The sequence below is a fragment of the Tachypleus tridentatus genome, chromosome 3 (genome assembly GCF_004210375.1).
Source record: "Tachypleus tridentatus isolate NWPU-2018 chromosome 3, ASM421037v1, whole genome shotgun sequence".
In the NCBI taxonomy this organism is placed as follows: domain Eukaryota; kingdom Metazoa; phylum Arthropoda; class Merostomata; order Xiphosura; family Limulidae; genus Tachypleus; species Tachypleus tridentatus.
Genome location: NC_134827.1, coordinates 46254803 through 46326891, shown reverse-complemented (window position 1 = coordinate 46326891; position 72089 = coordinate 46254803).

Sequence of the window (72089 nt, the reverse complement as noted above, 5' to 3'; positions counted from 1 at the left end):
CTACTATGACGTTAGTAGATTAAAATAATGTTAAGTCACTAATATGACGGTTAGTAGGTTAAAATAATGTTAAGAAACCTTAATATTTCTAGGTTATGTCACAATCAATCTCGTGTTTTACAAACTTATGTCTCCTTTTGTCTTTAAATGTAAATTTATGTGATTTTCTTTTATCTGATGAGAGTTTCTTTTACTTTCTCTCTAACTTCAGCTGATTCCAGTAATCGATCAGTTCTTCCTGGTTAGCTAAGAGCAGTGTCTGGTTGAACTAATCCCAACACTTTAGAGAAGTAGGAACTGTGTTCGAAGTTAAACCAACTGGGTCCATGTTTAGCTGTGTTTTAAAAATGAAAAGGCCGAACACGTGATGTTCACGTTTGCTTGAAAGATACTGCAAGTTTCTGATTGGTTATAATCCCTTTAAACACTGATGCTAGTTGATGCCAGTGTTTCATAATTTGATTTAAAAAAATAAGAAAAACGAGAGGTTTTACATAATTTCCTGAAAGCTATTTCAGAAGAGTAAACATCTGCCATATTTGTAACCACGGAGATGTTATATAAATTAATATTCTGAATAATAACGCGTTGTCATATTTAGGCTTAAAACAAGATGGCGATTACTTCAGAGAATTGGTTATATAAAGTAGCTGGTGAATCAGATAAACTTTAATAGAAACAAGAGGAAATACAATATGACAGAATATTCTTATTTCTGTTCTATTAGTAACAATGGTATTATCACGGTTTTCTATGGGATTACCAGACCTTGTTTTAAATCTTAATAGATTATCATACTTTCTATATTTATTACAGGGCATCTTATAAGATAATCTTGAAATAGATATCCTATAAGGGTTTCTAATCCATTCCTATGAAGACTTCTTTAACTTTCGGGTGTTTCTAACATCATGATTACAGATTATCAGCCCTTCTTTTAAAAAGTGATAAAACATTATCACTCTTGTGTTTATTGTTTGTTTTTGGAATTTCGCACAAAGCTACTGAGGGCTATCTGTGCTAGTCGTCCCTAATTAGGAGTGTAAGACTAGAGGGAAGGTAGCTAGTCATCACCACCCGCCGCCAACTCTTGGGCTACTCTTTTACCAACGAATAATGGGATTGATTGTCACATTATACGCCCCTACGGCTGGGATGGCGAGCATGTTTAGCGCGACCCTCGGATTACGAGTCGCATGCCTTACGCGCTTGGACATGCCTTGTGTTTATTATAGTGTATCTTACAGAATTACCAGTTCTTGTTTTAAAAGTTATTAAACATTATCCTTCGTATGTTTATTATTATAGTGTATCTTACAGAATTACCAGTTCTTGTTTTAAAAGTTATTAAACATTATCCTTCGTATGTTTATTATAGTGTATCTTACAGAATTTACCAGTTCTTGTTTTAAAAGTTATTAAACATTATCCTTCGTATGTTTATTATAATGTATCTTACAGAATTACCAGTTCTTGTTTTAAAAAAGTTATTAAACATTATCCTTCGTATGTTTATTATAGTTTGTCTTACAGAATTACCAGTTCTTGTTTTAAAAGTTATTAAACATTATCCTTCGTATGTTTATTATAGTGTATCTTACAGAATTACCAGTTCTTGTTTTAAAAGTTATTAAACATTATCCTTCTTATCCTTCGTATGTTTATTATAGTGTATCTTACAGAATTATCAGTTCTTGTTTTAAAAGTTATTAAACATTATCCTTCGTATGTTTATTATAGTGTATCTTACAAGAATTACCAGTTCTTGTTTTAAAGTTATGAAACATTATCCTTCGTATGTTTATTATAGTGTATCTTACAGAATTATCAGTTCTTGTTTTAAAAGTTATTAAACATTATCCTTCGTATGTTTATTATAGTTTATCTTACAGAATTACCAGTTCTTGTTTTAAAAGTTATGAAACATTATCCTTCGTATGTTTATTATAGTGTATCTTACAGAATTATCAGTTCTTGTTTTAAAAGTTATGAAACATTATCCTTCGTTATGAAACATTATCCTTCGTATGTTTATTATAGTGTATCTTACAGAATTATCAGTTCTTGTTTTAAAAGTTATTAAACATTATCCTTCAGTATGTTTATTATAGTGTATCTTACAGAATTACCAGTTCTTGTTTTAAAAGTTATTAAACATTATCCTTCGTGTGTTTATGTTATATTATAGTGTATTATTACATTATCCTTCGTATGTTTATTATAGTGTATCTTATTACCAGTTCTTGTTTTAAAAGTTATGAAACATTATCCTTCGTATGTTTATTATAGTGTATCTTACAGAATTATCAGTTCTTGTTTTAAAAGTTATTAAACATTATCCTTCGTATGTTTATTATAGTGTATCTTACAGAATTACCAGTTCTTGTTTTAAAAGTTATTAAACATTATCCTTCGTATGTTTATTATAGTGTATCTTACAGAATTATCAGTTCTTGTTTTAAAAGTTATGAAACATTATCCTTCGTATGTTTATTATAGTGTATCTTACAGAATTATCAGTTCTTGTTTTAAAAGTTATTAAACATTATCCTTCGTATGTTTATTATAGTTTATCTTACAGAATTACCAGTTCTTGTTTTAAAAGTTATGAAACATTATCCTTCGTATGTTTATTATAGTGTATCTTACAGAATTATCAGTTCTTGTTTTAAAAGTTATTAAACATTATCCTTCGTATGTTTATTATAGTGTATCTTACAGAATTATCAGTTCTTGTTTTAAAAGTTATTAAACATTATCCTTCGTATGTTTATTATAGTGTATCTTACAGAATTACCAGTTCTTGTTTTAAAAGTTATGAAACATTATCCTTCGTATGTTTATTATAGTGTATCTTACAGAATTACCAGTTCTTGTTTTAAAAGTTATTAAACATTATCCTTCGTATGTTTATTATAGTGTATCTTACAGAATTATCAGTTCTTGTTTTAAAAGTTATTAAACATTATCCTTCGTATGTTTATTATAGTGTATCTTACAGAATTACCAGTTCTTGTTTTAAAAGTTATTAAACATTATCCTTCGTATGTTTATTATAGTGTATCTTACAGAATTATCAGTTCTTGTTTTAAAAGTTATTAAACATTATCCTTCGTATGTTTATTATAGTGTATCTTACAGAATTATCAGTTCTTGTTTTAAAAGTTATTAAACATTATCCTTCGTATGTTTATTATAGTGTATCTTACAGAATTATCAGTTCTTGTTTTAAAAGTTATTAAACATTATCCTTCGTATGTTTATTATAGTGTATCTTACAGAATTATCAGTTCTTGTTTTAAAAGTTATGAAACATTATCCTTCGTATGTTTATTATAGTGTATCTTACAGAATTATCAGTTCTTGTTTTAAAAGTTATTAAACATTATCCTTCGTATGTTTATTATAGTTTATCTTACAGTATTATCAGTTCTTGTTTTAAAAGTTATTAAACATTATCCTTCGTATATTTATTATAGAGTATCTTACAGAATTATCAGTTCTTGTTTTAAAAGTTATTAAACATTATCCTTCGTATGTTTATAATAGTGTATCTTACAGAATTATCAGTTCTTGTTTTAAAGTTATTAAACATTATCCTTCGTATGTTTATTATAGTGTATCTTACAGAATTATCAGTTCTTGTTTTAAAAGTTATTAAACATTATCCTTCGTATGTTTATTATAGTGTATCTTACAGAATTATCAGTTCTTGTTTTAAAAGTTATTAAACATTATCCTTCGTATGTTTATTATAGTGTATCTTACAGAATTATCAGTTCTTGTTTTAAAAGTTATTAAACATTATCCTTCGTATGTTTATTATAGTGTATCTTACAGAATTACCAGTTCTTGTTTTAAAAGTTATTAAACATTATCCTTCGTATGTTTATTATAGTGTATCTTACAGAATTATCAGTTCTTGTTTTAAAAGTTATGAAACATTATCCTTCGTATGTTTATTATAGTGTATCTTACAGAATTATCAGTTCTTGTTTTAAAAGTTATGAAACATTATCCTTCGTATGTTTATTATAGTGTATCTTACAGAATTATCAGTTCTTGTTTTAAAAGTTATTAAACATTATCCTTCGTATGTTTATTATAGAGTATCTTACAGAATTATCAGTTCTTGTTTTAAAAGTTATTAAACATTATCCTTCGTATGTTTATTATAGTTTATCTTACAGTATTATCAGTTCTTGTTTTAAAAGTTATTAAACATTATCCTTCGTATGTTTATTATAGTGTATCTTACAGAATTATCAGTTCTTGTTTTAAAAGTTATTAAACATTATCCTTCGTATGTTTATTATAGTGTATCTTACAGAATTATCAGTTCTTGTTTTAAAAGTTATTAAACATTATCCTTCGTATGTTTATTATAGTGTATCTTACAGAATTACCAGTTCTTGTTTTAAAAGTTATTAAACATTATCCTTCGTATGTTTATTATAGTGTATCTTACAGAATTATCAGTTCTTGTTTTAAAAGTTATTAAACATTATCCTTCGTATGTTTATTATAGTGTATCTTACAGAATTATCAGTTCTTGTTTTAAAAGTTATTAAACATTATCCTTCGTATGTTTATTATAGTGTATCTTACAGAATTACCAGTTCTTGTTTTAAAAGTTATTAAACATTATCCTTCGTATGTTTATTATAGTGTATCTTACAGAATTACCAGTTCTTGTTTTAAAAGTTATTAAACATTATCCTTCGTATGTTTATTATAGTGTATCTTACAGAATTACCAGTTCTTGTTTTAAAAGTTATTAAACATTATCCTTCGTATGTTTATTATAGTGTATCTTACAGAATTATCAGTTCTTGTTTTAAAAGTTATTAAACATTATCCTTCGTATGTTTATTATAGTGTATCTTACAGAATTATCAGTTCTTGTTTTAAAAGTTATTAAACATTATCCTTCGTATGTTTATTATAGTGTATCTTACAGAATTATCAGTTCTTGTTTTAAAAGTTATTAAACATTATCCTTCGTATGTTTATTATAGTGTATCTTACAGAATTATCAGTTCTTGTTTTAAAAGTTATTAAACATTATCCTTCGTATGTTTATTATAGTGTATCTTACAGAATTACCAGTTCTTGTTTTAAAAGTTATTAAACATTATCCTTCGTATGTTTATTATAGTGTATCTTACAGAATTACCAGTTCTTGTTTTAAAAGTTATTAAACATTATCCTTCGTATGTTTATTATAGTGTATCTTACAGAATTATCAGTTCTTGTTTTAAAAGTTATTAAACATTATCCTTCGTATGTTTATTATAGTGTATCTTACAGAATTATCAGTTCTTGTTTTAAAAGTTATTAAACATTATCCTTCGTATGTTTATTATAGTGTATCTTACAGAATTACCAGTTCTTGTTTTAAAAGTTATTAAACATTATCCTTCGTATGTTTATTATAGTGTATCTTACAGAATTACCAGTTCTTGTTTTAAAAGTTATGAAACATTATCCTTCGTATGTTTATTATAGTGTATCTTACAGAATTACCAGTTCTTGTTTTAAAAGTTATGAAACATTATCCTTCGTATGTTTATTATAGTGTATCTTACAGAATTACCAGTTCTTGTTTTAAAAGTTATGAAACATTATCCTTCGTATGTTTATTATAGTGTATCTTACAGAATTATCAGTTCTTGTTTTAAAAGTTATGAAACATTATCCTTCGTATGTTTATTATAGTGTATCTTACAGAATTACCAGTTCTTGTTTTTAAAAGTTATTAAACATTATCCTTCGTATGTTTATTATAGTGTATCTTACAGAATTACCAGTTCTTGTTTTAAAAGTTATGAAACATTATCCTTCGTATGTTTATTATAGTGTATCTTACAGAATTACCAGTTCTTGTTTTAAAAGTTATTAAACATTATCCTTCGTATGTTTATTATAGAGTATCTTACAGAATTACCAGTTCTTGTTTTAAAAGTTATGAAACATTATCCTTCGTATGTTTATTATAGTGTATCTTACAGAATTATCAGTTCTTGTTTTAAAAGTTATTAAACATTATCCTTCGTATGTTTATTATAGTGTATCTTACAGAATTACCAGTTCTTGTTTTAAAAGTTATGAAACATTATCCTTCGTATATTTATTATAGTGTATCTTACAGAATTATCAGTTCTTGTTTTAAAAGTTATTAAACATTATCCTTCGTATGTTTATAATAGTGTATCTTACAGAATTACCAGTTCTTGTTTTAAAAGTTATTAAACATTATCCTTCGTATGTTTATTATAGTGTATCTTACAGAATTATCAGTTCTTGTTTTAAAAGTTATTAAACATTATCCTTCGTATGTTTATTATAGTGTATCTTACAGAATTACCAGTTCTTGTTTTAAAAGTTATTAAACATTATCCTTCGTATGTTTATTATAGTGTATCTTACAGAATTACCAGTTCTTGTTTTAAAAGTTATTAAACATTATCCTTCGTATGTTTATTATAGTGTATCTTACAGAATTACCAGTTCTTGTTTTAAAAGTTATTAAACATTATCCTTCGTATGTTTATTATAGTGTATCTTACAGAATTACCAGTTCTTGTTTTAAAAGTTATTAAACATTATCCTTCGTATGTTTATTATAGTGTATCTTACAGAATTACCAGTTCTTGTTTTAAAAGTTATTAAACATTATCCTTCGTATGTTTATTATAGTGTATCTTACAGAATTATCAGTTCTTGTTTTAAAAGTTATTAAACATTATCCTTCGTATGTTTATTATAGTGTATCTTACAGAATTACCAGTTCTTGTTTTAAAAGTTATTAAACATTATCCTTCGTATGTTTATTATAGTGTATCTTACAGAATTACCAGTTCTTGTTTTAAAAGTTATTAAACATTATCCTTCGTATGTTTATTATAGTGTATCTTACAGAATTACCAGTTCTTGTTTTAAAAGTTATTAAACATTATCCTTCGTATGTTTATTATAGTGTATCTTACAGAATTACCAGTTCTTGTTTTAAAAGTTATTAAACATTATCCTTCGTATGTTTATTATAGTGTATCTTACAGAATTACCAGTTCTTGTTTTAAAAGTTATTAAACATTATCCTTCGTATGTTTATTATAGTGTATCTTACAGAATTACCAGTTCTTGTTTTAAAAGTTATTAAACATTATCCTTCGTATGTTTATTATAGCGTATCTTACAGAATTACCAGTTCTTGTTTTAAAAGTTATGAAACATTATCCTTCGTATGTTTATTATAGTGTATATTACAGAATTATCAGTCCTTGTCTAAAAAGTTATTAAACATTATCCTTCGTATGTTTATTATACAGTATCTTATAGAATTATCAGCCTTTGTTTTAAAATGATATAACAAAACTTTTGTTATTATATGGTATCGTTTAGGTGATTATAACATGAAGAGCTAAGTCTGTGATGGTAAGTCTCTACCTATAGATGGAGAGTGCCTAAAATGCTTTGGAATTATAAGGGTTAACTTCACTATCAGTTTAGTGATTTGTCAGAGAGATCATACAAACATGTCTAATGATAAACAATTGTCAAACTTATGTTGATATAACAGTAAACAGTTGAAGTGATTATGGTTTATTGAACAACAGAATATATAGCTTGATAGTAAGCAAGGAGAGAAATCTAATAAATAAATATGTTACCGAATTTGTTAAAATCTATTGATATTAGAGGTGAGGTAGATGTGGATATGATTGACCGTGATGTATAGAAACCAAAATATGAACAAATAATTAAACATGAAATAAAAATGGATCTAAATGAAATCAATGATTTGCCACCTAGGTACGATGAAATATTCTTAATATAAAACAAACATGCAGAAGATATTGAAAAAGAAAGAGAATACTTTGAAGGCTAACAACACACGAAACAGTGACTTAAATTTAAAAATGTAAATTCAAGTTAACGATTTTGAAACACATGGACGAACAAGTAATTTAGATATTTGTGGAATGATACAACCAGATAACAAGGAACTGAGAGATATTCTATACAGAATGGCTGAAGAGTTTAGCATACCAGATTATAAAGTTTCAGGACAAACTGGAATATATATTGGTCCATTACATGGGATCTATTGGTCCATATTGGCTGTTCCACGAACTAAATTAAAGTAATGAAAAACAAATATAAAACTTAAAGTCTGCCCTTAACATTCATATACTTATCAAGTTTTTCCTAAACTCATTTCAATTTCTGCCTCTACAACATTCAAAGACAACCCACTCCAAACACCAATCACCCTATTATAAAAATGAAACTGTTTCTGCTGAATATGACTCCTACCCTGTCAAAATGTATGTTTGTGTTTTCTACTATTTTCAGTGTTAAGGAAAAAAGATCGAAATTATGATTTACAATCTTAAACACTTCAATTAGATCCTATCTAACTCTTCTTTATCCAAGAAGTTCCAGCCTCTTCTCATGTGACATCCCAGGTACCATTCTAGTTATCCTTCTCGGAACCCTTTCCAACAATTCAATGTCTTTCCTAAAATGAGAACCCCATGACTGAACACATTATTCCAAATACAGTCTAACCAATGACCTATGCAATTAAATTATATGTTAGACAGATATTCAATATTTATGTAGATACAACCTAATATCCTATTTGCCCTACCACTAGTAACAGTACATGTTTGGATGGCTTAAGAGACTGACTGACTTTTACACCAAGACCCCTTGCCTTCATGACACTCTTAAGGTTATTCCCATCCCAATTATACTTATAATTATGACAACCCATATGTATTAACTTATATTTATCATAATTAAAACCCATCTCCCATTTATTTTTCCAACTCACTAAACGATCTACAACCTCTTGTAGGTCATCAGCATTCCCTTCACAGCGAGCAACATCCAAGACCTTAATATCATCTTCAAATTTAAGTAACTTATTAACCATTTCTTCATCCATGTCATTGATGTAGATCAAAAGAATAAAGGTTCTAAGACTGAGTCCTGAGGTACCGAACTTGTGACATTGTGAGTTTGACTGAACTCCATTTGTAACAACCTTCTGCTTTCTTTCATCTAGCCTCTCTCAATACTATGACTAATACAATAATACCTGGTTCGGACTGTTGTTATTATGTCATAATTTCATGACCATAACTTGCCATTTATTATAACTTAATAAGATGATTCCACAATACCTCTTGTTAAAGATTGTTACTACCACTTTATTTTATCATAAGTTGTCTGTTAATTATAAGATGCATACTTATCTCTTGTAGCGACTATTGATCCATTTATTACAAATTCTCTCTTGTCAAAATCCATTTATTTTTGGTCTACATACTAGAATTGCCGGAACTTAAAGTAATCTACTCCATGTTAAAATGAATTTACCGTACCTGAAGGCTTGTTGTAACTTTAAGTGATATATAGGAAAATGACAGAGAAACTGAGAAAGAGAGAGACAGGCTAAAGTCACAATTCATCTTCTTAAAACCTGGATGGTGGATTGAACAAAGAACACAACACGGCATCAATAAACAAAAAATGGACAATAAACGGAAGTAGACAGGTAACCGTCATTCTAACTATTATGTTCCTTCAGTTTCTTTATAAGTTAACTTTAAATTATTACTTGTAACTTTAAAAATATCTTAAATATACACAACAAAACACACTGGAACACATTTACCCTAACAGATCTGTTTCTTATAGATACACCACTTATAGATATTTGTATGATATAAATCAGATTAAAATGATAGTAAAATTAGTAATTTGTACTGTCTAGTTGAAAAATGTGTGTTATATTAAACATTCGCACATGTAATATGTATAGTGAGACAGATTCTATGGACATCATTAATAATTTATTAGAACAGTAAATGATTTTATGAGACATCTATAAAAAGATGTGTAATTAGACATTTCACCTGTCACTACAAAACAAATAATGACAAAATATAACATCAAATCATTATAAATAGTGTCTGTGACCTTATATCGGTTTATATTAAACATTCAGTACTTAGTGGTTGTCATCGTACTTTAACAACCACTGCAAGGTGACGTGGCATGCTGTCAATGAGGTTATTGATGTAATCCACCGTAGTTTCATCCATACGTGTAACTAGAAGGCACTGCAACTCAGTGACAGTAGCGGTTTAACGATCGTGGTTAATAGTTCTCAAGGGGATTACAATCTAGACACTTTTGGAGTCCTGGTATTCTTGTAACGTCCTCCTGGTGGAGATAATCCTACTCATTGTGGACAGTAACTTTGTCATCCTGGACCACAAAATTATTGCAAGACCTTGCTCGAGCATAAGCAGAAATATGTTCAGAGCTTCTTTCGACCTTGACATATTAACATTATCAAAACACGGTCATTGGGCAGTACTTTCCTTGCGTCTACCTGTAGACTTTTCTGGAACAATGTTTCTTGTAGTCCGACTACCTTTCAGAATTCGGGATACAGTGCATTGAGGGTAGGTACCCTGTTGTTCTTGCGAATCCCATTTGTTTCATACCATTTCAATGACTGTACACCATGTACAGATAAACTGTCAGAAAAAACACTGATTTGTTTCTGAAGGGATTATATTGAAATCACACCTTTTTATATAAAACAGGTGTGTTTGTATGAACTAATGCTCATGACAATAAGAACAGCTCTGTTACTATTCAGGTGTTGACTCAATAACAATTTCGTACAAGTGGACAATAATATCAAATTAGAACATTATTTAAACACATTCTGTATTTGTGCCGCCATCTACTAGCAGCATGAGAAACTATGCGAAAATTACATCAATGGATAGATTGTACATACGAGGTTTATAAATATCTAAACATGAAACCGCTTCGAAGATGTTGTGTTAAATTTTGTGATATAAACTAAAACCTTCACCACTTGAATTTATGTATACAACTGGTTCCATGTATAAACTATTCTTCTTCACAGTTTTAGGAAATGTTTTTACATTTAATCACCGAACGCGTACCAAGAACATAACTGGTGTGTGTGTGTATATATATATGCGATCTAACTTTTCCCAGTTGCTTACCTTGGTACATTTAGAAATGAACAATTTATATAAAATAATTACTCCTTCTATGTGAACATTTGTTTCTTGTATTAGTTGCTAGCCTAAGTTTAAACAACAGTTAAACATAAAGAACATAATAATAATAATATAGTGCTATATAAAATATGTAATAATAGTAATATAGTGCTATATAAAATATGTAATAATAGTAATATAGTGCTATATAAAATATGTAATAATAGTAATATAGTGCTATATAAAATATGTAATAATAGTAATATAGTTCTATATAAAATATGTAACAGTAATAATATAGTGGTATATAAAATATGTAATAATAATAATACAGTGGTATATAAAATATGTAATAATAATAATATAGTGGTGTATAAAATATGTAATAATAATAATATAGTGCTATATAAAATATGTAATAATAGTAATATAGTGCTATATAAAATATGTAATAATAGTAATATAGTGCTATATAAAATATGTAATAATAGTAATATAGTTCTATATAAAATATGTAACAGTAATAATATAGTGGTATATAAAATATGTAATAATAATAATACAGTGGTATATAAAATATGTAATAATAATAATACAGTGGTATATAAAATATGTAACAGTAATAATATAGTGGTATACAAAATATGTAATAATAATAATATAGTGGTATATAAAATATGTAATAATAATAATACAGTGGTATATAAAATATGTAATAATAATAATACAGTGGTATATAAAATATGTAACAGTAATAATATATAAAGTGGTATACAAAATATGTAACAGTAATAATATAGTGGTATATAAAATATGTAATAATAATAATACAGTGGTATATAAAATATGTAATAATAATAATACAGTGGTATATAAAATATGTAATAATAATAATACAGTGGTATATAAAATATGTAACAGTAATAATATAGTGGTATACAAAATATGTAACAGTAATAATATAGTGGTATATAAAATATGTAATAATAATAATACAGTGGTATATAAAATATGTAATAATAATAATATAGTGGTGTATAAAATATGTAATAATAATAATATAGTGCTATATAAAATATGTAACAGTAATAATATAGTGGTATACAAAATATGTAATAATAATAATATAGTGGTATATAAAATATGTAATAATAATAATACAGTGGTATATAAAATATGTAATAATAATAATACAGTGGTATATAAAATATGTAACAGTAATAATATAGTGGTATACAAAATATGTAACAGTAATAATATAGTGGTATATAAAATATGTAATAATAATAATACAGTGGTATATAAAATATGTAATAATAATAATACAATTGGTATATAAAATATGTAACAGTAATAATATAGTGGTATACAAAATATGTAACAGTAATAATATAGTGGTATATAAAATATGTAATAATAATAATACAGTGGTATATAAAATATGTAATAATAATAATATAGTGGTGTATAAAATATGTAATAATAATAATATAGTGCTATATAAAATATGTAACAGTAATAATATAGTGGTATACAAAATATGTAATAATAATAATATAGTGGTATATAAAATATGTAATAATAATAATACAGTGGTATATAAAATATGTAATAATAATAATATAGTGGTATATAAAATATGTAATAATAATCACATAGAGGTATATAAAATATGTAATATTAATAATAATATAAAGAAATATAAAATATGTAATAATAATAATATAGTGGTATATAAAATATGTAATAATAATATAGAGATACATAAAATATGTAATATTAATTATATAGAGGTATATAAAATATGTAATAATAATACTATAAAGGAATATAAAATATGTCGTAATAATAATAGTGGTATATAAAACATGTAGTAATAATAATACAGTGGTATATAAAATATGTAATAATAATATAGAGATGCATAAAATATGTAATAATAATCATATAGAGTTATATAAAATATGTAATAATAATAATGTAGTAGTATATACACTATGTAATAATAAAATACACTTATATTAAATAAAATATTAATAGATATTAACTATTTTTGTCAACTGCGTTGTTTCTGAACGTCCTACTTCCCATGTAAATTAAATTGATTAAATACTTGATGTTTCTATTACATAATACACTAGGTGGCGCTGCTACTTAGCTATATCTTTATTAAATTATTACATGTCTTGAGAAAAAACCAAACATTTCACGTACAATACAATGTAGATAATACAACTAACCTGTGTAGCACCAAACAACGTATAACAAATGTTTCATCTGGTGAATATTCCAACTAACATAATGTGTTATTCATCATGAAAAACAACAGATATTTATTAAAATGTGTTGATGTAATGCTACAATAAAAACCAAGTTATTAAAATGTGCTGATGTAATGCTACAATAAAATCAAGTTATTCTCTTATCTCAGGCGTTTTATCACATGCCACTACAATGTGACATAATAAAATGAAACTTGACAAACATTTCGATTTCCACATCATAATAGTGGCATTTAACAAATGATATGTATTTCAAGATATTGACTGAGTGTTGTATATCTTATCTTAATTAAATGTTGTATATTCAGTATGTTAATGTTATTTCTCATTATAAATAGTTCAACAAGGTGTAATATTATGTGGTAATAGTTAAAGTGTTTGTTTGTTCATTTTATAGGAAAGCCAAGTTGAGCTATCTGCTGTATATACTGTAGAGAATCGAACTCCGATTTTTAGCACCGTAAATCCGTAATCTTACTGCTGTTCCACGGGTGAACTTTGAAGAGGTATGTTTTTAATGCAATATTTCATAACTACCATAATATAAAAGCTAATTTTAAAACCAATACCATCCATAGAAAGGTATGAATAATCTTAGCCTATTAGCAGTAAAGTAATGATACAGAATGTCAGATGTCGGTCTGTTATGTCACATGAAAACTAAGTTTCATTCGTTGTTCAAAGTTACATTCTTATTTTGTTTTTGAACATTAAGTTCCTTCAAATGCAGACTTCATAAATGTATAATATCCCTCGCTATATGTTCCATAAATGTATATTAGACCTCACCACACAGTCCATATATGCATAAATGTATGTTAATCCTCGCCACATATTCCATAAATGTATATTAACCCTCGCTACGCGGTCCATAAATGTATATTAACCCTCGCCAAACAGGCTATAAATGAATACTAACCCTCGGCACACGGTCCATAACTGAATATTAACCCTCGGCACACAGCCCATATATCTATATTAGCCATTGCCACACGGCCCATAAATGTATATTAAACCTCGCTACGCGGTCCATAAACGTATATTAGCCCTCGCTACACGGTCCATAAATGTATATTAGCCCTCGCCACATCGTTCATAAACGATGTATATTAACCCTCGCTACACGGTCCATAAATGTATATTAGCCCTCGTCACACAGGCAGTAAATGAATATTAACCCTCGTCACCTGAAATGCTCGTACGAATATCAGGTTAGGAAACGTCTATTTTTCTAGACTATCAGGTATCCAATCCGGAATGTATAGACTATGGTGCACTACTCGAGCTAAAACAGTAAAATCCGAAATTAACTTAACGGATTTCACACTGCCATCTGTACACAAGGAAATAAATTAAATTAACTTAACGGATTTCACACTGCCATCTGTACACAAGGAAATGAACTATGTGATAATTTTTGTAAAAGTTAAAAAAAAAGGTTTCCAGGTTTTAAAAACAAGGTTCGAACCTATAGGTTTAGTACCTTCATTTATTTACAACCCTTTAAACACAAGTTATATGCACGTACGAACCTAATCAGTTTAATTATTTTTAGACAAGTAATTATAAATACTTTTATGAAAAGGTTAAATTTATATTTTATTTCAACGCTAAGATTCTGCGAAATCTAGATTAAACACATAGTAACGTATACCTTTTATTTTACCACGTTTCACAGGTCCTTTATATTAGACGTTTTTAGAAAGAATGTTTGTTTGATTATACTCTCTAAGATCGTCCCAAAAACTTGGTCTCACGTCAGACATTGTATGGTGTCTTCACAAAGTTATAAATTCAAATGTTTTTTTCAAATATCGACAAGAAACAAAAGTAAGCTATTAAAATAAAACAAACAGTCTAATAAAATTAAATATTAAATACCATTACACACGCTCCATCACTGGTTGAACCCGATGTGTATATTTTTTATTGTTAAGGCGTTCAACTCGTAATCCAAGGGTCGAGGGTTCGGATCCCAGTCGCACCAAACATGCTCGCCCTTTCAGCCGTGGGGGCGTTATAATGTAACGGTCAATCCCACTATTCGTTGGTAAAAGAGTAGCCCGAGAGTTGGCGGTGGGTGTTGATGACTAGTTGCCTTCCCTCTAGTCTTACACTGCTAAATTACGGACGGCTAGTGCAGATAGTCCTCGAGTAGCTTTGCGCGAAATTCAAAAACAAACAAACAAAATATTTTTTTTTATTAAATGCTGTAGCCACCTGGTGAATAAGAGTATTGAATTCGGTTCATAAACTTAACTTACGCACTTTAATACTATTGAGGAGGTCAGAATCTGAAGGACATTACTTATATGAATAAATTGAAATCAAGTCATATCACGCTACGGGTTCAACAAAAAAAGTGTAGAGTTATCTATATGGTTTAAAACACTTTGTCGTTGTGGTTTGCAATATAAATAGAAAATGCAGTTAAGTTAAATAAAATATAAAAATATACTGATGTGTTGAATTAAATAGAAATATATAATGAGAGTACATTTTAAATACAAAAATAACAAAAGTACGTTAAGAAAAACCTCGTAATCGGAATTTCGCTACAAATTGTATTCTTGATTGTAACCAAGAATCGTCCAATGCTGACTTGATTGTAACCAAGCATCGTTCAATGCTGACTTCATTGTAACCAAGCATCGTCCAATGTTGACTTGATTGTAACCAAGCATCGTCCAATGCTGACTCGATTGTAACCAAGCATCGTTCAATGCTGACTCGATTGTAACCAAGCATCGTCCAATGCTGATTCGATTGTAACCAAGCATCGTCCAATGCTGACTCGATTGTAACCAAGCATCGTCCAATGCTGACTCGATTGTAACCAAGCATCGTCCAATGTTGACTTGATTGTAACCAAGCATCGTCCAATGCTGACTTGATTGTAACCAAGCATCGTCCAATGTTGACTTGATTGTAACCAAGCATCGTCCAATGCTGACTTGATTGTAACCAAGCATCGTCCAATGCTAACTCGATTGTAACCAAGCATCGTCCAATGCTAACTCGATTGTAACCAAGCATCGTCCAATGCTGACTCGATTGTAACCAAGCATCGTTCAATGCTGACTTGATTGTAACCAAGCATCGTCCAATGCTGATTTGATTGTAACCAAGCATCGTCCAATGTTGACTTGATTGTAACCAAGCATCGTCCAATGTTGACTTGATTGTAACCAAGCATCGTCCAATGTTGACTTGATTGTAACCAAGCATCGTTCAATGTTGACTTGATTGTAACCAAGCATCGTTCAATGCTGACTTGATTGTAACCAAGCATCGTCCAATGCTGATTTGATTGTAACTAAGCATCGTTCAGTGCTGACTTGATTGTAACCAAGCATCGTCCAATGCTGACTTGATTGTAACCAAGCATCGTCCAATGTTGACTTGATTGTAACCAAGCATCGTCCAATGTTGACTTGATTGTAACCAAGCATCGTCCAATGCTGACTTGATTGTAACCAAGCATCGTCCAATGTTGACTTGATTGTAACCAAGCATCGTCCAATGCTGACTTGATTGTAACCAAGCATCGTCCAATGCTAACTCGATTGTAACCAAGCATCGTCCAATGCTGGCTTGATTGTAACCAAACATCGTTCAATGCTGAAATTGTAATACATGTTTTTCATGTGTAGAATGTTTGACGCAACGTTGAACTTTGACCTACTATAATTCTATGGAAAAGTTTATCTTTTTAAAATATAAAATTGATCGTGTTTTTAAAGTTAACCTTTCACCATGTAACTCTAAAATCATTTGGTGAGTAAAATTAAAATATATTTATAAGGTATAAAATGGTTCATGTTTCAACGTTGGCCTTTGATTTTCAAAGTCAATCTTCTTAGCTGGTGGACAGTTGTCCAGAAAACAAACAACTCGTTAATGTTTTAATATCCATTTATTAACGTTGTAGATAAAATAATTCTAAATAACGTAAATACACGACACCCAACAAAGAGACAAAAGTTTGTCATAAAAATTTAACTAGAGTTTGTGTAACTCTTGAGTTTAATAAAATGTATCGAAAATGTCTAATATAGAGAATGTGTTAGTGTCAGTATGATACCACACACAATAAAAACTTTGATTTTTATGATGTGAACACGTTTCACAAGCCTCAGAAACACGGTTACACTTCAATGTACGTGTCATGAGGTATTATTGTGTTACTTGAACATCTGGATTGAGCGACTCACGTCGTCACTAACAGATATGTCGAAAACAGCGTGTTTAAATAGTGTTATTATGTCGAACATAGCGTGTTTAAATAGTGTTATTATGTCAAAAACAGCGTGTTTAAATAGTGTTATTATGTCGAACACAACGTGTTTAAATAGTGTTATTATGTCGAACACACCGTGTTTAAATAGTGTTATTATGTCAAACACAACGTGTTTAAATAGAGTTATTATGTCGAACACAACATGTTTAAAGTGTTATTATGTCGAACATAGCGTGTTTAAATAGTGTTATTATGTCGAACACAACGTGTTTAAATAGTGTTATTATGTCGAACACACCGTGTTTAAATAGTGTTATTATGTCGAACACACCGTGTTTAAATAGAGTTATTATGTCGAACACAACATGTTTAAAGTGTTATTATGTCGAACATAGCGTGTTTAAATAGTGTTATTATGTCGAACACAACGTGTTTAAATAGTGTTATTATGTCGAACACACCGTGTTTAAATAGTGTTATTATGTCGAACATAGCGTGTTTAAATAGTGTTATTATGTCGAACATAGCGTGTTTAAATAGTGTTATTATGTCGAACACACCGTGTTTAAATAGTGTTATTATATAGAACATAGCGTGTTTAAATAGTGTTATTATGTCGAACATAGCGTGTTTAAATAAACACGTCGTAAACCAAACCATAACTTTATTATGTATATTCGATAGTATATGTTGTCACGTCGTAAACCAAACTATAACTTTATTATGTGTATTCGATAGTATATGTTTGTCACGTCGTAAAGCAAACTATAACTTTATTATGTATATTCGATACTAATATAGTCACGTCGTAAACCAAACCATAACTTTATTATGTATATTCGATAGTATATGTATTCACGTCGTAAACCAAACTACAACTTTATTATGTGTATTCGATAGTATATGTATTTACGTCGTAAACCAAACTATAACTTTATTATGTGTATTCGATGGTATATGTTGTCACGTCGTAAACCAAACTATAACTTTATTATGTGTATTCGATAGTATATGTTGTCACGTCGTAAACCAAACTATAACTTTATTATGTGTATTCGATAGTATATGTTGTCACGTCGTAAACCAAACTATAACTTTATCATGTGAATTTGATAGTATATGTTGTCACGTCGTAAACCAAACTATAACTTTATTATGTTTATTCGATAGTATATGTTGTCACGTCGTAAACCAAACCATAACTTTATTATGTATATTCGATAGTAATGTAGTTACGTCGTAAACCAAACTATAACTTTATTATGTGTATTTGATAGTATATGTTGTCACGTCGTAAACCAAACTATAACTTTATTATGTGTATTCGATAGTATATGTTGTCACGTCGTAAACCAAACCATAACTTTATTATGTATATTCGATAGTAATGTAGTCACGTCGTAAACCAAACTATAACTTTATTATGTGTATTCGATAGTATATGTAGTCACGTCTAAACCAAACTATAACTTTATGTGTATTCAATAGTATATGTTGTCACGTCGTAAACCAAACTATAACTTTATTATGTATATTCGATAGTAACGTAGTCACGTCGTAAACCAAACTATAACTTTATTATGTGTATTCGATAGTATATGTATTCACGTCGTAAACCAAACTATAACTTTATTATGTGTATTCGATAGTATATGTTGTCACGTCGTAAACCAAACTATAACTTTATTATGTGTATTCGATAGTATATGTTGTCACGTCGTAAACCAAACTATAACTTTATTATGTGTATTCGATAGTATATGTTGTCACGTCGTAAACCAAACTATAACTTTATTATGTGTATTCGATAGTATATGTTGTCACGTCGTAAACCAAACTATAACTTTATTATGTGTATTCGATAGTATATGTTGTCACGTCGTGAACCAAACTATAACTTTATTATGTATATTCGATAGTATATGTAGTCACGTCGTAAACCAAACTATAACTTTATTATGTGTATTCGATAGTATATGTAGTCACGTCGTAAAGTAAACTATAACTTTATTATTTATTATGTATATTCGATAGTATATGTAGTCACGTCTAAACCAAACTATAACTTTATTATGTGTATTCGATAGTATATGTTGTCACGTCGTAAACCAAACTATAACTTTATTATGTGTATTCGATAGTATATGTTATCACGTCGTAAACCAAACTATAAATTTATTAAGTGTATTTGATAGTATATGTATTCACGTCGTAAACCAAACTATAACTTTATTATGTATATTCGATAGTATATGTTGTCACGTCGTAAACCAAACTATAACTTTATTACGTGTATTTGACAGTATATGTTGTCACGTCGTAAACCAAACTATAACTTTATTATGTGTATTTGATAGTATATGTTGTCACGTTGTAAACCAAACTATAACTTTATTATGTGTATTTGATAGTATATGTAGACACGTCGTAAACCAAACTATAACTTTATTATGTGTATTTGATAGTATATGTTGTCACGTTGTAAACCAAACTATAACTTTATTATGTGTATTTGATAGTATATGTTGTCACGTCGTAAACCAAACTATAACTTTATTATGTGTGTTCGATGGTATATGTAAACACGTCGTAAACCAAACTATAACTTTATTACGTGTATTTGACAGTATATGTTGTCACTGTTTGTTTGTTTCTGTAGTTATGTTATATGTCATAAGACTATTTATAGTAAGTTGTTTGTTAGGACATGTGTTGTGGATTACAAGTGTTCGTTATAATAATGTGATAATCCCAATCACATGTGGTAATCCCAATGTACTTTACTTCGTTTATTATGATAATGAGGTCTACATGTGTCCACTGGCACTAAAATTAGTTATCAATTATCTTGGGAAAATTCATGCATATTGGAAATGACAAACTACCTTCATGAACTTCTGTTTATTGATGAAACTAATATTTAATAAACTCACGTGCTCGTTATGTTCATGATACGTGGCGTATTAACATGTGCTATTGTATCCATATTATGTACTATTATCTATGTACAATACACAACATTTTGTTTTATGGTGTAGCCTACACCTGAACTTTCTCGGTATCACCCACATAAATACAAACACAAAACATGAAACCGATACAAAAAATAATCGATACATCTCATAAAAATCACACATGTTAACTTTACTTCATATCGTCAACAAGCTGTAATGTTTCACATTTCTCTGTATTGAAACACATGTATTATTATGTATGCTAAGATTATAAAAACGTTTATACTGGAGACAAAAGAAAATTAAACAAAAACAGTTTACTAGAACTATTAATACATTAAAACTTGTTTAATAGCTATGTGTATGTAGTCGCAACTAACTATTTTTAATAGTAATCACTATCGTTAACTTAATGTACTGCACCTATTTATAATGAATATAATTTTTTGATTTATGATTGGAGCGCCCTCTCTGTTAGCAACATTTTCGGCCGTAATCCTCTACTTCAAAGTGATCATAACCAAAATCTGATGTATTTTCCTTATCTAAATGACTTGCATTTCATGAAAAGAGCTATTTACATTTATCTGGCATTAAAGACACACGAATCGTTGTTTTAATATGAAACTTCACTTATATACTGCTGCAATTCTGGTCTGATGTTGAACAATCTTCCCTTTGGAATTTCTTAAATTTTATTTTGTATTAAAAACTAGTAGCCTCGGCATGGCCAGGTGATTTAAGGCGTTCGACTTGTAATCTGAGGGTCGCGACTGAGGGCGTTATAAGTGGCGATCACTCCCGATATTCGTTAATAGAAGAGTAGCCCAAGAGTTGGCGGTGGGTGGTGATGACTAGCTACCTTCCCTCTAGTCTTACACTGCTAAATTAGGGACGGCTAGCGCAGATAGCCCTCGTGTAGCTTTGCGCGAAATTCAGAAACAAACAAAGAAAAACTAGTAGAACCACATAACACGTACGTGTTAAGCCTTGTTTACAGGAAAAACTTTGCTAATAAATCTGAAGTCAAAGCTAATTTCCCTACGTATCTTAACTCGGATGGTAGGTTGTGCCTCTCACTTATTTTTTAGAAAAGTTTTTAACCTCCTGAATTACTAAAGGTAAGTTTTCTCTGCACTTGAGTTACACGTAAGTTTACTATCATACCAACCCTTGAATTTGAGATTCTTACCATAAGGTAGCGGTAATTGTCACCATAAACTTCACAGGGAGTTTTAAACGGAATACTGGTATTGACAGCCACTCTTATAACGCACTCACAGCTAAACCTGCAGAATGTGTTCAATGGCATTACGTCTTTCCCTAACAACTAGTTAGCTGACATTTGAAAATCGTAACATCAGTATTACGTTCATGGTCAGGACACAGACCACTAAAAATTATATTTTAAAATGTTATTTGGTAGCCATGTATAACACAAATCAAATCTGGTGAATCAGTAATAAATAGTCTGACTCTAGAATAATCGGAAATTTTCTCCATCTGATCAGAAGAATCTGGGATTCAGAATTGTACACGTACTTGAACCTTTACAGATTAATTTGATCTTAATATATATATTATATATATGATCCTAGACCAAAATATACAGTTGGTTTTCCTTAAACATAGCTTAGTTTGTCACAGTTTTCAATCAGTTTAGTTTGTCATAGTTTTCACACTTTAGTTTGTCACAGTTTTCAACCAGCTCTATTTCTCATAGTTTTCAACCAGTTTAGTTTGTCATAGTTTTCAACCACTTTAGTTTGTCAAAGTTTTTAACCAGTTTAGTTTGTCATAGTTTTCAATCAGCTTAGTTTGTCATAGTTTTCATCCAGTTCAGTTTGTCATAGTTTTCAACCAGTTTAGTTTGCCATAGTTTTCAACCAGTTCAGTTTGTCATAGTTTTCAATCAGTTTAGTTTGTCATAGTTTTCAATAACTTTAGTTTGTTATAGTTTTCAATAACTTTAGTTTGTCATAGTTTTCAATCAGTTTAGTTTGTCATAGGTTTCAATAACTTTAGTTTGTCATAGTTTTCAATCAGTTTAGTTTGTCATAGTTTTCAATCAGTTTAGTTTGTCATAGTTTTCAATCAGCTTAGTTTGTCATAGTTTTCAATCAGTTTAATTTGTCATAGTTTTCAATAACTTTAGTTTGTCATAGTTTTCAATCAGTTTAGTTTGTCATAGTTTTCAACCAGTTTAGATTGTCATAGTTTTCAATCAGTTTAATTTGTCACAGTTTTCAATAACTTTAGTTTGTCATAGTTTTCAATAACTTTAGTTTGTCATAGTTTTCAATCACTTTAGTTTGTCAAAGTTTTTAACCAGTTTAGTTTGCCATAGTTTTCAACCAGCTCTATTTGTCATAATTTTCAACAAGTTTATTTTGTCATAGTTTTCAATCAGTTTAGTTTGTCATAGTTTTCAATCAGTTTAGTTTGTCATAGTTTTTAACCAGGTTAGTTTGTCATAATTTTTAACCAGGTTAGTTTGTCATAGTTTTTAACCAGTTTAGTTTGTCATAGTTTTCAATAACTTTAGTTTGTCATAGTTTTCAATAACTTTAGTTTGTCATAGTTTTCAATCACTATAATTTGTCATAGTTTTCAATAACTTTAGTTTGTCATAGTTTTCAACCAGCTCTATTTGTCATGGTTTTTAACCAGTTTAGTTTGTCATAGTTTTCAACCAGTTTAGTTTGTCCTTCGTAATTAAAGCTCCCTCGTGGCAAAGCGGTATTTCTGCGAACTTAAACCAGTAAACACCAGGTTTCGATACTGGTGATGAACAGAACACAGATAATCCTTTGTGTAGCTTTAATAGCAAACAACATCGTAGTTACGCCAATGTTAATTAGGATACTTTGTATTCGAATTCATTTACCAAATAAACATGGGTCATCTGCCCATGATTAACCATCTGACCACTTAGCTGGTTTAGTGGTTTGTGGTTAAGAATATAGCTATGTCCACCACGGGTATTGAAACCAAATTTCTAGAATTTTAAAACCGCAGAATTGGATAGCTTAAACCGTTTTTATTTTTGTATACATTCTTACATGATAACGTATGACGTCATGTTTAACGAATGTCGTCAAAGTTCTCCAATAAAACATTAAACCTGAAATCTGAACACAATCACTCCTTCCACAGTACTTCGACGTCTATCGTATCCTAAAAAAAGACAATGTCCTCATCCCAGATCACCGTGACTGGTTAATGTCTCCCACGAGGGATAGTAAATTGACATATATATATATAAACATTCTTGTACAATGGTCTTCCAAAGTTTACATTCAGAGTACGAAAAACAAAACGTATTGGAGTTATTCACTAAAAATGGACGTTCACGAGTATCGCAAGTAGTAAAACAATAAAAATGTGATTGCAATTGGATTAACAGTGTGTACAAGCGGCGAGAGATCACACTGAAACAGTCCATCACTACAAACAAACAAAAGCAAAATGTTCAAAGTGTTACTGGTCAGACAAAAGAGACATTTCCATAAGTCAGTCGTTATTTGTGTATTTACAGAGACAAGACAGTATTGTCTATAGTTCAATTGTTCACTGTATCTATCCAGACAGGATAGGAATGTTCATATGTTAGCTATTCATTCTTCTGATAAAATACAGTTGTTAAAGACAGGATAAAAATGTTCATATGTTAGCTATTCATTCTTCTGATAAAATACAGTTGTTAAAGACAGGATAAAAATGTTCATATGTTAGCTATTCATTCTTCTGATAAAATACAGTTGTTAAAGACAGGATAGAAATGTTCATATGTTAGCTATTCATTCTTCTGATAAAATACAGTTGTTAAAGACAGGATAGAAATGTTCATATGTTAGCTATTCATTCTTCTGATAAAATACAGTTGTTAAAGACAGGATAGAAATGTTCATATGTTAGCTATTCATTCTTCTGATAAAATACAGTTGTTAAAGACAGGATAGAAATGTTCATATGTTAGCTATTCATTCTTCTGATAAAATACAGTTGTTAAAGACAGGATAAAAATGTTCATATGTTAGCTATTCATTCTTCTGATAAAATACAGTTGTTAAAGACAGGATAGAAATGTTCATATGTTAGCTATTCATTCTTCTGATAAAATATTTTGTTAAAGACAGGATAGAAATGTTCATATGTTAGCTATTCATTCTTCTGATAAAATAAAGTTGTTAAAGACAGGATAGAAATGTTCATATGTTAGCTATTCATTCTTCTGATAAAATACAGTTGTTAAAGACAGGATAAAAATGTTCATATGTTAGCTATTCATTCTTCTGATAAAATAAAGTTGTTAAAGACAGGATAGAAATGTTCATATGTTAGCTATTCATTCTTCTGATAAAATACAGTTGTTAAAGACAGGATAAAAAGTTCATATGTTAGCTATTCATTCTTCTGATAAAATACAGTTGTTAAAGACAGGATAAAAATGTTCATATGTTAGCTATTCATTCTTCTGATAAAATACAGTTGTTAAAGACAGGATACAAATGTTCATATGTTAGCTATTCATTCTTCTGATAAAATACAGTTGTTAAAGACAGGATAGAAATGTTCATATGTTAGCTATTCATTCTTCTAATAAAATATTTGTTAAAGACAGGATAGAAATGTTCATATGTTAGCTATTCATTCTTCTGATAAAATAAAGTTGTTAAAGACAGGATAGAAATGTTCATATGTTAGCTATTCATTATTCTGATAAAATACAGTTGTTAAAGACAGGATAGAAATGTTCATATGTTAGCTATTCATTCTTCTGATAAAATAAAGTTGTTAAAGACAGGATAGAAATGTTCATATGTTAGCTATTCATTCTTCTGATAAAATACAGTTGTTAAAGACAGGATAGAAATGTTCATATGTTAGCTATTCATTCTTCTGATAAAATACAGTTGTTAAAGACAGGATAGAAATGTTCATATGTTAGCTATTCATTCTTCTGATAAAATACAGTTGTTAAAGACAGGATAGAAATGTTCATATGTTAGCTATTCATTATTCTGATAAAATACAGTTGTTAAAGACAGGATAGAAATGTTCATATGTTAGCTATTCATTCTTCTGATAAAATACAGTTGTTAAAGACAGGATAGAAATGTTCATATGTTAGCTATTCATTCTTCTGATAAAATACAGTTGTTAAAGACAGGATAGAAATGTTCATATGTTAGCTATTCATTCTTCTGATAAAATAAAGTTGTTAAAGACAGGATAAGAAATGTTCATATGTTAGCTATTCATTCTTCTGATAAAATACAGTTGTTAAAGACAGGATAAAAATGTTCATATGTTAGCTATTCATTCTTCTGATAAAATAAAGTTGTTAAAGACAGGATAGAAATGTTCATATGTTAGCTATTCATTCTTCATATAAAATAAAGTTGTTAAAGACAGGATAGAAATGTTCATATGTTAGCTATTCATTCTTCTGATAAAATACAGTTGTTAAAGACAGGATAGAAATGTTCATATGTTAGCTTTTCATTATTCTAATCAAATACAGTTGTTAAAGACAGGATAGAAATGTTTATATGTTAGCTATTCATTCTTCTGATAAAATAAAGTTGTTAAAGACAGGATAGAAATGTTCATATGTTAGCTATTCATTATTCTGATAAAATACAGTTGCTAAAGACAGGATAGAAATGTTCATATGTTAGCTATTCATTCTTCTGATAAAATTGTTAAAGACAGGATAGAAATGTTCATATGTTAGCTATTCATTCTTCTGATAAAATACAGTTGTTAAAGACAGGATAGAAATGTTCATATGTTAGCTATTCATTATTCTAATAAAATATTTGTTAAAGACAGGATAGAAATGTTCATATGTTAGCTATTCATTCTTCTGATAAAATAAAGTTGTTAAAGACAGGATAGAAATGTTCATATGTTAGCTATTCATTATTCTGATAAAATACAGTTGTTAAAGACAGGATAGAAATGTTCATATGTTAGCTATTCATTCTTCTGATAAAATACAGTTGTTAAAGACATGATAGAAATGTTCATATGTTAGCTATTCATTCTTCTGATAAAATAAAGTTGTTAAAGACAGGATAAAAATGTTCATATGTTAGCTATTCATTCTTCTGATAAAATACAGTTGTTAAAGACAGGATAGAAATGTTCATATGTTAGCTATTCATTCTTCTGATAAAATAAAGTTGTTAAAGACAGGATAGAAATGTTCATATGTTAGCTATTCATTCTTCTGATAAAATAAAGTTGTTAAAGACAGGATAGAAATGTTCATATGTTAGCTATTCATTCTTCTGATAAAATACAGTTGTTAAAGACAGGATAGAAATGTTCATATGTTAGCTATTCATTATTCTAATAAAATACAGTTGTTAAAGACAGGATAGAAATGTTCATATGTTAGCTATTCATTCTTCTGATAAAATAAAGTTGTTAAAGACAGGATAGAAATGTTCATATGTTAGCTATTCATTCTTCTGATAAAATACAGTTGTTAAAGACAGGATAAAAATGTTCATATGTTAGCTATTCATTCTTCTGATAAAATACAGTTGTTAAAGACATGATAGAAATGTTCATATGTTAGCTATTCATTATTCTAATAAAATACAGTTGCTAAAGACAGGATAGAAATGTTCATATGTTAGCTATTCATTCTTCTGATAAAATACAGTTGTTAAAGACAGGATAGAAATGTTCATATGTTAGCTATTCATTCTTCTGATAAAATACAGTTGTTAAAGACATGATAGAAATGTTCATATGTTAGCTATTCATTCTTCTGATAAAATACAGTTGTTAAAGACAGGATAAAAATGTTCATATGTTAGCTATTCATTCTTCTGATAAAATAAAGTTGTTAAAGACAGGATAGAAATGTTCATATGTTAGCTATTCATTCTTCTGATAAAATACAGTTGTTAAAGACAGGATAGAAATGTTCATATGTTAGCTATTCATTATTCTAATAAAATATTTGTTAAAGACAGGATAGAAATGTTCATATGTTAGCTATTCATTCTTCTGATAAAATAAAGTTGTTAAAACAGGATAGAAATGTTCATATGTTAGCTATTCATTCTTCTGATAAAATACAGTTGTTAAAGACAGGATAAAAATGTTCATATGTTAGCTATTCATTCTTCTGATAAAATAAAGTTGTTAAAGACAGGATAGAAATGTTCATATGTTAGCTATTCATTCTTCTGATAAAATAGAGTTGTTAAAGACAGGATAGAAATGTTCATATGTTAGCTATTCATTCTTCTGATAAAATACAGTTGTTAAAGACATGATAGAAATGTTCATATGTTAGATATTCATTATTCTAATAAAATATTTGTTAAAGACAGGATAGAAATGTTCATATGTTAGATATTCATTATTCTAATAAAATATTTGTTAAAGACAGGATAGAAATGTTCATATGTTAGCTATTCATTCTTCTGATAAAATAAAGTTGTTAAAGACAGGATAGAAATGTTCATATGTTAGCTATTCATTCTTCTGATAAAATACAGTTGTTAAAGACAGGATAGAAATGTTCATATGTTAGCTATTCATTATTCTAATAAAATATTTGTTAAAGACAGGATAGAAATGTTCATATGTTAGCTATTCATTCTTCTGATAAAATAAAGTTGTTAAAGACAGGATAGAAATGTTCATATGTTAGCTATTCATTATTCTCATAAAATACAGTTGTTAAAGACAGGATAGAAATGTTCATATGTTAGCTATTCATTCTTCTGATAAAATACAGTTGTTAAAGACAGGATAGAAATGTTCATATGTTAGCTATTCATTCTTCTGATAAAATACAGTTGTTAAAGACAGGATAGAAATGTTCATATGTTAGCTATTCATTCTTCTGATAAAATAAAGTTGTTAAAGACAGGATAGAAATGTTCATATGTTAGCTATTCATTCTTCTGATAAAATACAGTTGTTAAAGACAGGATAGAAATGTTCATATGTTAGCTATTCATTCTTCTGATAAAATACAGTTGTTAAAGACAGGATAGAAATGTTCATATGTTAGCTATTCATTCTTCTGATAAAATAAAGTTGTTAAAGACAGGATAGAAATGTTCATATGTTAGCTATTCATTATTCTAATAAAATACAGTTGTTAAAGACAGGATAGAAATGTTCATATGTTAGCTATTCATTCTTCTGATAAAATAAAGTTGTTAAAGACAGGATAGAAATGTTCATATGTTAGCTATTCATTCTTCTGATAAAATACAGTTGTTAAAGACAGGAGAGAAATGTTCATATGTTAGCTATTCATTCTTCTGATAAAATTGTTAAAAGACAGGATAGAAATGTTCATATGTTAGCTATTCATTCTTCTGATAAAATACAGTTGTTAAAGACAGGATAGAAATGTTCATATGTTAGCTATTCATTATTCTAATAAAATATTTGTTAAAGACAGGATAGAAATGTTCATATGTTAGCTATTCATTCTTCTGATAAAATAAAGTTGTTAAAGACAGGATAGAAATGTTCATATGTTAGCTATTCATTATTCTGATAAAATACAGTTGCTAAAGACAGGATAGAAATGTTCATATGTTAGCTATTCATTCTTCTGATAAAATACAGTTGTTAAAGACAGGATAGAAATGTTCATATGTTAGCTATTCATTCTTCTGATAAAATACAGTTGTTAAAGACATGATAGAAATGTTCATATGTTAGCTATTCATTCTTCTGATAAAATAAAGTTGTTAAAGACAGGATAAAAATTTTCATATGTTAGCTATTCATTCTTCTGATAAAATACAGTTGTTAAAGACAGGATAGAAATGTTCATATGTTAGCTATTCATTCTTCTGATAAAATAAAGTTGTTAAAGACAGGATAGAAATGTTCATATGTTAGCTATTCATTCTTCTGATAAAATAAAGTTGTTAAAGACAGGATAGAAATGTTCATATGTTAGCTATTCATTCTTCTGATAAAATACAGTTGTTAAAGACAGGATAGAAATGTTCATATGTTAGCTATTCATTCTTCTAATAAAATACAGTTGTTAAAGACAGGATAGAAATGTTCATATGTTAGCTATTCATTCTTCTGATAAAATACAGTTGTTAAAGACAGGATAGAAATGTTCATATGTTAGCTATTCATTCTTCTGATAAAATACAGTTGTTAAAGACAGGATAGAAATGTTCATATGTTAGCTATTCATTCTTCTGATAAAATACAGTTGTTAAAGACAGGATAGAAATGTTCATATGTTAGCTATTCATTCTTCTGATAAAATAAAGTTGTTAAAGACAGGATAGAAATGTTCATATGTTAGCTATTCATTCTTCTGATAAAATACAGTTGTTAAAGACAGGATAGAAATGTTCATATGTTAGCTATTCATTCTTCTGATAAAATACAGTTGTTAAAGACAGGATAGAAATGTTCATATGTTAGCTATTCATTCTTCTGATAAAATACAGTTGTTAAAGACAGGATAGAAATGTTCATATGTTAGCTATTCATTCTTCTGATAAAATACAGTTGTTAAAGACACGATAGAAATATTCATATGTTAGCTATTCATTCTTCTGATAAAATACAGTTGTTAAAGACAGGATAGAAATGTTCATATGTTAGCTATTCATTATTCTGATAAAATACAGTTGTTAAAGACAGGATAGAAATGTTCATATGTTAGCTATTCATTATTCTGATAAAATACAGTTGTTAAAGACAGGATAGAAATGTTCATATGTTAGCTATTCATTCTTCTGATAAAATAAAGTTGTTAAAGACAGGATAGAAATGTTCATATGTTAGCTATTCATTATTCTGATAAAATACAGTTGTTAAAGACAGGATAGAAATGTTCATATGTTAGCTATTCATTCTTCTGATAAAATAAAGTTGTTAAAGACAGGATAGAAATGTTCATATGTTAGCTATTCATTCTTCTGATAAAATACAGTTGTTAAAGACAGGATAGAAATGTTCATATGTTAGCTATTCATTCTTCTGATAAAATAAAGTTTGTTAGTTGTTAAAGACAGGATAGAAATGTTCATATGTTAGCTATTCATTCTTCTGATAAAATAAAGTTGTTAAAGACAGGATAGAAATGTTCATATGTTAGCTATTCATTCTTCTGATAAAATACAGTTGTTAAAGACAGGATAGAAATGTTCATATGTTAGCTATTCATTCTTCTGATAAAATACAGTTGTTAAAGACAGGATAGAAATGTTCATATGTTAGCTATTCATTCTTCTGATAAAATACAGTTGTTAAAGACAGGATAGAAATGTTCATATGTTAGCTATTCATTCTTCTGATAAAATACAGTTGTTAAAGACAGGATAGAAATGTTCATATGTTAGCTATTCATTCTTCTGATAAAATACAGTTGTTAAAGACAGGATAGAAATGTTCATATGTTAGCTATTCATTCTTCTGATAAAATACAGTTGTTAAAGACAGGATAGAAATGTTCATATGTTAGCTATTCATTCTTCTGATAAAATACAGTTGTTAAAGACAGGATAGAAATGTTCATATGTTAGCTATTCATTCTTCTGATAAAATACAGTTGTTAAAGACAGGATAGAAATGTTCATATGTTAGCTATTCATTCTTCTGATAAAATACAGTTGTTAAAGACAGGATAGAAATGTTCATATGTTAGCTATTCATTCTTCTGATAAAATACAGTTGTTAAAGACAGGATAGAAATGTTCATATGTTAGCTATTCATTCTTCTGATAAAATACAGTTGTTAAAGACAGGATAGAAATGTTCATATGTTAGCTATTCATTCTTCTGATAAAATACAGTTGTTAAAGACAGGATAGAAATGTTCATATGTTAGCTATTCATTCTTCTGATAAAATACAGTTGTTAAAGACAGGATAGAAATGTTCATATGTTAGCTATTCATTCTTCTGATAAAATACAGTTGTTAAAGACAGGATAGAAATGTTCATATGTTAGCTATTCATTCTTCTGATAAAATACAGTTGTTAAAGACAGGATAGAAATGTTCATATGTTAGCTATTCATTCTTCTGATAAAATACAGTTGTTAAAGACAGGATAGAAATGTTCATATGTTAGCTATTCATTCTTCTGATAAAATACAGTTGTTAAAGACAGGATAGAAATGTTCATATGTTAGCTATTCATTCTTCTGATAAAATACAGTTGTTAAAGACAGGATAGAAATGTTCATATGTTAGCTATTCATTCTTCTGATAAAATACAGTTGTTAAAGACAGGATAGAAATGTTCATATGTTAGCTATTCATTCTTCTGATAAAATACAGTTGTTAAAGACAGGATAGAAATGTTCATATGTTAGCTATTCATTCTTCTGATAAAATACAGTTGTTAAAGACAGGATAGAAATGTTCATATGTTAGCTATTCATTCTTCTGATAAAATAAAGTTGTTAAAGACAGGATAGAAATGTTCATATGTTAGCTATTCATTCTTCTGATAAAATACAGTTGTTAAAGACAGGATAGAAATGTTCATATGTTAGCTATTCATTCTTCTGATAAAATAAAGTTGTTAAAGACAGGATAGAAATGTTCATATGTTAGCTATTCATTCTTCTGATAAAATAAAGTTGTTAAAGACAGGATAGAAATGTTCATATGTTAGCTATTCATTCTTCTGATAAAATAAAGTTGTTAAAGACAGGATAGAAATGTTCATATGTTAGCTATTCATTCTTCTGATAAAATACAGTTGTTAAAGACAGGATAGAAATGTTCATATGTTAGCTATTCATTCTTCTGATAAAATACAGTTGTTAAAGACAGGATAGAAATGTTCATATGTTAGCTATTCATTCTTCTGATAAAATACAGTTGTTAAAGACAGGATAGAAATGTTCATATGTTAGCTATTCATTCTTCTGATAAAATACAGTTGTTAAAGACAGGATAGAAATGTTCATATGTTAGCTATTCATTCTTCTGATAAAATACAGTTGTTAAAGACAGGATAGAAATGTTCATATGTTAGCTATTCATTCTTCTGATAAAATACAGTTGTTAAAGACAGGATAGAAATGTTCATATGTTAGCTATTCATTCTTCTGATAAAATACAGTTGTTAAAGACAGGATAGAAATGTTCATATGTTAGCTATTCATTCTTCTGATAAAATACAGTTGTTAAAGACAGGATAGAAATGTTCATATGTTAGCTATTCATTCTTCTGATAAAATACAGTTGTTAAAGACAGGATAGAAATGTTCATATGTTAGCTATTCATTCTTCTGATAAAATACAGTTGTTAAAGACAGGATAGAAATGTTCATATGTTAGCTATTCATTCTTCTGATAAAATACAGTTGTTAAAGACAGGATAGAAATGTTCATATGTTAGCTATTCATTCTTCTGATAAAATACAGTTGTTAAAGACAGGATAGAAATGTTCATATGTTAGCTATTCATTCTTCTGATAAAATACAGTTGTTAAAGACAGGATAGAAATGTTCATATGTTAGCTATTCATTCTTCTGATAAAATAAAGTTGTTAAAGACAGGATAGAAATGTTCATATGTTAGCTATTCATTCTTCTGATAAAATACAGTTGTTAAAGACAGGATAGAAATGTTCATATGTTAGCTATTCATTCTTCTGATAAAATACAGTTGTTAAAGACAGGATAGAAATGTTCATATGTTAGCTATTCATTCTTCTGATAAAATACAGTTGTTAAAGACAGGATAGAAATGTTCATATGTTAGCTATTCATTCTTCTGATAAAATACAGTTGTTAAAGACAGGATAGAAATGTTCATATGTTAGCTATTCATTCTTCTGATAAAATACAGTTGTTAAAGACAGGATAGAAATGTTCATATGTTAGCTATTCATTCTTCTGATAAAATACAGTTGTTAAAGACAGGATAGAAATGTTCATATGTTAGCTATTCATTCTTCTGATAAAATACAGTTGTTAAAGACAGGATAGAAATGTTCATATGTTAGCTATTCATTCTTCTGATAAAATACAGTTGTTAAAGACAGGATAGAAATGTTCATATGTTAGCTATTCATTCTTCTGATAAAATACAGTTGTTAAAGACAGGATAGAAATGTTCATATGTTAGCTATTCATTCTTCTGATAAAATACAGTTGTTAAAGACAGGATAGAAATGTTCATATGTTAGCTATTCATTCTTCTGATAAAATACAGTTGTTAAAGACAGGATAGAAATGTTCATATGTTAGCTATTCATTCTTCTGATAAAATACAGTTGTTAAAGACAGGATAGAAATGTTCATATGTTAGCTATTCATTCTTCTGATAAAATACAGTTGTTAAAGACAGGATAGAAATGTTCATATGTTAGCTATTCATTCTTCTGATAAAATAAAGTTGTTAAAGACAGGATAGAAATGTTCATATGTTAGCTATTCATTCTTCTGATAAAATACAGTTGTTAAAGACAGGATAGAAATGTTCATATGTTAGCTATTCATTCTTCTGATAAAATACAGTTGTTAAAGACAGGATAGAAATGTTCATATGTTAGCTATTCATTCTTCTGATAAAATACAGTTGTTAAAGACAGGATAGAAATGTTCATATGTTAGCTATTCATTCTTCTGATAAAATACAGTTGTTAAAGACAGGATAGAAATGTTCATATGTTAGCTATTCATTCTTCTGATAAAATAAAGTTGTTAAAGACAGGATAGAAATGTTCATATGTTAGCTATTCATTCTTCTGATAAAATACAGTTGTTAAAGACAGGATAGAAATGTTCATATGTTAGCTATTCATTCTTCTGATAAAATAAAGTTGTTAAAGACAGGATAGAAATGTTCATATGTTAGCTATTCATTCTTCTGATAAAATACAGTTGTTAAAGACAGGATAGAAATGTTCATATGTTAGCTATTCATTCTTCTGATAAAATACAGTTGTTAAAGACAGGATAGAAATGTTCATATGTTAGCTATTCATTCTTCTGATAAAATAAAGTTGTTAAAGACAGGATAGAAATGTTCATATGTTAGCTATTCATTCTTCTGATAAAATACAGTTGTTAAAGACAGGATAGAAATGTTCATATGTTAGCTATTCATTCTTCTGATAAAATACAGTTGTTAAAGACAGGATAGAAATGTTCATATGTTAGCTATTCATTCTTCTGATAAAATAGAGTTGTTAAAGACAGGATAGAAATGTTCATATGTTAGCTATTCATTCTTCTGATAAAATACAGTTGTTAAAGACAGGATAGAAATGTTCATATGTTAGCTATTCATTCTTCTGATAAAATACAGTTGTTAAAGACAGGATAGAAATGTTCATATGTTAGCTATTCATTCTTCTGATAAAATACAGTTGTTAAAGACAGGATAGAAATGTTCATATGTTAGCTATTCATTCTTCTGATAAAATACAGTTGTTAAAGACAGGATAGAAATGTTCATATGTTAGCTATTCATTCTTCTGATAAAATACAGTTGTTAAAGACAGGATAGAAATGTTCATATGTTAGCTATTCATTCTTCTGATAAAATACAGTTGTTAAAGACAGGATAGAAATGTTCATATGTTAGCTATTCATTCTTCTGATAAAATACAGTTGTTAAAGACAGGATAGAAATGTTCATATGTTAGCTATTCATTCTTCTGATAAAATACAGTTGTTAAAGACAGGATAGAAATGTTCATATGTTAGCTATTCATTCTTCTGATAAAATACAGTTGTTAAAGACAGGATAGAAATGTTCATATGTTAGCTATTCATTCTTCTGATAAAATACAGTTGTTAAAGACAGGATAGAAATGTTCATATGTTAGCTATTCATTCTTCTGATAAAATACAGTTGTTAAAGACAGGATAGAAATGTTCATATGTTAGCTATTCATTCTTCTGATAAAATACAGTTGTTAAAGACAGGATAGAAATGTTCATATGTTAGCTATTCATTCTTCTGATAAAATACAGTTGTTAAAGACAGGATAGAAATGTTCATATGTTAGCTATTCATTCTTCTGATAAAATACAGTTGTTAAAGACAGGATAGAAATGTTCATATGTTAGCTATTCATTCTTCTGATAAAATAAAGTTGTTAAAGACAGGATAGAAATGTTCATATGTTAGCTATTCATTCTTCTGATAAAATACAGTTGTTAAAGACAGGATAGAAATGTTCATATGTTAGCTATTCATTCTTCTGATAAAATACAGTTGTTAAAGACAGGATAGAAATGTTCATATGTTAGCTATTCATTATTCTGATAAAATACAGTTGTTAAAGACAGGATAGAAATGTTCATATGTTAGCTATTCATTCTTCTGATAAAATACAGTTGTTAAAGACAGGATAGAAATGTTCATATGTTAGCTATTCATTCTTCTGATAAAATAAAGTTGTTAAAGACAGGATAGAAATGTTCATATGTTAGCTATTCATTCTTCTGATAAAATACAGTTGTTAAAGACAGGATAGAAATGTTCATATGTTAGCTATTCATTCTTCTGATAAAATACAGTTGTTAAAGACAGGATAGAAATGTTCATATGTTAGCTATTCATTCTTCTGATAAAATACAGTTGTTAAAGACAGGATAGAAATGTTCATATGTTAGCTATTCATTCTTCTGATAAAATACAGTTGTTAAAGACAGGATAGAAATGTTCATATGTTAGCTATTCATTCTTCTGATAAAATACAGTTGTTAAAGACAGGATAGAAATGTTCATATGTTAGCTATTCATTCTTCTGATAAAATACAGTTGTTAAAGACAGGATAGAAATGTTCATATGTTAGCTATTCATTCTTCTGATAAAATACAGTTGTTAAAGACAGGATAGAAATGTTCATATGTTAGCTATTCATTCTTCTGATAAAATAAAGTTGTTAAAGACAGGATAGAAATGTTCATATGTTAGCTATTCATTCTTCTGATAAAATACAGTTGTTAAAGACAGGATAGAAATGTTCATATGTTAGCTATTCATTCTTCTGATAAAATACAGTTGTTAAAGACAGGATAGAAATGTTCATATGTTAGCTATTCATTCTTCTGATAAAATACAGTTGTTAAAGACAGGATAGAAATGTTCATATGTTAGCTATTCATTCTTCTGATAAAATACAGTTGTTAAAGACAGGATAGAAATGTTCATATGTTAGCTATTCATTCTTCTGATAAAATAAAGTTGTTAAAGACAGGATAGAAATGTTCATATGTTAGCTATTCATTATTCTGATAAAATACAGTTGTTAAAGACAGGATAGAAATGTTCATATGTTAGCTATTCATTCTTCTGATAAAATACAGTTGTTAAAGACAGGATAGAAATGTTCATATGTTAGCTATTCATTCTTCTGATAAAATACAGTTGTTAAAGACAGGATAGAAATGTTCATATGTTAGCTATTCATTCTTCTGATAAAATAAAGTTGTTAAAGACAGGATAGAAATGTTCATATGTTAGCTATTCATTTCTTCTGATAAAATACAGTTGTTAAAGACAGGATAGAAATGTTCATATGTTAGCTATTCATTCTTCTGATAAAATACAGTTGTTAAAGACAGGATAGAAATGTTCATATGTTAGCTATTCATTCTTCTGATAAAATACAGTTGTTAAAGACAGGATAGAAATGTTCATATGTTAGCTATTCATTCTTCTGATAAAATACAGTTGTTAAAGACAGGATAGAAATGTTCATATGTTAGCTATTCATTCTTCTGATAAAATAAAGTTGTTAAAGACAGGATAGAAATGTTCATATGTTAGCTATTCATTCTTCTGATAAAATACAGTTGTTAAAGACAGGATAGAAATGTTCATATGTTAGCTATTCATTCTTCTGATAAAATACAGTTGTTAAAGACAGGATAGAAATGTTCATATGTTAGCTATTCATTCTTCTGATAAAATAAAGTTGTTAAAGACAGGATAGAAATGTTCATATGTTAGCTATTCATTCTTCTGATAAAATACAGTTGTTAAAGACAGGATAGAAATGTTCATATGTTAGCTATTCATTATTCTGATAAAATATTTGTTAAAGACAGGATAGAAATGTTCATATATTAGCTATTCATTCTTCTGATAAAATAAAGTTGTTAAAGACAGGATAGAAATGTTCATATGTTAGCTATTCATTATTCTGATAAAATACAGTTGTTAAAGACAGGATAGAAATGTTCATATGTTAGCTATTCATTCTTCTGATAAAATACAGTTGTTAAAGACAGGATAGAAATGTTCATATGTTAGCTATTCATTCTTCTGATAAAATACAGTTGTTAAAGACAGGATAGAAATGTTCATATGTTAGCTATTCATTCTTCTGATAAAATAAAGTTGTTAAAGACAGGATAGAAATGTTCATATGTTAGCTATTCATTCTTCTGATAAAATACAGTTGTTAAAGACAGGATAGAAATGTTCATATGTTAGCTATTCATTCTTCTGATAAAATACAGTTGTTAAAGACAGGATAGAAATGTTCATATGTTAGCTATTCATTCTTCTGATAAAATAAAGTTGTTAAAGACAGGATAGAAATGTTCATATGTTAGCTATTCATTCTTCTGATAAAATAAAGTTGTTAAAGACAGGATAGAAATGTTCATATGTTAGCTATTCATTCTTCTGATAAAATAAAGTTGTTAAAGACAGGATAGAAATGTTCATATGTTAGCTATTCATTCTTCTGATAAAATACAGTTGTTAAAGACAGGATAGAAATGTTCATATGTTAGCTATTCATTCTTCTGATAAAATACAGTTGTTAAAGACAGGATAGAAATGTTCATATGTTAGCTATTCATTCTTCTGATAAAATAAAGTTGTTAAAGACAGGATAGAAATGTTCATATGTTAGCTATTCATTCTTCTGATAAAATACAGTTGTTAAAGACAGGATAGAAATGTTCATATGTTAGCTATTCATTCTTCTGATAAAATAAAGTTGTTAAAGACAGGATAGAAATGTTCATATGTTAGCTATTCATTCTTCTGATAAAATACAGTTGTTAAAGACAGGATAGAAATGTTCATATGTTAGCTATTCATTATTCTGATAAAATACAGTTGTTAAAGACAGGATAGAAATGTTCATATGTTAGCTATTCATTCTTCTGATAAAATACAGTTGTTAAAGACAGGATAGAAATGTTCATATGTTAGCTATTCATTCTTCTGATAAAATACAGTTGTTAAAGACAGGATAGAAATGTTCATATGTTAGCTATTCATTCTTCTGATAAAATACAGTTGTTAAAGACAGGATAGAAATGTTCATATGTTAGCTATTCATTCTTCTGATAAAATACAGTTGTTAAAGACAGGATAGAAATGTTCATATGTTAGCTATTCATTCTTCTGATAAAATACAGTTGTTAAAGACAGGATAGAAATGTTCATATGTTAGCTATTCATTCTTCTGATAAAATACAGTTGTTAAAGACAGGATAGAAATGTTCATATGTTAGCTATTCATTCTTCTGATAAAATACAGTTGTTAAAGACAGGATAGAAATGTTCATATGTTAGCTATTCATTCTTCTGATAAAATACAGTTGTTAAAGACAGGATAGAAATGTTCATATGTTAGCTATTCATTCTTCTGATAAAATACAGTTGTTAAAGACAGGATAGAAATGTTCATATGTTAGCTATTCATTCTTCTGATAAAATACAGTTGTTAAAGACAGGATAGAAATGTTCATATGTTAGCTATTCATTCTTCTGATAAAATACAGTTGTTAAAGACAGGATAGAAATGTTCATATGTTAGCTATTCATTCTTCTGATAAAATACAGTTGTTAAAGACAGGATAGAAATGTTCATATGTTAGCTATTCATTCTTCTGATAAAATACAGTTGTTAAAGACAGGATAGAAATGTTCATATGTTAGCTATTCATTCTTCTGATAAAATACAGTTGTTAAAGACAGGATAGAAATGTTCATATGTTAGCTATTCATTCTTCTGATAAAATACAGTTGTTAAAGACAGGATAGAAATGTTCATATGTTAGCTATTCATTCTTCTGATAAAATACAGTTGTTAAAGACAGGATAGAAATGTTCATATGTTAGCTATTCATTCTTCTGATAAAATACAGTTGTTAAAGACAGGATAGAAATGTTCATATGTTAGCTATTCATTCTTCTGATAAAATACAGTTGTTAAAGACAGGATAGAAATGTTCATATGTTAGCTATTCATTCTTCTGATAAAATACAGTTGTTAAAGACAGGATAGAAATGTTCATATGTTAGCTATTCATTCTTCTGATAAAATACAGTTGTTAAAGACAGGATAGAAATGTTCATATGTTAGCTATTCATTCTTCTGATAAAATACAGTTGTTAAAGACAGGATAGAAATGTTCATATGTTAGCTATTCATTCTTCTGATAAAATACAGTTGTTAAAGACAGGATAGAAATGTTCATATGTTAGCTATTCATTCTTCTGATAAAATACAGTTGTTAAAGACAGGATAGAAATGTTCATATGTTAGCTATTCATTCTTCTGATAAAATACAGTTGTTAAAGACAGGATAGAAATGTTCATATGTTAGCTATTCATTCTTCTGATAAAATACAGTTGTTAAAGACAGGATAGAAATGTTCATATGTTAGCTATTCATTCTTCTGATAAAATACAGTTGTTAAAGACAGGATAGAAATGTTCATATGTTAGCTATTCATTCTTCTGATAAAATACAGTTGTTAAAGACAGGATAGAAATGTTCATATGTTAGCTATTCATTCTTCTGATAAAATACAGTTGTTAAAGACAGGATAGAAATGTTCATATGTTAGCTATTCATTCTTCTGATAAAATACAGTTGTTAAAGACAGGATAGAAATGTTCATATGTTAGCTATTCATTCTTCTGATAAAATACAGTTGTTAAAGACAGGATAGAAATGTTCATATGTTAGCTATTCATTCTTCTGATAAAATACAGTTGTTAAAGACAGGATAGAAATGTTCATATGTTAGCTATTCATTCTTCTGATAAAATACAGTTGTTAAAGACAGGATAGAAATGTTCATATGTTAGCTATTCATTCTTCTGATAAAATACAGTTGTTAAAGACAGGATAGAAATGTTCATATGTTAGCTATTCATTCTTCTGATAAAATACAGTTGTTAAAGACAGGATAGAAATGTTCATATGTTAGCTATTCATTCTTCTGATAAAATACAGTTGTTAAAGACAGGATAGAAATGTTCATATGTTAGCTATTCATTCTTCTGATAAAATACAGTTGTTAAAGACAGGATAGAAATGTTCATATGTTAGCTATTCATTCTTCTGATAAAATACAGTTGTTAAAGACAGGATAGAAATGTTCATATGTTAGCTATTCAAATGTTCATATGTTAGCTATTCATTCTTCTGATAAAAGACAGGATAGAAATGTTCATATGTTAGCTATTCATTCTTCTGATAAAATACAGTTGTTAAAGACAGGATAGAAATGTTCATATGTTAGCTATTCATTCTTCTGATAAAATACAGTTGTTAAAGACAGGATAGAAATGTTCATATGTTAGCTATTCATTCTTCTGATAAAATACAGTTGTTAAAGACAGGATAGAAATGTTCATATGTTAGCTATTCATTCTTCTGATAAAATACAGTTGTTAAAGACAGGATAGAAATGTTCATATGTTAGCTATTCATTCTTCTGATAAAATACAGTTGTTAAAGACAGGATAGAAATGTTCATATGTTAGCTATTCATTCTTCTGATAAAATACAGTTGTTAAAGACAGGATAGAAATGTTCATATGTTAGCTATTCATTCTTCTGATAAAATACAGTTGTTAAAGACAGGATAGAAATGTTCATATGTTAGCTATTCATTCTTCTGATAAAATACAGTTGTTAAAGACAGGATAGAAATGTTCATATGTTAGCTATTCATTCTTCTGATAAAATACAGTTGTTAAAGACAGGATAGAAATGTTCATATGTTAGCTATTCATTCTTCTGATAAAATACAGTTGTTAAAGACAGGATAGAAATGTTCATATGTTAGCTATTCATTCTTCTGATAAAATACAGTTGTTAAAGACAGGATAGAAATGTTCATATGTTAGCTATTCATTCTTCTGATAAAATACAGTTGTTAAAGACAGGATAGAAATGTTCATATGTTAGCTATTCATTCTTCTGATAAAATACAGTTGTTAAAGACAGGATAGAAATGTTCATATGTTAGCTATTCATTCTTCTGATAAAATACAGTTGTTAAAGACAGGATAGAAATGTTCATATGTTAGCTATTCATTCTTCTGATAAAATACAGTTGTTAAAGACAGGATAGAAATGTTCATATGTTAGCTATTCATTCTTCTGATAAAATACAGTTGTTAAAGACAGGATAGAAATGTTCATATGTTAGCTATTCATTCTTCTGATAAAATACAGTTGTTAAAGACAGGATAGAAATGTTCATATGTTAGCTATTCATTCTTCTGATAAAATACAGTTGTTAAAGACAGGATAGAAATGTTCATATGTTAGCTATTCATTCTTCTGATAAAATACAGTTGTTAAAGACAGGATAGAAATGTTCATATGTTAGCTATTCATTCTTCTGATAAAATACAGTTGTTAAAGACAGGATAGAAATGTTCATATGTTAGCTATTCATTCTTCTGATAAAATACAGTTGTTAAAGACAGGATAGAAATGTTCATATGTTAGCTATTCATTCTTCTGATAAAATACAGTTGTTAAAGACAGGATAGAAATGTTCATATGTTAGCTATTCATTCTTCTGATAAAATACAGTTGTTAAAGACAGGATAGAAATGTTCATATGTTAGCTATTCATTCTTCTGATAAAATACAGTTGTTAAAGACAGGATAGAAATGTTCATATGTTAGCTATTCATTCTTCTGATAAAATACAGTTGTTAAAGACAGGATAGAAATGTTCATATGTTAGCTATTCATTCTTCTGATAAAATACAGTTGTTAAAGACAGGATAGAAATGTTCATATGTTAGCTATTCATTCTTCTGATAAAATACAGTTGTTAAAGACAGGATAGAAATGTTCATATGTTAGCTATTCATTCTTCTGATAAAATACAGTTGTTAAAGACAGGATAGAAATGTTCATATGTTAGCTATTCATTCTTCTGATAAAATACAGTTGTTAAAGACAGGATAGAAATGTTCATATGTTAGCTATTCATTCTTCTGATAAAATACAGTTGTTAAAGACAGGATAGAAATGTTCATATGTTAGCTATTCATTCTTCTGATAAAATACAGTTGTTAAAGACAGGATAGAAATGTTCATATGTTAGCTATTCATTCTTCTGATAAAATACAGTTGTTAAAGACAGGATAGAAATGTTCATATGTTAGCTATTCATTCTTCTGATAAAATACAGTTGTTAAAGACAGGATAGAAATGTTCATATGTTAGCTATTCATTCTTCTGATAAAATACAGTTGTTAAAGACAGGATAGAAATGTTCATATGTTAGCTATTCATTCTTCTGATAAAATACAGTTGTTAAAGACAGGATAGAAATGTTCATATGTTAGCTATTCATTCTTCTGATAAAATACAGTTGTTAAAGACAGGATAGAAATGTTCATATGTTAGCTATTCATTCTTCTGATAAAATACAGTTGTTAAAGACAGGATAGAAATGTTCATATGTTAGCTATTCATTCTTCTGATAAAATACAGTTGTTAAAGACAGGATAGAAATGTTCATATGTTAGCTATTCATTCTTCTGATAAAATACAGTTGTTAAAGACAGGATAGAAATGTTCATATGTTAGCTATTCATTCTTCTGATAAAATACAGTTGTTAAAGACAGGATAGAAATGTTCATATGTTAGCTATTCATTCTTCTGATAAAATACAGTTGTTAAAGACAGGATAGAAATGTTCATATGTTAGCTATTCATTCTTCTGATAAAATACAGTTGTTAAAGACAGGATAGAAATGTTCATATGTTAGCTATTCATTCTTCTGATAAAATACAGTTGTTAAAGACAGGATAGAAATGTTCATATGTTAGCTATTCATTCTTCTGATAAAATACAGTTGTTAAAGACAGGATAGAAATGTTCATATGTTAGCTATTCATTCTTCTGATAAAATACAGTTGTTAAAGACAGGATAGAAATGTTCATATGTTAGCTATTCATTCTTCTGATAAAATACAGTTGTTAAAGACAGGATAGAAATGTTCATATGTTAGCTATTCATTCTTCTGATAAAATACAGTTGTTAAAGACAGGATAGAAATGTTCATATGTTAGCTATTCATTCTTCTGATAAAATACAGTTGTTAAAGACAGGATAGAAATGTTCATATGTTAGCTATTCATTCTTCTGATAAAATACAGTTGTTAAAGACAGGATAGAAATGTTCATATGTTAGCTATTCATTCTTCTGATAAAATACAGTTGTTAAAGACAGGATAGAAATGTTCATATGTTAGCTATTCATTCTTCTGATAAAATACAGTTGTTAAAGACAGGATAGAAATGTTCATATGTTAGCTATTCATTCTTCTGATAAAATACAGTTGTTAAAGACAGGATAGAAATGTTCATATGTTAGCTATTCATTCTTCTGATAAAATACAGTTGTTAAAGACAGGATAGAAATGTTCATATGTTAGCTATTCATTCTTCTGATAAAATACAGTTGTTAAAGACAGGATAGAAATGTTCATATGTTAGCTATTCATTCTTCTGATAAAATACAGTTGTTAAAGACAGGATAGAAATGTTCATATGTTAGCTATTCATTCTTCTGATAAAATACAGTTGTTAAAGACAGGATAGAAATGTTCATATGTTAGCTATTCATTCTTCTGATAAAATACAGTTGTTAAAGACAGGATAGAAATGTTCATATGTTAGCTATTCATTCTTCTGATAAAATACAGTTGTTAAAGACAGGATAGAAATGTTCATATGTTAGCTATTCATTCTTCTGATAAAATACAGTTGTTAAAGACAGGATAGAAATGTTCATATGTTAGCTATTCATTCTTCTGATAAAATACAGTTGTTAAAGACAGGATAGAAATGTTCATATGTTAGCTATTCATTCTTCTGATAAAATACAGTTGTTAAAGACAGGATAGAAATGTTCATATGTTAGCTATTCATTCTTCTGATAAAATACAGTTGTTAAAGACAGGATAGAAATGTTCATATGTTAGCTATTCATTCTTCTGATAAAATACAGTTGTTAAAGACAGGATAGAAATGTTCATATGTTAGCTATTCATTCTTCTGATAAAATACAGTTGTTAAAGACAGGATAGAAATGTTCATATGTTAGCTATTCATTCTTCTGATAAAATACAGTTGTTAAAGACAGGATAGAAATGTTCATATGTTAGCTATTCATTCTTCTGATAAAATACAGTTGTTAAAGACAGGATAGAAATGTTCATATGTTAGCTATTCATTCTTCTGATAAAATACAGTTGTTAAAGACAGGATAGAAATGTTCATATGTTAGCTATTCATTCTTCTGATAAAATACAGTTGTTAAAGACAGGATAGAAATGTTCATATGTTAGCTATTCATTCTTCTGATAAAATACAGTTGTTAAAGACAGGATAGAAATGTTCATATGTTAGCTATTCATTCTTCTGATAAAATACAGTTGTTAAAGACAGGATAGAAATGTTCATATGTTAGCTATTCATTCTTCTGATAAAATACAGTTGTTAAAGACAGGATAGAAATGTTCATATGTTAGCTATTCATTCTTCTGATAAAATACAGTTGTTAAAGACAGGATAGAAATGTTCATATGTTAGCTATTCATTCTTCTGATAAAATACAGTTGTTAAAGACAGGATAGAAATGTTCATATGTTAGCTATTCATTCTTCTGATAAAATACAGTTGTTAAAGACAGGATAGAAATGTTCATATGTTAGCTATTCATTCTTCTGATAAAATACAGTTGTTAAAGACAGGATAGAAATGTTCATATGTTAGCTATTCATTCTTCTGATAAAATACAGTTGTTAAAGACAGGATAGAAATGTTCATATGTTAGCTATTCATTCTTCTGATAAAATACAGTTGTTAAAGACAGGATAGAAATGTTCATATGTTAGCTATTCATTCTTCTGATAAAATACAGTTGTTAAAGACAGGATAGAAATGTTCATATGTTAGCTATTCATTCTTCTGATAAAATACAGTTGTTAAAGACAGGATAGAAATGTTCATATGTTAGCTATTCATTCTTCTGATAAAATACAGTTGTTAAAGACAGGATAGAAATGTTCATATGTTAGCTATTCATTCTTCTGATAAAATACAGTTGTTAAAGACAGGATAGAAATGTTCATATGTTAGCTATTCATTCTTCTGATAAAATACAGTTGTTAAAGACAGGATAGAAATGTTCATATGTTAGCTATTCATTCTTCTGATAAAATACAGTTGTTAAAGACAGGATAGAAATGTTCATATGTTAGCTATTCATTCTTCTGATAAAATACAGTTGTTAAAGACAGGATAGAAATGTTCATATGTTAGCTATTCATTCTTCTGATAAAATACAGTTGTTAAAGACAGGATAGAAATGTTCATATGTTAGCTATTCATTCTTCTGATAAAATACAGTTGTTAAAGACAGGATAGAAATGTTCATATGTTAGCTATTCATTCTTCTGATAAAATACAGTTGTTAAAGACAGGATAGAAATGTTCATATGTTAGCTATTCATTCTTCTGATAAAATACAGTTGTTAAAGACAGGATAGAAATGTTCATATGTTAGCTATTCATTCTTCTGATAAAATACAGTTGTTAAAGACAGGATAGAAATGTTCATATGTTAGCTATTCATTCTTCTGATAAAATACAGTTGTTAAAGACAGGATAGAAATGTTCATATGTTAGCTATTCATTCTTCTGATAAAATACAGTTGTTAAAGACAGGATAGAAATGTTCATATGTTAGCTATTCATTCTTCTGATAAAATACAGTTGTTAAAGACAGGATAGAAATGTTCATATGTTAGCTATTCATTCTTCTGATAAAATACAGTTGTTAAAGACAGGATAGAAATGTTCATATGTTAGCTATTCATTCTTCTGATAAAATACAGTTGTTAAAGACAGGATAGAAATGTTCATATGTTAGCTATTCATTCTTCTGATAAAATACAGTTGTTAAAGACAGGATAGAAATGTTCATATGTTAGCTATTCATTCTGATAAAATACAGTTGTTAAAGACAGGATAGAAATGTTCATATGTATTCATTCTTCTGCAGGATAGAAATGTTCATATGTTAGCTATTCATTCTTCTGATAAAATACAGTTGTTAAAGACAGGATAGAAATGTTCATATGTTAGCTATTCATTCTTCTGATAAAATACAGTTGTTAAAGACAGGATAGAAATGTTCATATGTTAGCTATTCATTCTTCTGATAAAATACAGTTGTTAAAGACAGGATAGAAATGTTCATATGTTAGCTATTCATTCTTCTGATAAAATACAGTTGTTAAAGACAGGATAGAAATGTTCATATGTTAGCTATTCATTATTCTGATAAAATACAGTTGTTAAAGACAGGATAGAAATGTTCATATGTTAGCTATTCATTCTTCTGATAAAATACAGTTGTTAAAGACAGGATAGAAATGTTCATATGTTAGCTATTCATTCTTCTGATAAAATACAGTTGTTAAAGACAGGATAGAAATGTTCATATGTTAGCTATTCATTCTTCTGATAAAATACAGTTGTTAAAGACAGGATAGAAATGTTCATATGTTAGCTATTCATTCTTCTGATAAAATACAGTTGTTAAAGACAGGATAGAAATGTTCATATGTTAGCTATTCATTCTTCTGATAAAATACAGTTGTTAAAGACAGGATAGAAATGTTCATATGTTAGCTATTCATTCTTCTGATAAAATACAGTTGTTAAAGACAGGATAGAAATGTTCATATGTTAGCTATTCATTCTTCTGATAAAATACAGTTGTTAAAGACAGGATAGAAATGTTCATATGTTAGCTATTCATTCTTCTGATAAAATACAGTTGTTAAAGACAGGATAGAAATGTTCATATGTTAGCTATTCATTCTTCTGATAAAATACAGTTGTTAAAGACAGGATAGAAATGTTCATATGTTAGCTATTCATTCTTCTGATAAAATACAGTTGTTAAAGACAGGATAGAAATGTTCATATGTTAGCTATTCATTCTTCTGATAAAATACAGTTGTTAAAGACAGGATAGAAATGTTCATATGTTAGCTATTCATTCTTCTGATAAAATACAGTTGTTAAAGACAGGATAGAAATGTTCATATGTTAGCTATTCATTCTTCTGATAAAATACAGTTGTTAAAGACAGGATAGAAATGTTCATATGTTAGCTATTCATTCTTCTGATAAAATACAGTTGTTAAAGACAGGATAGAAATGTTCATATGTTAGCTATTCATTCTTCTGATAAAATACAGTTGTTAAAGACAGGATAGAAATGTTCATATGTTAGCTATTCATTCTTCTGATAAAATACAGTTGTTAAAGACAGGATAGAAATGTTCATATGTTAGCTATTCATTCTTCTGATAAAATACAGTTGTTAAAGACAGGATAGAAATGTTCATATGTTAGCTATTCATTCTTCTGATAAAATACAGTTGTTAAAGACAGGATAGAAATGTTCATATGTTAGCTATTCATTCTTCTGATAAAATACAGTTGTTAAAGACAGGATAGAAATGTTCATATGTTAGCTATTCATTCTTCTGATAAAATACAGTTGTTAAAGACAGGATAGAAATGTTCATATGTTAGCTATTCATTCTTCTGATAAAATACAGTTGTTAAAGACAGGATAGAAATGTTCATATGTTAGCTATTCATTCTTCTGATAAAATACAGTTGTTAAAGACAGGATAGAAATGTTCATATGTTAGCTATTCATTCTTCTGATAAAATACAGTTGTTAAAGACAGGATAGAAATGTTCATATGTTAGCTATTCATTCTTCTGATAAAATACAGTTGTTAAAGACAGGATAGAAATGTTCATATGTTAGCTATTCATTCTTCTGATAAAATACAGTTGTTAAAGACAGGATAGAAATGTTCATATGTTAGCTATTCATTCTTCTGATAAAATACAGTTGTTAAAGACAGGATAGAAATGTTCATATGTTAGCTATTCATTCTTCTGATAAAATACAGTTGTTAAAGACAGGATAGAAATGTTCATATGTTAGCTATTCATTCTTCTGATAAAATACAGTTGTTAAAGACAGGATAGAAATGTTCATATGTTAGCTATTCATTCTTCTGATAAAATACAGTTGTTAAAGACAGGATAGAAATGTTCATATGTTAGCTATTCATTCTTCTGATAAAATACAGTTGTTAAAGACAGGATAGAAATGTTCATATGTTAGCTATTCATTCTTCTGATAAAATACAGTTGTTAAAGACAGGATAGAAATGTTCATATGTTAGCTATTCATTCTTCTGATAAAATACAGTTGTTAAAGACAGGATAGAAATGTTCATATGTTAGCTATTCATTCTTCTGATAAAATACAGTTGTTAAAGACAGGATAGAAATGTTCATATGTTAGCTATTCATTCTTCTGATAAAATACAGTTGTTAAAGACAGGATAGAAATGTTCATATGTTAGCTATTCATTCTTCTGATAAAATACAGTTGTTAAAGACAGGATAGAAATGTTCATATGTTAGCTATTCATTCTTCTGATAAAATACAGTTGTTAAAGACAGGATAGAAATGTTCATATGTTAGCTATTCATTCTTCTGATAAAATACAGTTGTTAAAGACAGGATAGAAATGTTCATATGTTAGCTATTCATTCTGATAAAATACAGTTGTTAAAGACAGGATAGAAATGTTCATATGTTAGCTATTCATTCTTCTGATAAAATACAGTTGTTAAAGACAGGATAGAAATGTTCATATGTTAGCTATTCATTCTTCTGATAAAATACAGTTGTTAAAGACAGGATAGAAATGTTCATATGTTAGCTATTCATTCTTCTGATAAAATACAGTTGTTAAAGACAGGATAGAAATGTTCATATGTTAGCTATTCATTCTTCTGATAAAATACAGTTGTTAAAGACAGGATAGAAATGTTCATATGTTAGCTATTCATTCTTCTGATAAAATACAGTTGTTAAAGACAGGATAGAAATGTTCATATGTTAGCTATTCATTCTTCTGATAAAATACAGTTGTTAAAGACAGGATAGAAATGTTCATATGTTAGCTATTCATTCTTCTGATAAAATACAGTTGTTAAAGACAGGATAGAAATGTTCATATGTTAGCTATTCATTCTTCTGATAAAATACAGTTGTTAAAGACAGGATAGAAATGTTCATATGTTAGCTATTCATTCTTCTGATAAAATACAGTTGTTAAAGACAGGATAGAAATGTTCATATGTTAGCTATTCATTCTTCTGATAAAATACAGTTGTTAAAGACAGGATAGAAATGTTCATATGTTAGCTATTCATTCTTCTGATAAAATACAGTTGTTAAAGACAGGATAGAAATGTTCATATGTTAGCTATTCATTCTTCTGATTCTGATAAAATACAGTTGTTAAAGACAGGATAGAAATGTTCATATGTTAGCTATTCATTCTTCTGATAAAATACAGTTGTTAAAGACAGGATAGAAATGTTCATATGTTAGCTATTCATTCTTCTGATAAAATACAGTTGTTAAAGACAGGATAGAAATGTTCATATGTTAGCTATTCATTCTTCTGATAAAATACAGTTGTTAAAGACAGGATAGAAATGTTCATATGTTAGCTATTCATTCTTCTGATAAAATACAGTTGTTAAAGACAGGATAGAAATGTTCATATGTTAGCTATTCATTCTTCTGATAAAATACAGTTGTTAAAGACAGGATAGAAATGTTCATATGTTAGCTATTCATTCTTCTGATAAAATACAGTTGTTAAAGACAGGATAGAAATGTTCATATGTTAGCTATTCATTCTTCTGATAAAATACAGTTGTTAAAGACAGGATAGAAATGTTCATATGTTAGCTATTCATTCTTCTGATAAAATACAGTTGTTAAAGACAGGATAGAAATGTTCATATGTTAGCTATTCATTCTTCTGATAAAATACAGTTGTTAAAGACAGGATAGAAATGTTCATATGTTAGCTATTCATTCTTCTGATAAAATACAGTTGTTAAAGACAGGATAGAAATGTTCATATGTTAGCTATTCATTATTCTGATAAAATACAGTTGTTAAAGACAGGATAGAAATGTTCATATGTTAGCTATTCATTCTTCTGATAAAATACAGTTGTTAAAGACAGGATAGAAATGTTCATATGTTAGCTATTCATTCTTCTGATAAAATACAGTTGTTAAAGACAGGATAGAAATGTTCATATGTTAGCTATTCATTCTTCTGATAAAATACAGTTGTTAAAGACAGGATAGAAATGTTCATATGTTAGCTATTCATTCTTCTGATAAAATACAGTTGTTAAAGACAGGATAGAAATGTTCATATGTTAGCTATTCATTCTTCTGATAAAATACAGTTGTTAAAGACAGGATAGAAATGTTCATATGTTAGCTATTCATTCTTCTGATAAAATACAGTTGTTAAAGACAGGATAGAAATGTTCATATGTTAGCTATTCATTCTTCTGATAAAATACAGTTGTTAAAGACAGGATAGAAATGTTCATATGTTAGCTATTCATTCTTCTGATAAAATACAGTTGTTAAAGACAGGATAGAAATGTTCATATGTTAGCTATTCATTCTTCTGATAAAATACAGTTGTTAAAGACAGGATAGAAATGTTCATATGTTAGCTATTCATTCTTCTGATAAAATACAGTTGTTAAAGACAGGATAGAAATGTTCATATGTTAGCTATTCATTCTTCTGATAAAATACAGTTGTTAAAGACAGGATAGAAATGTTCATATGTTAGCTATTCATTCTTCTGATAAAATACAGTTGTTAAAGACAGGATAGAAATGTTCATATGTTAGCTATTCATTCTTCTGATAAAATACAGTTGTTAAAGACAGGATAGAAATGTTCATATGTTAGCTATTCATTCTTCTGATAAAATACAGTTGTTAAAGACAGGATAGAAATGTTCATATGTTAGCTATTCATTCTTCTGATAAAATACAGTTGTTAAAGACAGGATAGAAATGTTCATATGTTAGCTATTCATTCTTCTGATAAAATACAGTTGTTAAAGACAGGATAGAAATGTTCATATGTTAGCTATTCATTCTTCTGATAAAATACAGTTGTTAAAGACAGGATAGAAATGTTCATATGTTAGCTATTCATTCTTCTGATAAAATACAGTTGTTAAAGACAGGATAGAAATGTTCATATGTTAGCTATTCATTCTTCTGATAAAATACAGTTGTTAAAGACAGGATAGAAATGTTCATATGTTAGCTATTCATTCTTCTGATAAAATACAGTTGTTAAAGACAGGATAGAAATGTTCATATGTTAGCTATTCATTCTTCTGATAAAATACAGTTGTTAAAGACAGGATAGAAATGTTCATATGTTAGCTATTCATTCTTCTGATAAAATACAGTTGTTAAAGACAGGATAGAAATGTTCATATGTTAGCTATTCATTCTTCTGATAAAATACAGTTGTTAAAGACAGGATAGAAATGTTCATATGTTAGCTATTCATTCTTCTGATAAAATACAGTTGTTAAAGACAGGATAGAAATGTTCATATGTTAGCTATTCATTCTTCTGATAAAATACAGTTGTTAAAGACAGGATAGAAATGTTCATATGTTAGCTATTCATTCTTCTGATAAAATACAGTTGTTAAAGACAGGATAGAAATGTTCATATGTTAGCTATTCATTCTTCTGATAAAATACAGTTGTTAAAGACAGGATAGAAATGTTCATATGTTAGCTATTCATTCTTCTGATAAAATACAGTTGTTAAAGACAGGATAGAAATGTTCATATGTTAGCTATTCATTCTTCTGATAAAATACAGTTGTTAAAGACAGGATAGAAATGTTCATATGTTAGCTATTCATTCTTCTGATAAAATACAGTTGTTAAAGACAGGATAGAAATGTTCATATGTTAGCTATTCATTCTTCTGATAAAATACAGTTGTTAAAGACAGGATAGAAATGTTCATATGTTAGCTATTCATTCTTCTGATAAAATACAGTTGTTAAAGACAGGATAGAAATGTTCATATGTTAGCTATTCATTCTTCTGATAAAATACAGTTGTTAAAGACAGGATAGAAATGTTCATATGTTAGCTATTCATTCTTCTGATAAAATACAGTTGTTAAAGACAGGATAGAAATGTTCATATGTTAGCTATTCATTCTTCTGATAAAATACAGTTGTTAAAGACAGGATAGAAATGTTCATATGTTAGCTATTCATTCTTCTGATAAAATACAGTTGTTAAAGACAGGATAGAAATGTTCATATGTTAGCTATTCATTCTTCTGATAAAATACAGTTGTTAAAGACAGGATAGAAATGTTCATATGTTAGCTATTCATTCTTCTGATAAAATACAGTTGTTAAAGACAGGATAGAAATGTTCATATGTTAGCTATTCATTCTTCTGATAAAATACAGTTGTTAAAGACAGGATAGAAATGTTCATATGTTAGCTATTCATTCTTCTGATAAAATACAGTTGTTAAAGACAGGATAGAAATGTTCATATGTTAGCTATTCATTCTTCTGATAAAATACAGTTGTTAAAGACAGGATAGAAATGTTCATATGTTAGCTATTCATTCTTCTGATAAAATACAGTTGTTAAAGACAGGATAGAAATGTTCATATGTTAGCTATTCATTCTTCTGATAAAATACAGTTGTTAAAGACAGGATAGAAATGTTCATATGTTAGCTATTCATTCTTCTGATAAAATACAGTTGTTAAAGACAGGATAGAAATGTTCATATGTTAGCTATTCATTCTTCTGATAAAATACAGTTGTTAAAGACAGGATAGAAATGTTCATATGTTAGCTATTCATTCTTCTGATAAAATACAGTTGTTAAAGACAGGATAGAAATGTTCATATGTTAGCTATTCATTCTTCTGATAAAATACAGTTGTTAAAGACAGGATAGAAATGTTCATATGTTAGCTATTCATTCTTCTGATAAAATACAGTTGTTAAAGACAGGATAGAAATGTTCATATGTTAGCTATTCATTCTTCTGATAAAATACAGTTGTTAAAGACAGGATAGAAATGTTCATATGTTAGCTATTCATTCTTCTGATAAAATACAGTTGTTAAAGACAGGATAGAAATGTTCATATGTTAGCTATTCATTCTTCTGATAAAATACAGTTGTTAAAGACAGGATAGAAATGTTCATATGTTAGCTATTCATTCTTCTGATAAAATACAGTTGTTAAAGACAGGATAGAAATGTTCATATGTTAGCTATTCATTCTTCTGATAAAATACAGTTGTTAAAGACAGGATAGAAATGTTCATATGTTAGCTATTCATTCTTCTGATAAAATACAGTTGTTAAAGACAGGATAGAAATGTTCATATGTTAGCTATTCATTCTTCTGATAAAATACAGTTGTTAAAGACAGGATAGAAATGTTCATATGTTAGCTATTCATTCTTCTGATAAAATACAGTTGTTAAAGACAGGATAGAAATGTTCATATGTTAGCTATTCATTCTTCTGATAAAATACAGTTGTTAAAGACAGGATAGAAATGTTCATATGTTAGCTATTCATTCTTCTGATAAAATACAGTTGTTAAAGACAGGATAGAAATGTTCATATGTTAGCTATTCATTCTTCTGATAAAATACAGTTGTTAAAGACAGGATAGAAATGTTCATATGTTAGCTATTCATTCTTCTGATAAAATACAGTTGTTAAAGACAGGATAGAAATGTTCATATGTTAGCTATTCATTCTTCTGATAAAATACAGTTGTTAAAGACAGGATAGAAATGTTCATATGTTAGCTATTCATTCTTCTGATAAAATACAGTTGTTAAAGACAGGATAGAAATGTTCATATGTTAGCTATTCATTCTTCTGATAAAATACAGTTGTTAAAGACAGGATAGAAATGTTCATATGTTAGCTATTCATTCTTCTGATAAAATACAGTTGTTAAAGACAGGATAGAAATGTTCATATGTTAGCTATTCATTCTTCTGATAAAATACAGTTGTTAAAGACAGGATAGAAATGTTCATATGTTAGCTATTCATTCTTCTGATAAAATACAGTTGTTAAAGACAGGATAGAAATGTTCATATGTTAGCTATTCATTCTTCTGATAAAATACAGTTGTTAAAGACAGGATAGAAATGTTCATATGTTAGCTATTCATTCTTCTGATAAAATACAGTTGTTAAAGACAGGATAGAAATGTTCATATGTTAGCTATTCATTCTTCTGATAAAATACAGTTGTTAAAGACAGGATAGAAATGTTCATATGTTAGCTATTCATTCTTCTGATAAAATACAGTTGTTAAAGACAGGATAGAAATGTTCATATGTTAGCTATTCATTCTTCTGATAAAATACAGTTGTTAAAGACAGGATAGAAATGTTCATATGTTAGCTATTCATTCTTCTGATAAAATACAGTTGTTAAAGACAGGATAGAAATGTTCATATGTTAGCTATTCATTCTTCTGATAAAATACAGTTGTTAAAGACAGGATAGAAATGTTCATATGTTAGCTATTCATTCTTCTGATAAAATACAGTTGTTAAAGACAGGATAGAAATGTTCATATGTTAGCTATTCATTCTTCTGATAAAATACAGTTGTTAAAGACAGGATAGAAATGTTCATATGTTAGCTATTCATTCTTCTGATAAAATACAGTTGTTAAAGACAGGATAGAAATGTTCATATGTTAGCTATTCATTCTTCTGATAAAATACAGTTGTTAAAGACAGGATAGAAATGTTCATATGTTAGCTATTCATTCTTCTGATAAAATACAGTTGTTAAAGACAGGATAGAAATGTTCATATGTTAGCTATTCATTCTTCTGATAAAATACAGTTGTTAAAGACAGGATAGAAATGTTCATATGTTAGCTATTCATTCTTCTGATAAAATACAGTTGTTAAAGACAGGATAGAAATGTTCATATGTTAGCTATTCATTCTTCTGATAAAATACAGTTGTTAAAGACAGGATAAAGCTAATAGAAATGTTCATATGTTAGCTATTCATTCTTCTGATAAAATACAGTTGTTAAAGACAGGATAGAAATGTTCATATGTTAGCTATTCATTCTTCTGATAAAATACAGTTGTTAAAGACAGGATAGAAATGTTCATATGTTAGCTATTCATTCTTCTGATAAAATACAGTTGTTAAAGACAGGATAGAAATGTTCATATGTTAGCTATTCATTCTTCTGATAAAATACAGTTGTTAAAGACAGGATAGAAATGTTCATATGTTAGCTATTCATTCTTCTGATAAAATACAGTTGTTAAAGACAGGATAGAAATGTTCATATGTTAGCTATTCATTCTTCTGATAAAATACAGTTGTTAAAGACAGGATAGAAATGTTCATATGTTAGCTATTCATTCTTCTGATAAAATACAGTTGTTAAAGACAGGATAGAAATGTTCATATGTTAGCTATTCATTCTTCTGATAAAATACAGTTGTTAAAGACAGGATAGAAATGTTCATATGTTAGCTATTCATTCTTCTGATAAAATACAGTTGTTAAAGACAGGATAGAAATGTTCATATGTTAGCTATTCATTCTTCTGATAAAATACAGTTGTTAAAGACAGGATAGAAATGTTCATATGTTAGCTATTCATTCTTCTGATAAAATACAGTTGTTAAAGACAGGATAGAAATGTTCATATGTTAGCTATTCATTCTTCTGATAAAATACAGTTGTTAAAGACAGGATAGAAATGTTCATATGTTAGCTATTCATTCTTCTGATAAAATACAGTTGTTAAAGACAGGATAGAAATGTTCATATGTTAGCTATTCATTCTTCTGATAAAATACAGTTGTTAAAGACAGGATAGAAATGTTCATATGTTAGCTATTCATTCTTCTGATAAAATACAGTTGTTAAAGACAGGATAGAAATGTTCATATGTTAGCTATTCATTCTTCTGATAAAATACAGTTGTTAAAGACAGGATAGAAATGTTCATATGTTAGCTATTCATTCTTCTGATAAAATACAGTTGTTAAAGACAGGATAGAAATGTTCATATGTTAGCTATTCATTCTTCTGATAAAATACAGTTGTTAAAGACAGGATAGAAATGTTCATATGTTAGCTATTCATTCTTCTGATAAAATACAGTTGTTAAAGACAGGATAGAAATGTTCATATGTTAGCTATTCATTCTTCTGATAAAATACAGTTGTTAAAGACAGGATAGAAATGTTCATATGTTAGCTATTCATTCTTCTGATAAAATACAGTTGTTAAAGACAGGATAGAAATGTTCATATGTTAGCTATTCATTCTTCTGATAAAATACAGTTGTTAAAGACAGGATAGAAATGTTCATATGTTAGCTATTCATTCTTCTGATAAAATACAGTTGTTAAAGACAGGATAGAAATGTTCATATGTTAGCTATTCATTCTTCTGATAAAATACAGTTGTTAAAGACAGGATAGAAATGTTCATATGTTAGCTATTCATTACAGTTCTGATAAAATACAGTTGTTAAAGACAGGATAGAAATGTTCATATGTTAGCTATTCATTCTTCTGATAAAATACAGTTGTTAAAGACAGGATAGAAATGTTCATATGTTAGCTATTCATTCTTCTGATAAAATACAGTTGTTAAAGACAGGATAGAAATGTTCATATGTTAGCTATTCATTCTTCTGATAAAATACAGTTGTTAAAGACAGGATAGAAATGTTCATATGTTAGCTATTCATTCTTCTGATAAAATACAGTTGTTAAAGACAGGATAGAAATGTTCATATGTTAGCTATTCATTCTTCTGATAAAATACAGTTGTTAAAGACAGGATAGAAATGTTCATATGTTAGCTATTCATTCTTCTGATAAAATACAGTTGTTAAAGACAGGATAGAAATGTTCATATGTTAGCTATTCATTCTTCTGATAAAATACAGTTGTTAAAGACAGGATAGAAATGTTCATATGTTAGCTATTCATTCTTCTGATAAAATACAGTTGTTAAAGACAGGATAGAAATGTTCATATGTTAGCTATTCATTCTTCTGATAAAATACAGTTGTTAAAGACAGGATAGAAATGTTCATATGTTAGCTATTCATTCTTCTGATAAAATACAGTTGTTAAAGACAGGATAGAAATGTTCATATGTTAGCTATTCATTCTTCTGATAAAATACAGTTGTTAAAGACAGGATAGAAATGTTCATATGTTAGCTATTCATTCTTCTGATAAAATACAGTTGTTAAAGACAGGATAGAAATGTTCATATGTTAGCTATTCATTCTTCTGATAAAATACAGTTGTTAAAGACAGGATAGAAATGTTCATATGTTAGCTATTCATTCTTCTGATAAAATACAGTTGTTAAAGACAGGATAGAAATGTTCATATGTTAGCTATTCATTCTTCTGATAAAATACAGTTGTTAAAGACAGGATAGAAATGTTCATATGTTAGCTATTCATTCTTCTGATAAAATACAGTTGTTAAAGACAGGATAGAAATGTTCATATGTTAGCTATTCATTCTTCTGATAAAATACAGTTGTTAAAGACAGGATAGAAATGTTCATATGTTAGCTATTCATTATTCTGATAAAATACAGTTGTTAAAGACAGGATAGAAATGTTCATATGTTAGCTATTCATTCTTCTGATAAAATACAGTTGTTAAAGACAGGATAGAAATGTTCATATGTTAGCTATTCATTCTTCTGATAAAATACAGTTGTTAAAGACAGGATAGAAATGTTCATATGTTAGCTATTCATTCTTCTGATAAAATACAGTTGTTAAAGACAGGATAGAAATGTTCATATGTTAGCTATTCATTCTTCTGATAAAATACAGTTGTTAAAGACAGGATAGAAATGTTCATATGTTAGCTATTCATTCTTCTGATAAAATACAGTTGTTAAAGACAGGATAGAAATGTTCATATGTTAGCTATTCATTCTTCTGATAAAATACAGTTGTTAAAGACACCTTGTCTTTGTGGGTAGTCGCCATGTTTGACTGAAATCTTTAGGTTTAATTCTCGATTGAACTCTTGATAAAGTGACACTATAATCTATTTATAAAAATTCTCAATTTTAAACTTATGGTAGCGAGAATTGTTAAAGTTAACTGTGGTCACTTTTTTTTGTAAGCTTCTTGTGTCATGGGTGTGGGTGTTTTTCGTATAGCAAAGCCACAAAGGGCTATCTGCTCAGCCCACCGAGGGGAATCGAACCCCTGATTTTAGCGTTGTAAATCCGGAGACATACCGCTGTACTAGCGGGGAAGCGTATTTGAACTATAGTCTAATTGTAGATTCGTAGGCGCCCATTGGAATTTGTATTGAGATATAATAGTATTGTGTTATTTCAAAGCTACGTAAATACTTAAATTAATTATTTCGTTGCGCGTTTGTTGATATTATTGATCTACCTATTTTTAACATTAATGTTATAAACGTCGTAGTTTTGTACTCGTATAAATATAAAAGTACCACTGTACTACTTACTAGCCAATAGGAATACTGGGTTTCCAGGTGAGCGAACACCCATAAACGAACGGAGCGACTGATATACATTGCTCTTTCAATTACATAGATTCGAATAATTATAAACACTGTAACATAGAAATCTGTGCATCCACTTGCAGGTTCCTGTATAGATTATTAAGGAAACTGTGCTTAAAAAGACAAAATGGTTAAAGACACGTATCTATAATTAAAGTAGATCTGATACTCATGATGGGCACAACACAAACAGCCCATTGTGTTTAAAAACAAACAAACTATAGATTAATTGACAATCTGGTATATTTTCAGATATGAATAGGATTTATACTACATAAATATTTAATGACTTTTATAATGTTGCCTCGTCCAGTGGCACAGCAGCATCCATAGTGAGCAGAGCACAAACAGCCCTTTGAAAAACTAATAACGTAACTACAACAAACAATGTATCACATATAAAACGTGTAGAAAATGAGGCACAGAAATATTTATAGCACAAAAAAACTAAATATATACAAGCGAAAGAGAAAATTATAAAAGTCCCAGTAAATTGATTAACTCGAGAACTTCTCAGGTTTATCTGTTCGTTTATTCCCTCTTGACAGGATGAATTCAGGGCGGTCGATAAACTAATGTTTGTTTTGTCAGAAGTAATAAAACTCAGTAAACAGCGACGTGGTCATCGAACCTTCTCAACTGTAACAAAGTAAATATCAACAGTGATAACAGTACGAGATAAATCTGATGTGATTGTATTTTTATAGGATGCCAGTCCTTAGGCTGGAAGATAACATTGGAGAACCTAAAGTTTATGTATTCTGTTATTATAAGAAGTCTATCTTTCAGTAGATAACAAATGTTTAAAGCTTCCACTAGCTATTGAGTTTAAAAATATCTTTTACTCAGAAAAAAACATCTTAACAAGAAGTGCAGAAGATAATTATTGTCTTGAAATAGAAAATTAAAGAAGTTTATAAAATCAACAAAGCATGTTTAGTATTTTATGTAAACAATGACCTTATTGTATGTTTAGAATTTTATGTAAACAATGACCTTATTGTATGTTTAGAATTTTATGTAAACAATGACCTAACTGTATGTTTAGAATTTTATGTAAACAATTATCTTACTGTATGTTTAGTGTTTTGTGTAAACAATGACCTTACTGTATGTTTAGTGTTTTGTGTAAACAATGACCTTACTGTATGTTTAGTGTTTTTCTAAACAATGACCTTACTTTACGTTTAGTTTATATGTATAAAATGACCTTACAGCATGTTTAGTATTTTATGTAAACAATGACTTTACTGTCTGTTTAGAATTTTTTCAAAACAATGACCTTCCTGTTTGTCAGTGTTTTATGTAAACAATGACCTTTCTGTATATTTAGTGTTTTATGCAAACAATGACCTAACTGTATGTTTAGTGTTTTATGTAAACAATGACCTTACTGTATGTTTAGTGTTTAGGTAAACAATGACCTTACTACATGATTAGAATATTACGTAACCAATGACGTTACCATATGTTTATGTTTTATGTAAATAATGAACTTATTATGTGATAAGTACTTACTGTCTCTTTAGTGTTTTATATAAACAATGAACTAACGGTGTGTTTAATGTTTTATGTAAACCATGGCCTTACTGTCTGTTTAGTATTTATATAAACAATGACGTTACTGTCTGTTTAATATTTTAGGTAAACAATGAACTTACTGTCTATTTAGTATTTTATGTAAACAGTGATTTTACTATATGATTAGTGTTTTATGTAAACCATGGCCTTACTGTCTGTTTAGTATTTTATATAAACAATGACGTTACTGTCTGTTTAGTATTTTATGTAAACAATGAACTTACTGTCTATTTAGTATTTTATGTAAACAGTGATCTTACTATATGATTAGTGTTTTATGTAAACCATGGCCTTACTGTCTGTTTAGTATTTTATATAAACAATGACGTTACTGTCTGTTTAGTATTTTATGTAAACAATGAACTTACTGTCTATTTAGTATTTTATGTAAGCAGTGATCTTACTATATGATTAGAGTTTTATGTAAACAATGACTACACTGTCTCTTTAGTGTTTTATGTAATCAATTACCATACTGTATGTTTAGTATTTTATGTAAACAACGACCTTACTATATGATTAGTGTTTTGTGTAAACAATGGCCTAACTGTATGTCTAGTGTTTTTCTAAACAATGACCTTATTTTATGTTTAGTTTTTATGTAGAAAATTACCTTACAGCATATTTAGTATTTTATGTAAACAATGACATATTCAACTGTCCAATTTCTTTCTGAACATTCGAATGGAGAAAAATAAAATTCTACTTGAATAGAAACGGAGGCGAAACGGGAAAACAATGATTTTATTCCAATTACATGCATATAGAATAAAAAGTTCGCGAAGTTGTAAGTTGTACAATGATTAAGAAAAACGTTTTTCCAAATATCATATAACCAAGTGTTTCATTATTGTATGATGTTTTATTACACTGTTCAGACTAGTTTAAAACTTAAATAAGTTTCATTGTTGTGTAATATTTGTTTGTTATCAATCTTTACGTTCTTTCATTCTATTAGTATCATATGTATTTCTTATCAATATTTACGTTGTTTCATTCTATTAGTATCATATGTATTTCTTATCAATCTTTTCTTTGTTTCATTCTATTAGAGTCAGATTATTTCTTATCAATCTTACCTTTGTTTCATTATATTAGTATCATACGTATTTCTAATCAATCTTTACGTTGTTTCATTCTATTAGTATCATATGTATTTCTTATAAATCTTTACGTTGTTTCATTCTATTAGTATCATACGTATTTCTTATTAATCTTTACGTTGTTTCACTCTATTAGTATTATATGTATTTCTTATTAATCTTTACGTTCTTTCATTCTATTAGTATCATATGTATTTCTTATCAATGTTTACGTTGTTTCATTCTATTAGTATCATATGTATTTCTTATCAATCTTTACATTGTTTCATTCTATTAGAGTCACATTATTTCTTATCAATCTTACCTTTGTTTCATTATATTAGTATCATATGTATTTCTTATCAATCTTTACGTTGTTTCATTCTATTGGTATCATACGTATTTCTTATCAATCTTTACGTTGTTTCATTTTATTAGAGTCAGATTATTTCTTATCAATCTTACCTTTGTTTCATTATATTAGTATCATATGTATTTCTAATCAATCTTTACGATGTTTCATTCTATTAGTATCATACGTATTTCTTATCAATCTTTACGTTGTTTCATTCTATTAGAGTCAGATTATTTCTTATCAATCTTTTCGTTGTTTTATTCTATTGGTATCATACGTATTTCTTATCAATCTTTACGTTGTTTCATTCTATTAGTATCATATGTATTTCTTATCAATATTTACGTTGTTTCATTCTATTAATATCATATGTATTTCTTATCAATCTTTACGTTGTTTCATTCTATTAGTATAATAGGTATTTCTTATCAATCTTTACGTAGTTTCATTCTATTAGTATAATAGGTATTTCTTATCAATCTTTACGTTGTTCCATTCTATTAGTATCATATGTATTTCTTATCAATCCTTACGTTGTTTCATTCTATTATTATCATATGTATTTCTTATCAATCTTTTCGTTGTTTCATTCTATTAGAGTCAGATTATTTCTTATCAATCTTACCTTTGTTTCATTATATTAGTATCATATATATTTCTTATCAATGTTTACGTTGTTTCATTCAATTAGTGTTATATGTATTTCTTATCAATCTTTACGTTGTTTCATTCTATTAGTATCATACGTATTTCTAATCAATCTTTACGTTGTTTCATTCTATTAGTATCATATGTATTTCTTATAAATCTTTACGTTGTTTCATTCTATTAGTATCATACGTATTTCTAATCAATCTTTACGTTGTTTCATTCTATTAGTATCATACGTATTTCTTATTAATCTTTACGTTGTTTCACTCTATTAGTATTATATGTATTTCTTATCAATCTTTACGTTGTTTCATTCTATTAGTATCATATGTATTTCTTATCAATCTTTACGTTGTTTCATTCTATTAGTATCATACGTATTTCTTATTAATCTTTACGTTGTTTCACTCTATTAGTATTATATGTATTTCTTATTAATCTTTACGTTGTTTCATTATATTAGTATCATATGTATTTCTTATCAATCTTTACGATGTTTCATTCTATTGGTATCATACGTATTTCTTATCAATCTTTACGTTGTTTCATTCTATTAGAGTCAGATTATTTCTTATCAATCTTACCTTTGTTTCATTATATTAGTATCATATGTATTTCTAATCAATCTTTACGATGTTTCATTCTATTAGTATCATACGTATTTCTTATCAATCTTTACGTTGTTTCATTCTATTAGAGTCAGATTATTTCTTATCAATCTTTTCGTTGTTTTATTCTATTGGTATCATACGTATTTCTTATCAATCATTACGTTGTTTCATTCTATTAGTATCATATGTATTTCTTATCAATATTTACGTTGTTTCATTCTATTAATATCATATGTATTTCTTATCAATCTTTACGTTGTTTCATTCTATTAGTATAATAGGTATTTCTTATCAATCTTTACGTTGTTTCATTCTATTAGTATACTAGATATTTCTTATCAATCTTTACGTTGTTCCATTCTATTAGTATCATATGTATTTCTTATCAATCTTTACGTTGTTTCATTCTATTATTATCATATGTATTTCTTATCAATCTTTTCGTTGTTTCATTCTATTAGAGTCAGATTATTTCTTATCAATCTTACCTTTGTTTCATTATATTAGTATCATACGTATTTCTTATCAATCTTTACGTTGTTTCATTCTATTAGTGTGATATGTATTTCTAATCAATCTTTACGTTGTTTCATTATATTAGTATCATACGTATTTCTTATCAATCTTTTCGTTGTTTCATTCTATTAGTGTCATATGTATTTCTAATCAATCTTTACGTTGTTTCATTCTATCAGTATCATAGGTATTTCTTATCAATCTTTACGTTGTTTCATTCTATTAGTATCATATGTATTTCTTATCAATATTTACGTTGTTTCATTCTATTAATATCATATGTATTTCTTATCAATCTTTACGTTGTTTCATTCTATTAGTATCATATGTATTTCTTATCAATATTTACGTTGTTTCATTCTATTAATATCATATGTATTTCTTATCAATCTTTACGTTGTTTCATTCTATTAGTATAATATGTATTTCTTATCAATTTTTACGTTGTTCCATTCTATTAGTATCATATGTATTTCTTATCAATCTTTACGTTGTATCATTCTATTATTATCATATGTATTTCTTATCAATCTTTTCGTTGTTTCATTCTATTAGTATAATAGGTATTTCTTATCAATCTTTACATTGTTTCATTCTATTAGTATCATATGTATTTCTTATCAATCTTTACATTGTATCATTCTATTATTATCATATGTATTTCTTATCAATCCTTACGTTGTTTCATTCTATTAGTATCATACGTATTTCTTATCAATCTTTACGTTGTTTCATTCTATTAGAGTCAGATTATTTCTTATCAATCTTTTCGTTGTTTCATTCTATTAAGGTCATATGTATTTCTAATCAATCTTTACGTTGTTTCATTCTATTAGTATCATACGTATTTCTTATCAATCTTTACGTTGTATCATTCTATTATTATCATATGTATTTCTTATCAATCTTTTCGTTGTTTCATTCTATTAGTATAATAGGTATTTCTTATCAATCTTTACATTGTTTCATTCTATTAGTATCATATGTATTTCTTATCAATCTTTAGATTGTATCATTCTATTATTATCATATGTATTTTTTACAATCTTTTCGTTGTTTCATTCTATTAGTCAGATTATTTCTTATCAATCTTTTCGTTGTTTCATTCTATTAGTGTCATATGTATTTCTAATCAATCTTTACGTTGTTTCATTCTATTATTATCATATGTATTTCTTATCAATCTTTTCGTTGTTTCATTCTATTAGAGTCAGATTATTTCTTATCAATCTTACCTTTGTTTCATTCTATTAGTATCACACGTATTTCTTATCAATGTTTACGTTGTTTCATTCTATTAGTATCATATATATTTCTTATCAATGTTTACGTTGTTTCATTCTATTAGTGTTATATGTATTTCTTATCAATCTTTACCTTTGTTTCATTCTATTAGTATCACACGTATTTCTTATCAATGTTTACGTTGTTTCATTCTATTAGTATCATATATATTTCTTATCAATGTTTACGTTGTTTCATTCTATTAGTGTTATATGTATTTCTTATCAATCTTTACGTTGTTTCATTCTATTAGTATCATACGTATTTCTAATCAATCTTTACGTTGTTTCATTCTATTAGTATCATACGTATTTCTTATTAATCTTTACGTTGTTTCACTCTATTAGTATTATATGTATTTCTTATTAATCTTTACGTTCTTTCATTCTATTAGTATCATATGTATTTCTTATCAATGTTTACGTTGTTTCATTCTATTAGTATCATATGTATTTCTTATCAATCTTTACATTGTTTCATTCTATTAGAGTCAGATTATTTCTTATCAATCTTACCTTTGTTTCATTATATTAGTATCATATGTATTTCTTATCAATCTTTACGTTGTTTCATTCTATTGGTATCATACGTATTTCTTATCAATCTTTACGTTGTTTCATTTTATTAGAGTCAGATTATTTCTTATCAATCTTACCTTTGTTTCATTATATTAGTATCATATGTATTTCTAATCAATCTTTACGATGTTTCATTCTATTAGTATCATACGTATTTCTTATCAATCTCTACGTTGTTTCATTCTATTAGAGTCAGATTATTTCTTATCAATCTTTTCGTTGTTTTATTCTATTAGGTATCATACGTATTTCTTATCAATCTTTACGTTGTTTCATTCTATTAGTATCATATGTATTTCTTATCAATATTTACGTTGTTTCATTCTATTAATATCATATGTATTTCTTATCAATCTTTACGTTGTTTCATTCTATTAGTATAATAGGTATTTCTTATCAATCTTTACGTTGTTTCATTCTATTAGTATAATAGGTATTTCTTATCAATCTTTACGTTGTTCCATTCTATTAGTATCATATGTATTTCTTATCAATCTTTACGTTGTTTCATTCTATTATTATCATATGTATTTCTTATCAATCTTTTCGTTGTTTCATTCTATTAGAGTCAGATTATTTCTTATCAATCTTACCTTTGTTTCATTATATTAGTATCATACGTATTTCTTATCAATCTTTACGTTGTTTCATTCTATTAGTGTCATATGTATTTCTAATCAATCTTTACGTTGTTTCATTATATTAGTATCATACGTATTTCTTATCAATCTTTTCGTTGTTTCATTCTATTAGTGTCATATGTATTTCTAATCAATCTTTACGTTGTTTCATTCTATTAGTATCATACGTATTTCTTATCAATCTTTACGTTGTTTCATTCTATTAGTATCATATGTATTTCTTATCAATATTTACGTTGTTTCATTCTATTAATATCATATGTATTTCTTATCAATCTTTACGTTGTTTCATTCTATTAGTATCATATGTATTTCTTATCAATATTTACGTTGTTTCATTCTATTAATATCATATGTATTTCTTATCAATCTTTACGTTGTTTCATTCTATTAGTATAATATGTATTTCTTATCAATTTTACGTTGTTCCATTCTATTAGTATCATATGTATTTCTTATCAATCTTTACGTTGTTTCATTCTATTATTATCATATGTATTTCTTATCAATCTTTTCGTTGTTTCATTCTATTAGTATAATAGGTATTTCTTATCAATCTTTACATTGTTTCATTCTATTAGTATCATATGTATTTCTTATCAATCTTTACATTGTATCATTCTATTATTATCATATGTATTTTTACAATCTTTTCGTTGTTTCATTCTATTAGAGTTAGATTATTTCTTATCAATCTTTTCGTTGTTTCATTCTATTAGTTTCATATGTATTTCTAATCAATCTTTACGTTGTTTCATTCTATTAGTATCATACGTATTTCTTATCAATCTTTACGTTGTTTCATTCTATTAGTATCATATGTATTTCTTATCAATATTTACGTTGTTTCATTCTATTAGTATCATATGTATTTCTTATCAATCTTTTCCTTGTTTCATTCTATTAGAGTCAGATTATTTCTTATCAATCTTACCTTTGTTTCATTCTATTAGTATCATACGTATTTCTTATCAATCTTTACGTTGTTTCATTCTATTAGTATCATATATATTTCTTATCAATGTTTACGTTGTTTCATTCTATTAGTGTTATATGTATTTCTTATCAATGTTTACGTTGTTTCATTCTATTAGTGTTATATGTATTTCTTATCAATCTTTACGTTGTTTCATTCTATTAGTATCATAAGTATTTCTAATCAATCTTTACGTTGTTTCATTCTATTAGTATCATATGTATTTCTTATAAATCTTTACGTTGTTTCATTCTATTAGTATCATACGTATTTCTTATCAATCTTTACGTTGTTTCATTCTATTAGTATCATACGTATTTCTTATTAATCTTTACGTTGTTTCACTCTATTAGTATAATAGGTATTTCTTATCAATCTTTACGTTGTTTCATTCTATTAGTATACTAGATATTTCTTATCAATCTTTACGTTGTTCCATTCTATTAGTATCATATGTATTTCTTATCAATCTTTACGTTGTTTCATTCTATTATTATCATATGTATTTCTTATCAATCTTTTCGTTGTTTCATTCTATTAGAGTCAGATTATTTCTTATCAATCTTACCTTTGTTTCATTATATTAGTATCATACGTATTTCTTATCAATCTTTACGTTGTTTCATTCTATTAGTGTCATATGTATTTCTAATCAATCTTTACGTTGTTTCATTATATTAGTATCATACGTATTTCTTATCAATCTTTTCGTTGTTTCATTCTATTAGTGTCATATGTATTTCTAATCAATCTTTACGTTGTTTCATTCTATTAGTATCATACGTATTTCTTATCAATCTTTACGTTGTTTCATTCTATTAGTATCATACGTATTTCTTATCAATCTTTACGTTGTTTCATTCTATTAGTATCATATGTATTTCTTATCAATATTTACGTTGTTTCATTCTGTTAATATCATATGTATTTCTTATCAATCTTTACGTTGTTTCATTCTATTAGTATCATATGTATTTCTTATCAATATTTACGTTGTTTCATTCTATTAATATCATATGTATTTCTTATCAATCTTTACGTTGTTTCATTCTATTAGTATAATATGTATTTCTTATCAATTTTTAAGTTGTTCCATTCTATTAGTATCATATGTATTTCTTATCAATCTTTACGTTGTATCATTCTATTATTATCATATGTATTTCTTATCAATCTTTTCCTTGTTTCATTCTATTAGTATAATAGGTATTTCTTATCAATCTTTACATTGTTTCATTCTATTAGTATCATATGTATTTCTTATCAATCTTTACATTGTATCATTCTATTATTATCATATGTATTTCTTATCAATCCTTACGTTGTTTCATTCTATTAGTATCATACGTATTTCTTATCAATCTTTACGTTGTTTCATTCTATTAGAGTCAGATTATTTCTTATCAATCTTACCTTTGTTTCATTATATTACTATCATATGTATTTCTTATCAATCTTTACGTTGTTTCATTCTATTAGTATCATACGTATTTCTTATCAATCTTTACGTTGTTTCATTCTATTAGAGTCAGATTATTTCTTATCAATCTTTTCGTTGTTTCATTCTATTAAGGTCATATGTATTTCTAATCAATCTTTACGTTGTTTCATTCTATTAGTATCATACGTATTTCTTATCAATCTTTACGTTGTATCATTCTATTATTATCATATGTATTTCTTATCAATCTTTTCGTTGTTTCATTCTATTAGTATAATAGGTATTTCTTATCAATCTTTACATTGTTTCATTCTATTAGTATCATATGTATTTCTTATCAATCTTTAGATTGTATCATTCTATTATTATCATATGTATTTTTTACAATCTTTTCGTTGTTTCATTCTATTAGACTCAGATTATTTCTTATCAATCTTTTCGTTGTTTCATTCTATTAGTGTCATATGTATTTCTAATCAATCTTTACGTTGTTTCATTCTATTATTATCATATGTATTTCTTATCAATCTTTTCGTTGTTTCATTCTATTAGAGTCAGATTATTTCTTATCAATCTTACCTTTGTTTCATTCTATTAGTATCACACGTATTTCTTATCAATGTTTACGTTGTTTCATTCTATTAGTATCATATGTATTTCTTATCAATCTTTACATTGTTTCATTCTATTAGAGTCAGATTATTTCTTATCAATCTTACCTTTGTTTCATTATATTAGTATCATATGTATTTCTTATCAATCTTTACGTTGTTTCATTCTATTGGTATCATACGTATTTCTTATCAATCTTTACGTTGTTTCATTTTATTAGAGTCAGATTATTTCTTATCAATCTTACCTTTGTTTCATTATATTAGTATCATATGTATTTCTAATCAATCTTTACGATGTTTCATTCTATTAGTATCATACGTATTTCTTATCAATCTCTACGTTGTTTCATTCTATTAGAGTCAGATTATTTCTTATCAATCTTTTCGTTGTTTTATTCTATTGGTATCATACGTATTTCTTATCAATCTTTACGTTGTTTCATTCTATTAGTATCATATGTATTTCTTATCAATATTTACGTTGTTTCATTCTATTAATATCATATGTATTTCTTATCAATCTTTACGTTGTTTCATTCTATTAGTATAATAGGTATTTCTTATCAATCTTTACGTTGTTTCATTCTATTAGTATAATAGGTATTTCTTATCAATCTTTACGTTGTTCCATTCTATTAGTATCATATGTATTTCTTATCAATCTTTACGTTGTTTCATTCTATTATTATCATATGTATTTCTTATCAATCTTTTCGTTGTTTCATTCTATTAGAGTCAGATTATTTCTTATCAATCTTACCTTTGTTTCATTATATTAGTATCATACGTATTTCTTATCAATCTTTACGTTGTTTCATTCTATTAGTGTCATATGTATTTCTAATCAATCTTTACGTTGTTTCATTATATTAGTATCATACGTATTTCTTATCAATCTTTTCGTTGTTTCATTCTATTAGTGTCATATGTATTTCTAATCAATCTTTACGTTGTTTCATTCTATTAGTATCATACGTATTTCTTATCAATCTTTACGTTGTTTCATTCTATTAGTATCATATGTATTTCTTATCAATATTTACGTTGTTTCATTCTATTAATATCATATGTATTTCTTATCAATCTTTACGTTGTTTCATTCTATTAGTATCATATGTATTTCTTATCAATATTTACGTTGTTTCATTCTATTAATATCATATGTATTTCTTATCAATCTTTACGTTGTTTCATTCTATTAGTATAATATGTATTTCTTATCAATTTTTAAGTTGTTCCATTCTATTAGTATCATATGTATTTCTTATCAATCTTTACGTTGTATCATTCTATTATTATCATATGTATTTCTTATCAATCTTTTCGTTGTTTCATTCTATTAGTATAATAGGTATTTCTTATCAATCTTTACATTGTTTCATTCTATTAGTATCATATGTATTTCTTATCAATCTTTACATTGTATCATTCTATTATTATCATATGTATTTTTTACAATCTTTTCGTTGTTTCATTCTATTAGAGTTAGATTATTTCTTATCAATCTTTTCGTTGTTTCATTCTATTAGTTTCATATGTATTTCTAATCAATCTTTACGTTGTTTCATTCTATTAGTATCATACGTATTTCTTATCAATCTTTACGTTGTTTCATTCTATTGGTATCATATGTATTTCTTATCAATATTTACGTTGTTTCATTCTATTAGTATCATATGTATTTCTTATCAATCTTTTCCTTGTTTCATTCTATTAGAGTCAGATTATTTCTTATCAATCTTACCTTTGTTTCATTCTATTAGTATCATACGTATTTCTTATCAATCTTTACGTTGTTTCATTCTATTAGTATCATATATATTTCTTATCAATGTTTACGTTGTTTCATTCTATTAGTGTTATATGTATTTCTTATCAATGTTTACGTTGTTTCATTCTATTAGTGTTATATGTATTTCTTATCAATCTTTACGTTGTTTCATTCTATTAGTATCATAAGTATTTCTAATCAATCTTTACGTTGTTTCATTCTATTAGTATCATATGTATTTCTTATAAATCTTTACGTTGTTTCATTCTATTAGTATCATACGTATTTCTAATCAATCTTTACGTTGTTTCATTCTATTAGTATCATACGTATTTCTTATTAATCTTTACGTTGTTTCACTCTATTAGTATTATATGTATTTCTTATTAATCTTTACGTTGTTTCATTCTATTAGTATCATACGTATTTCTTATCAATCTTTACGTTGTTTCATTCTATTATTATCATATGTATTTCTTATCAATCTTTTCTCTGTTTCATTCTATTAGTATCATATGTATTTCTTATCAATCTTTACATTGTTTCATTCTATTAGAGTCAGATTATTTCTTATCAATCTTACCTTTGTTTCATTAT